The sequence below is a fragment of the Xenopus tropicalis genome, chromosome 6 (genome assembly GCF_000004195.4).
Source record: "Xenopus tropicalis strain Nigerian chromosome 6, UCB_Xtro_10.0, whole genome shotgun sequence".
Lineage (NCBI taxonomy): Eukaryota > Metazoa > Chordata > Amphibia > Anura > Pipidae > Xenopus > Xenopus tropicalis.
Genome location: NC_030682.2, coordinates 131,693,718 through 131,765,806, shown reverse-complemented (window position 1 = coordinate 131,765,806; position 72,089 = coordinate 131,693,718). Strand labels below are relative to the sequence as shown.

At 40.8% G+C, this 72,089-nt stretch overlaps 4 protein-coding genes across 5 annotated transcripts; 1 reads left to right on the top strand and 3 right to left on the bottom strand.

The window, feature by feature from the left end:
• Window positions 1-15,711: 15,711 nt before the first annotated feature.
• dcaf13 (DDB1 and CUL4 associated factor 13) lies at window positions 15,712-33,693 on the bottom strand. Its single transcript, NM_213693.1, is given in 11 exon segments — window positions 15,712-16,459; window positions 17,162-17,325; window positions 23,673-23,808; window positions 24,156-24,320; window positions 29,307-29,389; window positions 29,588-29,665; window positions 29,929-30,084; window positions 30,570-30,659; window positions 31,439-31,546; window positions 32,304-32,503; window positions 33,590-33,693. Coding segments are annotated over 11 exon segments (1,338 nt in total). The 5' UTR covers window positions 33,660-33,693; the 3' UTR covers window positions 15,712-16,371.
• Window positions 33,694-33,904: 211 nt separating this feature from the next.
• slc25a32 (solute carrier family 25 (mitochondrial folate carrier), member 32) lies at window positions 33,905-39,440 on the top strand. Of its 2 annotated transcripts, none has more exons than XM_031903432.1 (7): window positions 33,905-34,258; window positions 35,404-35,554; window positions 36,060-36,145; window positions 36,815-36,975; window positions 37,382-37,495; window positions 37,775-37,920; window positions 38,428-38,876. In XM_031903432.1, exons 1-7 carry the CDS (start codon window positions 34,084-34,086, stop codon window positions 38,429-38,431), a joined length of 837 nt encoding a protein of 278 aa, XP_031759292.1. In that variant the 5' UTR covers window positions 33,905-34,083; the 3' UTR covers window positions 38,432-38,876. The 2 variants fall into 2 exon arrangements, with proteins under 2 accessions (XP_031759292.1, NP_001107692.1); NM_001114220.1 differs by lacking the exon at window positions 38,428-38,876 and adding an exon at window positions 38,945-39,440 and having other exon boundaries at window positions 33,992-34,258.
• Window positions 39,441-39,958: 518 nt separating this feature from the next.
• On the bottom strand, window positions 39,959-42,304 carry LOC116411577 (acrosin-like). Its single transcript, XM_031904074.1, has 5 exons — window positions 42,213-42,304; window positions 41,734-41,926; window positions 41,338-41,609; window positions 40,975-41,120; window positions 39,959-40,877 (listed from the first exon to the last, which is right to left on the bottom strand). Exons 1-5 carry the CDS (start codon window positions 42,301-42,303, stop codon window positions 40,419-40,421), a joined length of 1,161 nt encoding a protein of 386 aa, XP_031759934.1. The 5' UTR covers window position 42,304; the 3' UTR covers window positions 39,959-40,418.
• Window positions 42,305-64,004: 21,700 nt separating this feature from the next.
• On the bottom strand, window positions 64,005-71,476 carry LOC116411715 (acrosin-like). The gene is made up of 5 exons (XM_031904527.1): window positions 66,958-71,476; window positions 65,701-65,893; window positions 65,305-65,576; window positions 64,944-65,089; window positions 64,005-64,759 (listed from the first exon to the last, which is right to left on the bottom strand). Exons 1-5 carry the CDS (start codon window positions 67,040-67,042, stop codon window positions 64,295-64,297), a joined length of 1,161 nt encoding a protein of 386 aa, XP_031760387.1. The 5' UTR covers window positions 67,043-71,476; the 3' UTR covers window positions 64,005-64,294.
• Window positions 71,477-72,089: the final 613 nt, after the last annotated feature.

The window sequence follows — 72,089 nt, the reverse complement described above, 5'->3', positions numbered from 1 at the left end:
ATAACAGTTTTCCTGCCCCATAGAGCTTACAGTCTGCCTGTCCCATAGAGCTTACAGTCTGCCTGCCCCATAGAGCTAACAGCCCGCCTGTCCCATAGAGCTTACAGCCCGCCTGTCCCATAGAGCTAACAGTGTGCCTGTCCCATAGAGCTTACAGTGTGCCTGTCCCAAAGAGCTTACAGTCTGCCTGTCCCATAGAGCTAACAGTCTGCCTGCCCCATAGAGCTAACAGTCTGCCTGTCCCATAAAACTTACAGTCTGCCTGCCCCATAGAGCTAACAGTCTGCCTGCCCCATAGAGCTTACAGTCTGCCTGCCCCATAGAGCTTACAGTCTGCCTGCCCCATAGAGCTTACAGTCTGCCTGCCCCATAGAGCTACCAGCCCCCTGCCCTATAGAACTAACAGTCCACCTGCCCCATAGAGCTAACAGTCTGCCTGCCCCATAGAGCTAACAGTCTGCCTGCCCCATAGAGCTAACAGTCTGCCTGCCCCATAGAGCTAACAGCCCGCCTGTCCCATAGAGCTTACAGCCCGCCTGTCCCATAGAGCTAACAGTGTGCCTGTCCCATAGAGCTTACAGCCCGCCTGTCCCATAGAGCTAACAGTGTGCCTGTCCCATAGAGCTTACAGTCTGCCTGTCCCATAAAGCTTACAGTCTGCCTGCCCCATAGAGCTAACAGTCTGCCTGCCCCATAGAGCTAACAGTCTGCCTGTCCCATAAAGCTTACAGTCTGCCTGCCCCATAGAGCTAACAGTCTGCCTGCCCCATAGAGCTTACAGTCTGCCTGCCCCATAGAGCTTACAGTCTGCCTGCCCCATAGAGCTTACAGTCTGCCTGCCCCATAGAGCTACCAGCCCCCTGCCCTATAGAGCTAACAGTCCACCTGCCCCATAGAGCTAACAGTCTGCCTGCCCCATAGAGCTAACAGTCTGCCTGCCCCATAGAGCTAACAGTCTGCCTGCCCCATAGAGCTAACAGTCTGCCTGCCCTATAGAGCTAACAGTCCGCCTGCCCCATAGAGCTACCAGCCCGCCTGCCCCATAGAGCTACCAGCCCGCCTGCCCCATAGAGCTACCAGCCCGCCTGCCCCATAGAGCTACCAGCCCGCCTGCCCCATAGAGCTAACAGTTTGCCTGCCCCATAGAGCTAACAGTCTGCCTGCCCCATAGAGCTAACAGTCTGCCTGCCCCATAGAGATAACCGCCTGCCCCATAGAGCTAACAGTCTGCCTGCCCCATAGAGCTAACAGTCTGCCTGCCCCATAGAGCTAACAGTCTGCCTGCCCCATAGAGCTAACAGTCTGCCTGCCCCATAGAGCTAACAGTCTGCCTGCCCCATAGAGATAACCGCCTGCCCCATAGAGCTAACAGTCTGCCTGCCCCATAGAGCTAACAGTCTGCCTGCCCCATAGAGCTAACCGTCTGCCTGCCCCATAGAGATAACCGCCTGCCTGCCCCATAGAGCTAACAGCCTGCCTGCCCCATAGAGCTAACAGCCTGCCTGCCCCATAGAGCTAACAGCCTGCCTGCCCCATAGAGCTAACAGCCTGCCTGCCCCATAGAGCTAACAGTCTGCCTGCCCCATAGAGCTAACAGCCTGCCTGCCCCATAGAGCTATCTCATTTGTATTATTTACCATTATATTTTATCTTTTCTCCCATGAGAAGCCCCCAATGCTTTATGACTGGGCAGGTTAATGAGGGCCTGGCAGTCTATACAATATATTCATATACTTTGTATGTGTTTGACCTGTGAAAGGCACTTATTGACCCAGGGATTAAGGCCAACCATTGGGCACGTGTTGTGCTACAGCAACAATGGTACAAACAGCTGCTCTTACAGGCATCCCATTCTTCTTTCTTTAATTATTAATAGGTTACTTGACACATTCTGTAGCCTGATTTAACGCCCATAAGGAAGACTGAAGACAGGGAGGAGCCTTTTCCAACCTGCAGGTCTCAGTCTGTCAAAGAACTACATCTCCCAGAATCCCTCCAACAGCTGGGTCATTGTCTGGGCAAAGATTGACAAACTGTCATAATGTGAATAAAACTGTCAGCTCAAACCCAGTATTAGGTGGAGGTCTCTTTGGAAGCTGTGCCAAGTTAGTTTGGGCACCCATTCTCTCCTCATACCTTCCTAGTGACACCATTCCCCTTGCCCCACTCTCCACCCTGTATAGTGTATAAAAGTGTTACTCCATGAATAATATGTCTAAAACTGAACTGACGCATACATTGGGGTTTAAAGGGGATAAATTGGCTTTTTAGCACACATTCTTTTTTTTCAAGTGCATTTTTGAGTGAACTTCATTTTGTCCTATACTCCACTTTGAATTATGGGCTGCTGAAAATCCCCTACCCCAGTGTGTAAGCTTGCAGTGAGTATATCTAGGTTAGCCCATTATTCATCGGGGTTCTTTATCAAGAAGTGCATATTTTGGCACAGCTGTTGTCTCATCTCGCCCATGGTGCCCATACCGGTGCAGGACTGTATCCCACCCATCTATCTGATCTATTGCCCTTTTATACGTATCAGTACAGTGGTAACTGGCTACCCAGGAGCTTTATATCACTTAAACCCTGAACTAATGTTTTCTGATCCGATTTGTACTTTTTGCAGTGATTTGTGTAAAGTCTGGGGGGGGACAAGGGCCTGGTCTCAATAAACTTTATTACTCAAGGTTGAACTACATTTATAAATGATACCTAGATAGAGCACAGATATTGAGGTACAATAATCACAGATGTGCCCTGCCCAGACACAGACCAAGGTACATACAGAATGAGTAGCTACAGATGTGCCCTGCCCAGACACAGACCAAGGTACATACAGAATGAGTAGCTACAGATGTGCACTGCCCAGACACAGACCAAGGTACATACAGAATGAGTAGCTACAGATGTGCCCTGCCCAGACACAGACCAAGGTACATACAGAATGAGTAGCTACAGATGTGCCCTGCCCAGACACAGACCAAGGTACATACAGAATGAGTAGCTACAGATGTGCACTGCCCAGACACAGACCAAGGTACATACAGAATGAGTAGCTACAGATGTGCCCTGCCCAGACACAGACCAAGGTACATACAGAATGAGTAACTACAGATGTGCCCTGCCCAGACACAGACCAAGGTACGTACAGAATGAGTAGCTACAGATGTGCACTGCCCAGACACAGACCAAGGTACATACAGAATAAGTAGCTACAGATGTGCCCTGCCCAGACACAGACCAAGGTACATACAGAATGAGTAGCTACAGATGTGCCCTGCCCAGACACAGACCAAGGTACATACAGAATGAGTAGCTACAGATGTGCCCTGCCCAGACACAGACCAAGATACATACAGAATGAGTAGCTACAGATGTGCCCTGCCCAGACACAGACCAAGGTACGTACAGAATGAGTAACCACAGATGTGCCCTGCCCAGACACAGACCAAGGTACATACAGAATGAGTAGCTACAGATGTGCCCTGCCCAGACACAGACCAAGGTACATACAGAATGAGTAACTACAGATGTGCCCTGCCCAGACACAGACCAAGGTACATACAGAATGAGTAGCTACAGATGTGCCCTGCCCAGACACAGACCAAGGTACGTACAGAATGAATAGCTACAGATGTGCCCTGCCCAGACACAGACCAAGGTACATACAGAATGAGTAACTACAGATGCGCCCTGCCCAGACACAGACCAAGGTACATACAGAATGAGTAGCTACAGATGTGCCCTGCCCAGACACAGACCAAGGTACATACAGAATGAGCAGCTACAGATGTGCCCTGCCCAGACACAGACCAAGGTACATACAGAATGAGTAGCTACAGATGTGCCCTGCCCAGACACAGACCAAGGTACGTACAGAATGAATAGCTACAGATGTGCCCTGCCCAGACACAGACCAAGGTACATACAGAATGAGTAGCTACAGATGTGCCCTGCCCAGACACAGACCAAGGTACATACAGAATGAATAGCTACAGATGTGCCCTGCCCAGAGACAGACCAAGGTACATACAGAATGAGTAACTACAGATGTGCCCTGCCCAGACACAGACCAAGGTGAGTGGTACATACAGAATGAGTAACCACAGATGTGCCCTGCCCAGACACAGACCAAGGTACATACAGAATGAGTAGCTACAGATGTGCCCTGCCCAGACACAGACCAAGGTACGTACAGAATGAGTAGCTACAGATGTGCCCTGCCCAGACACAGACCAAGGTACATACAGAATAATGAGTAACCACAGATGTGCCCTGCCCAGACACAGACCAAGGTACATACAGAATGAGCAGCTACAGATGTGCCCTGCCCAGACACAGACCAAGGTACATACAGAATGAGTAGCTACAGATGTACCCTGCCCAGACACAGACCAAGGTACATACAGAATGAGTAGCTACAGATGTGCCCTGCCCAGACACAGACCAAGGTACATACAGAATGAGTAGCTACAGATGTGCCCTGCCCAGACACAGACCAAGGTACATACAGAATAATGAGTAACCACAGACGTGCCCTGCCCAGATACAATGCAAGGTGATTGCTACATACATACCCTTGATATAGGTACATAGGTACCATTTCTAAATAAAGGGAAAGGAGAGTAACTATGGATGTACCCATTCCAGATAGAGAGCAAAGGGATGTGCCCTGCCTAGATAGAGACCAAGGTGGGTATCATGTACATATACACAATATATTAAGAGAATAAAACCTTAAGGGCAGTGTCACACAGGGAGATTAGTCGCCCGCAATAAATCTTTACTACAGCGGGCGACTAATCTCCCCGATATGCAACCCCACTGGCAAGAATGTAAATCGCTGGTGGGATGGCATACGTATCGCTCTGGTAATCTCCCCGTGTGCCACTGCCCTTATGAAACAGTAAGGTGCCCAGTACTGTAGCAGAATTCCTCACGCTGAGATAAATATGGCTTGAGACAAGGGCCATTTTCTATTCACCCAGCAGCACCATATCTACAGAAGGAACAACAAATGAGGTGTATGGGTGGGTGAACTAATACACAGGCGCCAGTGACATTTGATCTTTGTTTGTACAAAGCAATGAAACAATTATTTAGCTCAGTGCTCTGACCATAGAGGCATTTATAGCGCTGCCGGTCTGTACCCGGGGACATTGCACACACGACAACAAGGTGGCAGAGGGGAGAGTACATAGGGGTTTTCTAGTTTAATAAATCTCAGGCTGTTTGCAGTTTGCTTCATCCCACAATCAATCAGTAATTAGAAGTCAGTTGTGGATTTCACTGGCGTCATATATATATTTCCTTTTTTTCTGCACTTTCACTCTGTAATATGGATATTGGACATTGTATCCAGAATGCTTGGGACCTGGGGTTTTCCAGATAAGGGGTCTTTCCGTAATTTGGATCTCCGTACCTTAAGTCTACCAAAAAATCATTTAAGCATTACATAAACCCAATAGGACCGTTTTGCCTCCAATGAGAATTCATTATATTTTGGTTAGGATCTAGCACAAGGCACTGTTTATTTATCACAGAGGAAAAAGGAAATCATTTAAAATAGTTAGAACTACTTGCTGAAAATAGATTCTATGAGAGATGGCCTTCCTGTAATTTGGAGCTTTCCAGATAACAGGTATCTGAAAAACAGATCCCATAAGCATAGGACTATGTTTTCGAGGGCCACTAGAGCTACTGCCCCAGGGGCACCCACTCAGGGCCCCCTGCCATCTGTCGCAAACCCCCCACCAGTGACAGTACTTACAGGTATCGGGTTTAGGGTTGCCGCCTCTATGGTATTGACCCAGACAGCCTGGTTTTTGAAAGAACTGTCTGGGTCAAAACTGTTTGCACAGTTTTTGAAACTAGGAAAACTAGGCATGACTCTCTGAGATTGTCCCCTGTGATGTCACTGCCTGGTCCTCCCCGCCCCCTGTGATGTCACTGCCTGGTCCTCCCCGCCCCCCTGTGATGTCAGTACCTGCCCCCTGTAACATAACTGCCTGCTCCTGCATGGAGTAAGGAGCAGGGAAAGGTGGCAACCCCTGTCCCCTGTGATGTCACTGTAATGTCACTGTTTTGGTGTGGGGGCATAACCCAGTATCTCAATGGCCTGCATGTATGGGCATTGGGGGTGGGACCTGGGGATCCCAATTAAAATCATGTACTGTATGTTGTGTTACTGTCGCCATCTTGCTCTGCTTTATCAACATTCTCCCACAATTCCTCCAAACACTTGCTTCTGTGATGGGCCCCACTAGGTGCAATTCTTGAGCAGTAGCCCCAGCTATACCCAGCGTGGCTCTTTAAAAGAGAAATAAAGTCAAAACCTTAACTCGTTGTTTATAAATAGCCCTAAAGCTGGCCACACACATTAAGATTTTTCTCTCCCTAATGACCAATTTTAGTGCGATCCGACAAATCCGTCAAATTATCATAAGGTTAGTGGGCACCGAATGATTGATGTGATTATTCATCTGACATGGATTATGATTTTTGACATTACATGCCCTTTATTGATGGGGGACACCAACACCCATCTGTCTACTTCATAGTAAAACATATTGACATAGTTTATTCTGCATGGGGAGCCCTATTTCTCTAAGTGTGTATGTGTTTATTCATAATAGGGACGAAGCCATGGTTGCTCAGATAAAGTAGCCTCATCAGGAGACTCTAATGAAAAGACTCTTCAATGGACAAATCATCAGGTGGAATGCTGGCTCAACTGTGCCAATTGTGCCTATTACTATGGCAGCACCCACTTCTATGTATAGATGCACCTACACAGAGAACGAGGGGCACAGCTTCTACATGCCATGCATTTACCCATTATATACAAAGCATCTGCACTTCTAGTACCAATCTGTTTGTTGCGCCTATTGATGAGATTGCAAGGGAGAGTTGCAAGGGAGTTGCAAGGGAGCCAGGGTACTAGGCAGATGCCATTGACCAGCTCCATTGTAGTTGGTGGGTATGTGCGTTCTAGCCTTGCAGCTTTGGGGTGTACAGCTGCCTGCTCGGGGTTTTCAGTAGAAACAATTTTAGTTAAACTTGGTAAAATGACTGCCCACTGTGGAAAGCCTAGCGCATTGCACCCAATATGGCACTGGTTAATGAAATGATAGCCAGCATCTACACACACAGGCTACTTTACATTTATATGAGGGAGAATAAAATGGCTATAAACCCAGTTAAAGCTCCATCTATCTTGATTTTCCATACCTTTATGCAACTGTCATTTCTCCGCTTACTAACTATGCTATACTATTGAATAATGCAGAGGGCACTGTTATTTCATGCCGGGGCAGGCACAAAGCCGGTGCCAGTTCCTCTAGTTCAAAGGCTTCCGCACATTCCCCTTTTTTATTTTTTTACACTAATTAATGGCACTCTCCCCCCTGGTGTCAGGCTTCCTATCCTCCAGCTGATTCTGAGCCGTCTCCCAGAAGCCTTTGCACTGACTCATTACAGTGATTAAAGAAGGAATTTGAGAAGTCACTTGCAACAGGTCCATGCAAACTGAACAGCTACAGGTATTATACTAGGGATGGGTCATAACGGGCCTAGTTCAGAAGTCTTAGGGCATGGACCCTTGGCCAGGGGTTTTTATATTTTTTTTACTTTATATTATTTGCATTTTTTTTTCTAATTTGGAAAGACACCTACCTGCTTGCATTGCACTGGGACCCATTTAGTCTATTTATTTATTATATGTCCAAAAAAATGTCATGCATTATTTGCCAGATACCTATAGGGGCCTATAATCTTTTTGAACTTGATTATAAGCTCTTATGGGCAGGTAATCTAACCTTTTTATCCTATGTTTGCTCATCTGTCTGATGAAAACAATCTTAATTTTAATGGGGATTTTTCACTCATGTGGGCTTATGTACGCAGCGCTGTACAGTAGAATACATTAATACAAATAGGGGGTTATTAAGATAATAATAGATAAATACAAATAAATACAGATAAATACAGTTGCAACAAGAGTCAAAGACACAAGAGGATGGAGGTCCCTGCCCCGTAGAGCTTACAATCTATATGGGAAAGGAGAGCTTACACGAGATCTAAAGTTGTGCATTTTGGTAAAAAAAAAGATGGCTTTAAAGGAGATTTTTTATAAGGAAAAAATCATAAAGAGGCAGAAAAAAAGGAAGAAAAAAAAATCAGAATTGATAGAAAATACACAATTTTGAGGGAAAATATTATTTTTTTAGCTTTGATAAACAGATCCTTTATTTGCTACAGTGAATGAGTTAATATGGCTATAAATGTTCAGTTTTGAGACTATGGAAGCCCACCTTTATGGCCAAAAGGTGGCCATGCTAGAGCCGATAAAAGCTGCTGACGGCAGCTGATCAACCTATGTATGGGGCTCTGGGGCTGGCCTACCCAACTGATATCTGGCCAAAAATATAGATATCTGGCCAATTGGGCAGATTTGAAAATCCTGTCAGGGTAAGGACCACATCCCAATAGCCTTTATCACCATTATTATAATGTGATCATTTGGCCCAATTAGGGTTTCCACCTGTAGCAGCCGCTATACACACAGGGGCGGGGTGTTATGTCACTGGGCAGGACAGTGACCCAATGGCAAAATGATTGAATCAACCTGATATTGCCCAGCTCATATCAGGGAAAGATCTGGGTGTTTGGCAACCTCGTTTCCCACTGTACATGTGTATGGGCTAAATAAACACATTTTTGCACTTTCACAGTATTACTGGTGTGCTACTGGACTTTTTACATTGATGCCTGACTATTTTTAGGTAACTGGGACAGACATTTTATTGGAAGCTGAATGGTTTCTACAGGTGCCTGGTAAATCCATTGTATGATATCCGGAAGATTCTGATTTTGAGTTGAGGGAATTATAGCCTTGTTAAAGCATACAGTACCTGGCATAATCATGTGTTTGTCAAGGCTGAATGAGAACAGGCACAACTCTTCAGAGGAAAGGAGACAATTCTATAGATGAAGGATATCTCTTTGTCTGTTTGGATCTGTGGGCAGTTCTCTTTCCAGCATCGCACTACTTAGATATAGAGGGCAAGGCTCTTTGGAGAAGGTATAAAGAGCATAAGCGCTACTTACCCTTGGGAAATAAAAATATCACCCCGCTTACCAACCTGTAATCCTGTCCCTAAACTCTTGCTAGTACAGGTATGGGACCTGTTATGCAGAATGCTCAGGATCTGGGGTTTTGTGGATGAGGGGTCTTTCTGTAATTTAGATCCCCATACCTTAAGTCTGCTAAAATCATTTTAACAAAAAGTTTGAATTATTATATTAAAATGAAGTCTATAGGAGATGGCCTTCCCATTATTCAGAGCATTCTGGATAATGGGTTTCAGATAACAGATCCTATATCTGCATATTTTATTTATGAGAACCACTAATGTATGTTGTTTACAAGACAAAAACACAACGTGAGGTACAGGTATGGGATCCGTTATCCGGAAACCAATTATCCAGAAAGTTCCAAATTATGGAAAAGGTCATTTCCCATAGACTCCATTATAAGCAAATCATTCTTATTTTTAAAATTGATTTCCTTTTTCTCTGTAATTATAAAACAGTCCCTTGTACTTGATCCCAACTAAGATATAAGTAATCCTTATTGGAGGCAAAACAAGCCTATTGGGTTTATTCAATATTGACATGATTTTTAGCAGACCTAAGTTATGAAGATATTACGAAAAATCCCAGGTCCCAAGCATTCTGGATAACAGGTCCCATACCTGTACAGTGTATACCCTGTATATAAGTTAAGCTGCCCATAGACGGTCAGGCCTGCTAATGTGGCAGGGTCGCCAAACAAGAGGATCTTTATCCAGAAACACCCACCTTGCCTAACTGCCCCAGGGCAAACCTCAGCACACAAGTTAGGCAAGAGGGGAGGTCCCAATGAAGGGCTATAGAAATAACTTTATTTGTACCTGAACACTGAACAAAACCAAGCCAAACTTCTTATTAGAACTACTATGTACACAAATATAATAGTGTACTATAGGTGCCCCCACTGAACATTAGCACCCAACTCACAAAAGCAGAGCCAACCATGACAAGGCTCACAAGAAAAAAATGGTATTTTCCAAATTCTAGGTCTGTTCCAGTTAGAAGGAAGACGCAAGAACAAAAATAAACTGATAGCAACAGGTTTGGTGCTGTAAGTGCCCCACACCCAGCACGCCTGCTTGGTAATTTGGCTCTGGTTCTTAAAAGCATATTTTTCTATGAGTGATGATCATTTGCCTCTTGTATTCACACTTCAATTGTAATTTATTAGAACAGGGTCCCCAACCTTTCTTACTCGTGAGCCACAGTCAGTTGTAAAAGACTTGGGGAGCAACACAAGCACCATAAAAGTTCATGGAGGTGCCAAATAAGGGCTGTGATTGGCTATTAGGGGCCTCTGGATTAAAATGTTTCCGTAAAACAGTTATACATAAACCTCTCTTCATAATGCCCAATCAAGCCTTCCTATACAATGAATTCCGTGCCTGCTGTGATGTATTAACAACACTATCAGTGGGACGCGCCGGTACAGGAGGAGAAAGAGCCGGTCACGTAATTATTCCGGGAGGCAACATGTTTCCATGGAAGGTTCTATTGTGATGGGTTCGTTACGGAGGATTCTTGGCAGTTAACAATGAAGTCAGTGGGATTTGTCATGCCATTTCTTCTAAGAATGAAAAGCTTCCCAGAAAGAAAAAAATATGCCTGAGTCACACAGCATTAACCAGTTGGGAGCTGGAAGGCAAGGGAAATGCAGTGTCAGATTAAGGAAAGGCTACAGAGAATGGTAGATGGGATCTGTTAACCGGAAATCTCTTATCCAGAAATACATGTTCATTTCTCATTTCTGATGAAATAATGTTACTTCAGTTTTGAATCTTTCTGTAACTAGACCTTAGACTGATATAAATCCATGTTGATGGATCTATCATCATTCGTTTAATTTTTTAATAATTTATTATGGAAAGACCTCCTATCCAGACAACACCAGGTCCCAAATATTGATTTAATTAGGAAAAATGTAAATTTTTACCCCCATATGTAATAAAAGGCACTAAGTTTGCCCAAAGCAGTAACCCATAGCAACCAATAAGATAACATATAACAGCAACAATAACAATAATAACAGGTGACCAGTAATAATAATAATTATAACGGATGACCAGTATATGCTTCCTGCTGATGGGTTACTGGGTGAACTTAGTGTCTTTTATTGCAAAACCCCATTAATTTCTATTTTTGAAAGGAGAACAAAAGTAAAGTATCACAAACTGCACCAGTGTACCCAGGTACGGACTGGGATACAAAATAGGCCCTGGTATTCCAAGTACACAGAGGCCCAAACAGCCCCCCCCAGCCCAATAAATAGTGACTGTCTGTGGCACCTTACAGCCCCCCTGGCATTCCCAGTACCCAGAGGCACAAACAGCCCCCCCAGCCCAATAAATAGTGACTGTCTGTGGCATCTTACAGCAGCCCCTCTGGCATTTGCCAGAACCCACTGATTGCCAGTCATACTTAATGCAGTCACGTTTGCCCTGTCTGTCCCAAAATGCTGAGTAGTGCAGCAGCCGGGTACCCTGTACCAATTAATCTACACTTACACTGAGCATGTGCAGCTGATGCCAGATCCAGAGCTACTTTTACTGAACATGCTCAGTGTTAAGGTGGCCATACATGTAGCAATAATGATCTCATCTATATGCCATAAGCGCACCGAATATTGTAAGAAACTATCTGTGCGTGTATGGCCAGCTTTAGCGATTGCTTCAGAAAGTAGCTTTAGTGGCCCACCAACCCCGCTGCCGCTACTGTGCAATTCGGAAAGAGGTAGAAAATGACTGTACTGTGGGGGGGGGGGGGTGGTGAAAGCAACTGATTTGATGAGAATGGGAGGCCTCTATAATTCTTCTTTAACCTTAAGGCGGATGCCACTGATATTAACTTTTCTATTTTTCTGCACCCGGAACCATTATGATGGGCTTTGGTGCAGGCATATATGGGTGCTTATGTACTAGTGTACGCATTTCAGAGCAGATATCTGCCGCATGTGCTTGCCCCAGGCCGACATAATGGTTCCAGGCAAAGAAGAAAGCTAATGTCAGTGTTGGGGCTAATTGTTTTTTGCAATTTTCTACAGGCCAAGATCAGCCCACGTGGCATCAGCCTAAAGGTGGCCATACACGGTAAGATCCGCCGGTATAGGTGCCGTCGATGCCGTCGGTTCAGGGACTGCATCAATGAGCCGATGTGGTCCCGGATCCGAGAGAAAAATCAAAATTGCTGATTTCAGTCCAGATGTCAGTTGGGCAGGCCTGTCATTCATGCGCACATACGTGCAGATAAGTTGTGGAATCGGTCTAGCCTGTGTATGGCTACCTTAACACTGTCTCAGTATTTCTTCAAGACTCCTTCCTTGTCCCAAATGAGCCCTGCCCAAAATATGTTTAGAACTGCTGACTTATAGGTTGCTGATGGATCTTTCAGATGTACTGTATGTAGATAAAATATCTGAAATTAGGGAGGCCAAATATCCACAGCTGCCCAGGGCTCAGTAGTTAAGACTTTTGGTCTGGTTCAATTTATGCCAATGTAAAACACAGCCTGGGTTGTTTGGGTGCCAGTGGTTCATAAACAAGCAGTTACGGGACAGTCGCTTAAATATATAAGCAGAACTCACTACCAGCCCTTTTAGTGCAGCAGTACTTCACACAGGGCCCTGGGTCATTTTTAAATTAGGGGCTGCCACAATGGGGGCCCAGACAGACAGGACAGTCCCATATCACTGAGGCTGCTAAATTGGTGAGAGCTAACCAAGAAGGGCCGGGGTTTGTGCGGGCCCGAGGTGTGATCTGGGCACATCAGGATCATAGGCAGGCATTCTTTTTTTAGATGATTGTTTTTTTTTTTTTTTTATACAGGTCCCAGCTGTACTTAGTTGTCAGGCCTACCACCCAAAGGCTCTGGCTGGTGGGAGGATTAAGAAACTGGGCCCCATGGTTTCATTGAGAAAGGTGCATGCGTAGTGAATGGTTAAGTGACTGGAACTTAGATGTTGCATTTTATTGTTAGTGTGCGGCTCTACTTAGGTAAGTTAGTGATCCCGGCAGGAAGGAGAGCCAAGTGCTCCCTGGAAAAGGTGAGCGCCAAATTAGCACCACATATCTAGCCACTGCATGTGTGTCTCTACCTTGTTACGCTTTCTTACTGGGGACCCCCCCCATACATATTATGACACCTACCCAGTCTGGTAACAGTCTGGTAACAACTGTATTCATAAAAGAATAACATTTGCCCCAACTCATAGCAGTCAGCCCAGTTCATTTATATAACTGCACTAGACCAGTAAATAATGACTATGGGCTACTGGGATAAGGCAAACTATAATGCTCAAACTGATCAAGACTTTATTATTTATATTATGCTTTTTCTACCTCTTTCTCTCCCCTTTCCTCTCTTGTTTTTTTTACAATTGTTTTATTGATTTTTCTTAGAAAATGACACAGTAAAGTCATTAAAAACAAGAGGCCATCAAGTCACCAGTCTATACCACTGCACGATGCGCATAACTGCTAGAGCAATAAACCAGTGGTTATATTATGAAAACCTTGAGTAGTGGAAAAGTGCAAATGGGGCAAAGAAATAACAAGGGAAGAGTAAGAGCTGTTGTTACCATATAAAAGTGTGCTATATCATGTTTATCCTCAGGTGAAATTCACCTTTATGGGTTGATTTAGGCACTCAGCAGGTCAGTAACGAGCAATAGATACTCCTTAATTATACAGATGTCTTGAGGAACCAGTTTGGAATGGCAAATAGATAAAACCAGATTAAAGGAAAACTAAAGAAGTAGGGTAGAAATGTTGTACATTATGTTTTGGGCTTCTGTACCAGCCCAAGGCAACCACAGCCCTTTAGCAGGGAAGATCTGTGCCCCCAAAGATGCCCCAGTAGCTCCCCATCTTCTTTTCTGCTGATTCCCTACACATACTCTGTGCTGCTGTCACTTACCTGAGCTTAGGGACCGACACACAATATACTGTATAAACAGAAGAGAAATGTCATGATATGATATGATATAAGGCTGATTGTGCATTAATACAGATAATTACTACATGGCAGCTTTGAAACCAGTGCGATTATCATCAGCATTTAATCATAAGCCCTGTAGCACCAGTTTATATGACAGTCAAACCTCATTTTCTGCTTTATAATTTGCAACGGCCCCTAAGCTCAGCTTCTCAGCAGCCGCTCACAGCACACTGAGCACGTGCAGAGTCACTGATACTTCTAACAGAATCCAAGATGGGGAGCTCCTATGACAACTTTGAAGCCCTGGGTCATTACTATTATGGAGATGCTGAAACTTTAGGCTGGTGCAATAAGTTTATTATATAAAATATAGCATTTCTAGCTATATTCATTTTTAGGCTGTAGTTCTCTTTAAACTCTAGGACACCAACAGCTAAAGGTTGCGAGACATGTAGTTCTGCAATTTCCGAGGGGACTCTGGGCCCATATCAATATTTGCCTGTTGTGTAATGCTATCCAGCAGGAGGTACCTTGGAACATACAGCCTCAGACTATTTTCTTAAGTGATTACACTGGTTGTTTTGAGATCATATTGTCGTCAGCCATTTAAATTCAATTAACCCCTAGGAATCCACCTTAGAAAATCTTTCTGACATATGAAGAAGTAATGGTCCATATTGCCATTGTGGCAGCACTAACAACTCTTTAAAGGGGAATCACACCCAAACACAACTTAAGCTTTTTGAAAAGTAAACAATTTCAAGCACCTTTGCAACATACTTCAATCAAAAAAAAAAAAGCAACCTTTTCATGATTTAAATCCCCTTCTACTGATCTGGCTGAATACTTTGAGACTCAAATAGAATGTAAGGCTAATGCCAGACGAGGGGTAGGGCGGATATTTTTGGTAAGCCTAACAGTAGTCGACTGTCCCCAGCCTGCATCCTCCCAATCCCATAATTCCCTGCACATGTGATGTCAATAAGGGACAACAGTGCAATGCATTGTGGGTTACATAGTTCCTGCATGCTGTCTGTAAGCTGTGGAGGAGTTGTTACAATTTGCAAAATCAATGTTTTAGTCCCTCCTCCCCAGCCAGGATTTCAAATGATGCAGAAAGAGAAGAACTGTTTTGCAGCTCGATTTCAGCATATAAAATGTTGTTTATTCATACTTTTTGAAGGAACAGATTACAGCGATAGGTATATTAGGGGTTTCTGCATTGTGCTGGGCTCTTTAACAAATTTTGGTTTGGGAGCCGGAGTTTCTCTTTAACTATTGATCAATAAAGAATCTGCAAAAACAGTGTCAAGTCTGCAGAATGGGATGAGAATGGAATTTAATTGCTATTAAGATACCAAAATACTAATCCCTCAGATGCATAAAGTAATGTAGGAAACTTTATCAATGAGGAGCAATTCTACCAGAGCCCAGTGGAGGTAGCCTGGCCACCAAAAAAAGCTGTCGCTTGCTGTTGACAATGTTGTCTTTGTAATCAGATGTTTGATCTGTAGGTGACCTTAAAATACGTGCTGTCTTGCTGCAAGGAGTATTCTGGATTTTGTGAAAATGGCTTGATCATGTTCACAGGGTAAGCAGTACTGTGCAAACAAAACCCCAAATAAATCAAACTGGCAGGTAGGGAACTGATAACATTGCAAGGTTCTTTATTATGTGCCCCCCATCCAGCTATAACTCCCTGCATCCCTTAGCAGCAGGCAGTTTGGATAAAGAATAGGAGGGCAGGGAGAAGAAAACAAACATATTTTTAGAAGTAACAAAGGGAAGGGTGGGATTTTAAAAGTCAGATGAATGTGAACTGGTGAGAAAGTGTTATAGCCTAACACCTCCATTTCTCCTCTTCTACAGAAATATCTTTCCCTTTCCTCCTCCACATATCTACCAACTAAATCTCTGGAATTGTTTTTTCAGAGAGCTCTTTCTTGTTCAGGTCTTGTGGGGACAAAGGAATGGGCCCCTTTTACTCTGCTGGGGGCCACCAGGCAGGAAGGATTAAAAATAAGCCCTCCATATTTAGACTACACCTTCTATTCGAGTGATCTGTATTTCCTTAACCCTCCTATAACCTTGCACACAATTCTAATTTGATGAAAAAAAAAAAAAAAAACATTCTCAGGGCGATTCCAAGAAAGGTCCATTCAGATTTTACTGGATACCTGAAACCAGCCCCCTCCCATCCATGGGCATGTCAAGTCCTTTTCCCAGGCCACAACGACCCGCACTATATTGCCCAGAAGAGCAGCGGGATGCGGGAGATGTACAACAGTAAGTCAGTATCAGCAGTTTGTGCTATTCCACAACAGCCAGCACGTGCTTCTTCTTCTCCGACGGGATTGGCACAGAGCCCGGCTTGCTGTGTTTCCGACGATTTACATCCCTACAAATGGAAATATTGGAATTAGAAAAGAAGGCAGGGCAAGAAATAAAATAAAGCCATCTGGCTTTACTACTCACATTTACTGGTTCTAAATCACAAACCCCCAAATGGCAACATGCAGTACGTGGGAGATTTATCTCTGTGCTAATGAGCTAGCCACATAATGCAACTGTACAGTAGGAAGTCTATGCAGAAGCAGCAACAGCAGAGCAGTCTTTTAAAAGGTGCAAGCAAGAGTGCCTGCCAGGGATCAACTGTAGAGGCTCCCAGTGCACCAGAAGTTCTAGATCAGGGATCCACAACCTTTTTTTACTCATGATCACACTCAAATGATGTTGCAGAATGTTGCTCGCGAGCGAGTTGGGGATCGCTGCTCTAGTGGTAAAAAAAACCCCACTGCATCCCACAGAAAGAAGCTGCAACTGTAGGATCACTTACCCTAACACTAGGGGAACACATATTCATCTAGGCCAAGAGCAAACTAAGTTCCTTAGGCTATAATAAAATGATACGCCTATGCAGGCTAATCAGCCAAGGACCACAACAACTTAACGCAGCCCCTGCTTTTTTGTCTGCAATTATACCTTGTACTTACAAAAGAAAAAAAAAAAAAAAAACCATAAGAACTCCTTAGAGGCAACCCAGAAAAGGGTTTCCACAGTTTAAAGAAAAAGACAGTACCTAGCAGGGAGAAACACTTACTTCTTGCGACGGGCTTCCCTCATAATTTGCTGCTCCTTTATTTGGCTGTAGATGGACCTTGGTAGGTGCCGGTGACGCGCTATCCTCTTGATCTGGGGGTGGTGATGGAACTTCTCCTTCAACTTCTGGTTGTAGTTCTGTGCCGCTCTCTCTCGTGGTGACAACTAAAACAAATCCCATTATAGCAATTAAATAGAATACTCCCTAGTCATATGGTGCCCCAAGCATCTTCTCCATGGTCCATTTCATAATGTTGTCCTTTAGGGGTAGCCATAGAATCAGTTGAGATGCTCACACATGAACAGGGTACACTTAAGGCAGGTACTTTTAATGACTTCTAAGTCATGTGATGCAGCCAACTTTAAACTTAAACCCATGTGAACTGATGACAACACCAAATGTATATGAACCATAACACTGTATATAATGCCAACTTTACTTCCAACTCATGATCTAGGAGGCAGCCTATTGGCCGTGGTTTGGAGCGAGCCTACCATGGCATTCTTGATTCATATATGGATCAAAGCTTGGTCAGCCATTGTTTTGAAAAGCTGTTAAACTGACAAGTCCACCTTGTATAGCCAGTATTAAATATAGTTTGGTCAGTGTGTGCAAGGGTCAGTAGTACAAAGTACTTGTTAACTGGATTTTTAATGCCTTGCATTCAGGCGACAATATAGAGAACCCTCCATTCCTCCAGCGTTAGATGCTATTACCCTAAAAGGGTTCTTTGCTGATGAGGCTGTTTACAAATTAAGCTACCCATACATGAGCATACAGTATTTAAAGGGGTTAACTCTTAGTAAGATGTAGACAGTGATATTCTGAGACAATTTGCAACTGGCCCTTATTTTTTATGGTTTTTCAATTAGTTTTTGCCAAGGAGCTTGACAGTTTAGTATTTAAGCAGCTATCTGGTTGCTAGGGTCTTGTTTTCGCTAGCAACCAGGCAGTAGTTTGAGTGAGAGACTGGAATAAGTGTGGGTGGGGGACTATATAGGAAGTAATAATGAAAAGAGGCAGAAGAGGAAAGCAAATAACCCAAAAACTATAATAATGAAGACCAATTGCAAAGTTGTAGGAATAGGACATTCTATTACAGACTAAAAGTTAATTTAAAGTGAACCACCCCTGATTCTCCCCTTTAGACCCAATAGGCAGCTTAACTGCCCATAAATGGACCCTCCTCAATTAATATCAGGCCAAACTATAAAAGTCCACCTTTAGTTGCCCTTTTATAAAGAAAGGTCATGGATGGAATTACAGTTCAAAAATAAGTAGGGGACTCTGTGTTTGACATCCCCTATGAATATAATAAAAATATCAGAACATTCACTACAATATATTTGCTCTTTGTATTTCTTTCAGCTTTACACCCCTGTATAGGGCCCCATCTCATATGAGAGGCTACAGGATGACTACAGGTTAAAGAGCAGCTGACCTTCTAGGAGAAGGACCTTCAAGCTCACGTTTTTTTGAAACCGCCTTACATGGGTAGGGATGACATTTTAAGAAGTACGCTGCTGAATAGGGTAGCAATAACCAGGACAAACACTGCTTAGGTGGTTTTTCACAGTGAGGTTGTGGAATGCCCTTCCTAGTGATGTGGTAATAGCAGATTCTGTTAATGCCTATAAGAGAGGCCTGGATGAGTTCTTGAACAAGCAGAATATCCAAGGCTATTGTGATACTAATATCTACAGTCAGTATTGATGTTTGTATATGGAGTTTATGTATGTGAGTGTATAGATTGGTAAGTATAGGTTGTGTGTGCTGGGTTTACTTGGAAGGGTTAAACTTGATGGACTCTGGTCTTTTTTTAACCCTATGTAACTATATGCTTAAGTGAATACTGGTGCATAATCTTCTAGACCTGATGAAGCTGCAAGCAAAGAAAAAAGTCCCTCTATAAACCCTGAGTCGTGATACCAATCACTCACTATCTATTTAAATCACTACTTTAATGTCGGAACTTCAATCTCTGGGCGAATCCAGTGTCCGTTACAATTTCATTTTGTTTTTGTTTTTTGCCCCGTCATATAACCATAATCATTTTTCCCTGAGCCAGCCTAAATAAATCCCACAATTTCTCATTGTGCAGCAAACTGTCACCGGCCTCCAAGTTCCAAGGCTTTTATTCTAATTAAAAGCAATGATTTTCTTTAATTTAATTGAAGAAGAGTAAAGCGGTGCTGCTGATTTAGTACAACCTAAACAGTTTCGCCGAACAAAAAACCTGTGTGCGAGTGCTCAGGAAACTGCAGGAGCTACACGGACTGATTGGGAAATGTGCTTTATAGGCTACAAAGCCAATGCATAATTGCGCACAGATACAGGCCTTTGCTATTAAGTGACTGGGATGCTGGGGCCGATCTGAATGCAAATTGTATAGATCCGGCATCTAATAAAATCAGGTGATAGTGCTTGCAAGCATATACAGAAATACAAACAGACAGCAGTGCAACCTAAAGCAGAATCAAACCCACAGGCAATATTGTGCTATAAGAAATTAAAGGGAAATGTATTTATATGCTTATAAGTAGGTTTTCTGTGTAAATGTTCAGTACAACTCACTGGCAAAGGTTATTCTATAGCTACTTCTGACCATATGTACTGATGTGGCTGCCATTTGTACTAGCATTCAAAGACAATGAAAGAGTGCCCTCCTGTGGCCAACTTAATTATAATTAGGGATGCACCGAATTCACTATTTTGGGATTTAGCTGAACTCCAGTGTTGCCTTAGCAGTAAGTTTGGGATCATTATCTTGTTGCAGGATGAAGTGTCATCCAATAAGTTTGGAAACATCTTAGCTGTTTCATTGTTCAACTGCCATCAGCAGTTGCATCAGTGGAGATAAGTGTGCGAGTACCTGGGGCAGCCATACATGGCCAAGCCATAACAGCCCCACCACAATGTTTAACAGATTTGCTGGAATGCTTTGGATCTTAAGCTGGCCATACACACACCAATAATATCGTATGAAACCTCATTTCGTACGATATTCTGTGCGTGTATGGCAACTCGGCGAGGTGACAGATATCGCAGAAGGCTGCAGATATCGGTCGGTTTAAAAGATTTTGATCGGCGCCCGAACAAAATCTATGTTCAGGGCTGAATCGGCAGAAGGAGGTAGAAATCCTATTGTTTCTACCTCCATATCCGACGATTCAGCCCTGAATGTCAGTGGAGGGTTGGAACGATCTTTCATGCGACCGATGCTCGCATGAAAGATCGAAAATCGATATGTGTGTGGCCAGCTTTAGGCAGTTCCTTTTCATCTCTACCCTTTCCTCTTGCCATCACTCTGATGCAGGTTCATCTTGGTCTTGTCTGTCCTTAACACCTTTTTCCAGAATTCTGCAGGTTCTTTTAATTACTTTTTTTACAAACTGTAATCTGCCCATGTTTGTGGCTATCTAGTGGTTGCATCTTGCAGTGTAGCCTTTGTATTTCTGTTTAGTAAGACTTCTGCGGATAGTAGTCTCTGACAAAGACACACCTGCCTCCTGTTTCTGTTGGACAGGCATTTGAGGATTTTATTTTACCACAGTGAGGATTCTTCTATCATCAGCAGAGGAGGTCTTCCTTGGCCTACCAGTCCCTTTGAGATAGCAGAGCTCACCAGTGCATTCCTACTTTTTAATGCTATACCAGACAGTTGATTTTGGTAATCCTAAGGGTTGACTGATGTCTCTAATGGTTTTATTTTCAGCCTCATAATAGCTTCATTGACTTTCATTGGCACAGCTTTTCTCCTCATGTTGAACAATGGGAACTACAGACTCCAAATGGTAGAAGTAGCCTGGGTATCTTATCCCTGCGCTAATGAAGCAATGCAACACACCTGAGTAATCACAAACACTTGGGAAACCAACTGTCCCAAACATTATGGTCCCCTGAAATGAGGGGGACTGTGTATAAAAAGTGTTGGAATTTCTACATGGTGAAATTGAAATGTACGTCATAATTTTTATGTTATTTCTAAATTACACTGTTTACATAGCAAATAATTCACTCTACCATTTAAAATGTTATTCTTGAACCCCAGTCTGAGCTTTCAGAAGGAGCCAGCGCTACACATTAGAACTGCTTTCAACTAACCTATTGTTTCTCCTACTCCCATGTAACTGGAGGAGTCCCAAGCCGGACTTGGATTTCTTACTATTGAGTGCTATTCTGATACCTACTGGGAGCTGCTATCTTGCTCCCTTCCCATTGTTCTGCTGATCGGCTGCTGGGAGGGAGGTAGAGATATCACTCCAACTTGCAGCTCAGCAGTAAAGTGTGACTGAAGTTTATCAGAGCACAGGTCACATGGCTGTGGCACCCTGGGAAATGAAGAATATGGCTATGTAAAATTTCAAAATTAAATATAAAAAAAAAAAATCTGTTTCTGCTTTTTAAAAATGGCTTTCAATGCAAAATTCTGCTGGAGAAGCTTTATTGACTGATGCATTTAAAAAAATAACAAAAAATGTTCACTTTGATCACTTCTAAATTTTTTGGATTTAACATTTTACACTGAGAAGCAGAGGAGTAAATCAAAGAAAAATTTGTCTCTGCCCCAAAAATGATGGAGGGCACTATATATATACTAGACTCTTGCAATGAGGCAGCAAAATGAAAAAGTATTTTTCCTCATTAACATGTTCAGCACTGACCTGAGCAGCAGGAGTCAGAATCGGTGCTATTTATGGGTGTCCCAGAAATCAGCTGGAGCTGGAGAAGCATTTAAAAGCCACCATGTGACCAGCGATCTACACAGCAATCTTAACACCACACAGAATTATGCTTCTCAGAGTTCAAAACACACTAAATTATTCACGCTGTCCTGATGGGTTCTTGTTATTGTGGTTTGTTGAAATGATACCACATGTCTGTAGCTGCAATAAGGCGCAACTTAGCCTGCCAGGTTAATGGGTTAGAGTGAAAGCAGGAGGCTCTGCCAACTAGAAGAGTGGATGCAGGCTCATACCCAGTCTGTTTTTGTATTTCTACAGCGCCATAGAGAACAATGGTGGGTTAATCGGCTTTGGGAAGTAGTCTTCTTTCTCTAAAATGGATTTTTAGAGCAATGGTGCTGCGTGTGTAAAAGCAAACATGAAGCCAAGGCTGCACAGAATCCCAGAACTTTGTGGATCACTATTGAGGTAGATTCCAAAAGCTGGCCATACACATACTGATAAAAAGAAGTCTGTATGATTTTCAGTAAGTGTATAACAGGTAGATGACCCTAACCAATAGATTTGTACTGTGGATATACAGATACCTATACTAAACTGTAGATGTTAATATTACAATACTACCTTGGATGTTTGTCCAAGAAATAATACAAACCCCTCTTAAAGGCATTCATTAAATCTGGCAACACAGCATCACCCAGCAGGGCATTCCCCAACCTCACTGCGCTCACTATGATAAATGTTCACTGTTTCAACTGGAAATTCAGTTTCTCAAGTCTAAAGGGGCGGACCCCCAAGTATCTGTCTATAATGAGCTCTAATGTACTTGTACAGAGTAATCACGTCCCATTGCAGGTACCATTTCTGCAGAAAACAAAGCAAGACCCTGCCTAGAGTTATACGACTTGTTATTCACAAAAATTTCCAAATCCTTCTTAAAGGAGAAGGAAAGGCTAAGTCACTTGGGGGTGCCAAAATGTTAGGCACCCCCAAGTGACTTAAATCGCTTACCTTTTACCCCGGGCTGGTGCCCCTGTTAGGAGAAAACAGCACAGCCCGGGGTACCTGCAGCGAGCACTTCCTGTGTTGCGCGCTTGCGCAGTAGAGTGGAAAGCCGAACTTTTACAAGAAAGTCGGCTTTTTATGCTGGTGCAGTTTTCTCCTAACAGGGGCACCAGCCCGGGCTACAAGGTAAGTGATTCAAGTCACTTGGGGGTGCCTAACATTTTGGCACCCCCAAGTGACTTAGCCTTTCCTTCTCTTTTAATTTAGGATACCCCCAACACACTAGCATTTAGTGTACAACTAGTACCGAAATATCTAAGCTTCTGATCACCTCCTCATAGAAGGCAATGAAACTTCTTTGCAAGAACTATTGCGCTGGCACAAACTTTTAGTATTGTGATATTCATCATGTTCAAGTATCTTTTAAAACCCCCTTTACCACTGATGCCAAACCTATAGTTTACAGACTTTTTTTCTAACAGTGGCACCATATTGGCAATTGGCCAATCCTGGCACAGACCTCAAAGAATCCCAAAAGATTAAGTAAAGTGATTTGGCAATCACAGAGCAGAGTTGTTTTAGTACTCTGGGATAGAGAGAACCCAGCCCTGGACCTTTGTTTATTCAAAATCAACACTAGTACTGTGCCCCCTTACACAAAATAATGGCTGACACTCTCGATTTAAACAGTCTGTCAGCATCACTATAGAGGTGGTAAAAAAAAGTTAGCAAGTTAGCTGTCAACTAAGGAAAATGAAACACTAGTTGGCTAGGAATTCTGCCACCCAAATGCAGAACAGGTCATGAGTCTGACACCTTACCAGGCCCAGTTTCTCTGACGCGTTGGCTTTCCATATACGGATGTTCATTTCATCAGAGCCGCAAAGAACATACTTGTTGTCAGCAGACCATCTGACGCAGGTGACGTGCTGCATACGCTTTGTGTGATAGACTTCCCTGCCAAAGGCGCAAATGATGGAAAATGATGGCATTAAGGCGCAAAAAAATACATCAGAATCCACTCCACAGAACTATCCTCTCAGGCAGCAATGGATTCCTAAAATATAAATACCCCTCCATGGTCATTTATTCATGTCTAAATAAATATGATGGGCACAGTATTCGTATACTACCCACTATAGGGAAATTACCTATACTCAGTCTGTGTGACTGTGTAAAACGTATTTCCCCTTTAGCATTAAGGATTACTATCTCTGGGCATAAAACAGAGATCTCCAATGAATAGTCAGACAAAGTATAAATATGGTGCCAGGCTCATAGATTCTACAATGGCAGTCACCAACCTGCTGTGTCCACTTTGCACGGGGAATATTCGGATGGACTTATCAAAGCTGGCAGACACAAACTCCTTTCCGGTAGGAGAGTAATCAACATCCAGAACTGCGGATACGTGATCCATGTGCACCTTCACCGGGCCGTCCATATAGCGCATGTCGTACGTGTACAGGCTGGGGAGAGAGGACCCAACAGTCACCACTTGCATTGACAATGGCTGAAAGCAATGACAGCAAGACTAGCAGATTTGCTCGAGTGAGAATATCCATTGCTTTACTTTAAACTGTTAAAAATGGATTTTCTAGAGCTGACATTTACTGAAAGTGTGAGTGTTCCACAGTTGCCTGAACGTGGATGCCTTCAGGGCCTCATCTCAAAAGCTGCCAGTCAGCCACTTCCAGCGGCAACGCAGTCCTCCCTACAAGGCAGCTCTCCCAATATGGTTTACTCCTACAGTTTCTCTGTAGCTCTTTTTAAACATGCTAACAGTCCAAAACAGAATAAACCACCAGTTACCACCGAAGGGACAAGGAAACCTTTTTATAAAGCAGTGCTTACATTGACATACATTGGCGAAACTTATTTATCTGCATATGCGTGTTTATGCGCAAATTAATGGAAGTGCCTTTCAGTGGCCAAAATTAAAGAACAGTAATACCAAAAGGTGTTGAAGGGGAAAACCAAAGAGCCCCACATAACAGAGAAACTCCTAATATACCTATCACTGTAATCTGTTCCTTCCAAAAGTATTAAATAAACACCATTTTATATGCTGAAACATTTTATATGCAACATCTCTTCTCTTTCTGCATCATTTGAAATCCTGGCAGGGAATGAGGGACTAAAACACTGATGTTACAAATTGTAACAACTTCTCCACATCTTACAGACAGCAAGCAGGAACTACATAACCCACAATGCATTGCACTGTGATGTTCCTTTTCTTATTGACATCACTTGTGCAGGGAATTGTGGGATTGGGAGGATGCAGGCTGAAGGCAGGCTGAGGACAGGCGACTACTGTTACATTTTATGCGAGTCTCCAATAAGTCAGCCAGATCAGCAGGGGAACAGAGGGCGGAGCTTAGGGATCTGTTCCAAACCATACTATTACATTAAAAATCATGAAAGGGCTGCTTATTTTTTAATTGATGTATATTGGAAAGTTACTTGAAAACATGCTTTCTTTTCAAAAAGCTTAAGTTGTGTTTGGGTGGAGTTACCCTTTAAAGTGGACCTGTCACCCAGACATAAAAAGCTCTATAATAAAAGTCCTGTTTAAATTAAACATGAAATCCAAATTACTTTTTTATTAACACATCCATACCCATTATAAAAGGCATTTAAAAATCCCAGCTGTCAATCGTATATTGCCTGCCCCGCCTCTATGCCTTAGGCCAGTGTTTTTCAACCTTTTTTGGGCAAAGGCACACTTGTTTCATGAAAAAAATCACGAGGCACACCACCATTAGAAAATGTTAAAAAATTTAACTCTGTGCCCAGCAGCAGTGCCCCCCTAGTACACTGGAGCCCAGCAGCAGTGCCCCCCTAGTACATTGGTGCCCAGCAGCAGTGCCCCCCTAGTACATTGGTGCCAAGAGCAGTGCCCCCCTAGTACATTGGTGCCCAGCAGCAGTGCCCCCCTAGTACATTGGTGCCCAGCAGCAGTGCCCCCTAGTACATTGGTGCCCAGCAGCAGTGCCCCCCTAGTACATTGGTGCCCAGCAGCAGTGCCCCCCTAGTACATTGGTGCCCAGCAGCAGTGCCCCCCTAGTACATTGGTGCCAAGAGCAGTGCCCCCCTAGTACATTGGTGCCCAGCAGCAGTGCCCCCCTAGTACATTGGTGCCCTGCCTACGGCACACCAGGCAACATCTCGCGGCACACTAGTGTGCCGCGGAACAGTGGTTGAAAAACGCTGCCTTAGGCATAGAGGAGGAGCTGACAATTTCCATTCAGCACTTTATAGATGTCACTGCCCTCCTCACTTTCCCCCTCCCTCTTCACCATCTTATTATGTAGCCAGTGCATGGGCAGGTGCATTAGGTCCACCATTCTAGCACATAAACAAGATTTTGGCATGATGCAAAGCTTTCCTTACTAACAAAATGGCACCTGCCTGCTTGCTGCAAACTGAAGGAAAAAAGATTTAAATCATTTATATAATGTAAGTGAAGTTTATTATGATTGACTAACCTGATAAAAAATAATTTGAAATTATTTCTTAGGGTGAAAGGTCCCCTTTAAAATATAATAAGCTGATGCCCTATACTGGTAAAAAAGACTGCTACCGTTTATATAAATAAACTGCTTGTAGCCAGGGGCACAGTCATTCAAGCTGAATGACAGATATTATCAGTCATCTGCTATGTAACCTGTGCCATTTAGCCCTATTTTAGTCTGAATAGCTACCCCCCCCCCCCCCCCATAGCTACACAGCAGTGTCTATACTATACAACTATAGCACACAAACTAAACCAGTGAAGGGCAACAGCACTAACAAAAATCCGAGGCCCCATGTGCTAATATTTTCATGTTAATATTGTCCTAATATGTGCACACAAGCAGAAATATTAGATTATTAGAATGCAAAATGTTGCTTGTTGAAAGCAGAACAGTGTGATAGCCTCTGCTTTTTTAGATTGCATTTACTGTATGATGAATACCTCTATCCCACATTTCATTTATTTGCGGCTCTTTCATTTTGATGAATCAGCTCTACCATCGCTAAGGTCTCTCCGAACAGACAAATCTTGGATTGTGGGCAAGACTGTCGCCATACATTATTTAGAACTACGTGTATATAGCATACTTAGATGTTTTTAAGTGTGCAAGAGTGAGTTGAGCTGAGGTAAGGTGGTGCCCGGCGGGTGGCTGTTTGGCAGAACCTTTCCTTTCATCTAATATCATTAAGGTATTGAACTACATTCTGCCTTTTTAACCCAACACTTTACTTGGCTTTAGCCAGACACTCTATGCTGGATAATGTAGCATAGCTGCAGTTTGCCACAGATCGGTAATGATCTGATTTGCAAGTAAAAGGTGGCCATACACGCGAACATCCACTTGCTTGTTGACCTCTTCTCCTGATATCCCCATCTACAGATGGGCGATATCGGACTAATTCGGTCGTTTGGCCCTGGGTCTGAATTGGTCTAAGGGACCAATATCTGCAGCTAGAATCGGCCCGTGTATGGCCACCTTAAGACTTATGTCACTGGGGTCTGATTCTCAGACTACAGATTAGGGATGCACCAAATGCATTTTCAGATTGGACAAACCCCGAATCCTTTGTAAAGGATTTGTTTATATAACAAAAAGTCACGTGATTTTAAGGATTCAGATTTGGTTTGGCCAAGAGCGTGGATTTGCCTGAATCCTGCTGAAAAAGGCCGAATTCCAAACCGAATCCTGGATTTGGTGCATCCCTACTGCGAATAAGCCCAGACAGAGAATCAGCTCCTACATTAGCATGAGCTTTCCTCTTTGTCTGCACCCAAAACTATTGCATTGGGCCAGGTGCAGGCACACGTTGCAGCTATCAGCACTCGAATGCTCCCAGGTGCATGCACAACTTTCAGATTCCTCTAGGGGTAGAATATAAGGCACTAGCCATATAATTCTCTGATCATATTGTTTTGAGTATAGTGAGATTAGGGGGCTCTTGAGTGACAACACACAGAGCTACTAGTAGCAGCTACATGTCACTGCTACAAAACAATTACTGATAATTGTCTCTATGTGTTCATGTGTTAAAGGAACAGTAACACCAAAAAAAGTATATATTTTTAAAAAATTAAACTATAATGTACTGCTGCCCTGCACTGGTAAAACTTGTGTGTTTACTTCAGAAACATTATTAGAGTTTATATAAACCCTGCTGTGTAGCCATGGGGGCAGCCATTCAAAAGAAGAAAAGGCACAGGTTATACAGCAGCTAACAGATAAACCCTGTAGAATACACTGGTGTCTTATCTGTTATCTGCTATGTAACCTGTGCCTTTTCTTCTTTTTTCCAGCTTCAATGGCTGCCCCCATGGCTACACAGCAGCATATTTATATAAACTATAGTAGTGTTCCTGAAGCAAACACCCCAGTTTTACCATTGCAGGGCAACAGTACATTATATTTCAATTACTTTAGAACACTCATTTTTTGGTGTTACTGTTCCTTTAAGTTGCCTTGAGAGGAAACTTCCGCGTTTTTGTCACTGAAATATGCATATGCAATCCCACCGGCAATCTCCCCGTGTGCCAGAGCCCTTAAAGTAAGTCTAACTATTAGATGCAGCAATATTACTTTCTAGTAATATGGGTGTTATTGCATCAGGGCAGTTGTCTACAGCAACCAGTCAGCAATTCGCTTGAAACAGTCTACTACAAGCTATTTAGTAAATCAAAATTGTCATTTGTAACAGAGTTGGAGCAATATAGCAATTATGTTCATGTTCATCAGTTCCATTATGTGAGGCTGGGTTAGGCACATGTCAATGTCACTATCACACCACCAGCAAATGATGAGAGTGACAGAACAGGGGAAAGGAGTATTCAGCAGTAACATGGGAAGGGCTACTTTATTGCCAGTGCAGTCATGTTTTGAATTTCCTACCATGGGAAGATGTAATGAGATATATTGGCAGGGATCAAACATGGATTGCATATTTCTAGCAACAAAGGCATTATATTAATATCATTTCTTAAACAAAAGTAATTGCTTTAGCAAGCTAAATTCACTGGCTGGCTTCTGGCGCTTTTTGCCCCTCTGCTGGATAAACTTGAACCATTATGCCCCATCATCATCATTAGTACCTTGAAAGCCCAGCATCTGTGCATGTAAAGAAGACACAGCAAGTAGAACATAGCATAACAAATTTAACTTAGTAATTAGTATGCCAGTGGAAATGGGTTCTCAGCTCTGAGGATCCCTTTAGGGCAGTGACACATAGGGGAGATTAGTTGTCGTGGACGACTAATCTCCCCACAATGCCATCGCACTGGCTAAAATGTAAATCGCCAATGGGATGGCATACGCGGCGCCGCAATTTGCCGAAGTTGCCTTGAGAGGAAACCTCCCCGCGACAACGAAGATTTGTTGTGCAGAGACTAATCTCCCCCTGTGTCACTGCCCTTAATGATATGGTTACAGATACCAGTTTCTTACTTGAAGTTTTCATTAGCTGCAGTAAAGATAAAAGCTTCCATGGGATTCCAACACAGGGTATTTGTTCTCATTTCCAAAATAATCTGCAAGTAGACGAGAAACAGCAGTACACATTAATACTATATATTAGGACTTAAAGTCTTGTCCGTTCCATAGCGAGCCACAATGCCCAGATCGGCATTGTCCTTATTAGCATACAGGTAACAAGTGACAACTTGTCACCCAGGGATCATCAAAATACAGAAAGAGGAAAGAAAGAAAGAATGGAGGATTGATTGTACCTTTTTTAATGGGGTGGGTTTGCGTTTATCATAGAGAACAATGCTCCTGTCTGTTCCGCAGCTTGACAAAATGTGGGTCTGTTAGAAAATAACACACAAAGTTGGGAAAATGTGTTGTTTTTTTATCTAAAAACATTGCACTCACTTTCTATATAATGTTACAGGTACTAAAACTATGCTACCTATTCACTTAATAGAGTGATAAGGTAGAAGTGACTTGCTTCTGTTGGGAGAGTTTACTTTTGTAATGTCACAAAGTCTTGTAATTACAACAACCACTTAAAGTTCAAATTGGTATTTGGTATAAATAACTGAACGTGGGAACTGTGAAATAAACTCACCTCTATTGGATTAAATTTGATGGATGAGATGCTGTCGACACCCCATGCATAAGATCTCATGGGAGCGGACCTCTGTTCATCCCAGATGTCCACTTGCTGCCCACAAGTGGCAAAAATAGCATCATTCATGTGATGGTCAATCCCTGTAAAAACTGTCTGTAGAGAGACAAGCAGAGACAAGTTCACCTTACATCCATTTTTTTCAGCAGAAAACATCAGCCAACTTCAGTGAGAATCTAAACTGTTTGATTATCTGTGAAACGCTGTTTAGAGCAGCCCTGTTAAGCTTTCTGTATAAGAACTGGGTTCTACACAGCTTATGCGTTATCTGCTTTGTAAACAGGAGTCGTTTTGCCAGATTCCTGTGGCAAATATGCAATTTGTACTAGTGCATAGTGCAGGGTAATAGTACATTACATTATAATGTAAATAAATCCCTTTTTTTGTGTCACTTGTCCTTTAAATAGAGGATCTCTTTTCCTTTTAAAAGGCAGAAACGGGCATAGTTTTTTTTGCTCTCACAGCATTCCTTTTTTCGACACTGGCTTTTGCTAGTGCAGCTGCAGCTTATGCAAAAAAATAACCCTTTAGATTTCAAAGGAAGAAGAGACAGAAGTTCCAAATGTAGCCAATCACTTTACCTTCCCTAGAATTGTACGTATGGGCTCCACTTTCTCACCATAACCAGGGCTTTCCATAGACCATTGCTTTACTGTCTTATCGTCACCCACCTAGAATACAGGGAACAATTGAATAATACACTGAGCAAATGTATATCTGTCACAGTACAAGAAGTTGTTCTTTTAGGCAAAACCATCAATACCCAGAATCAGAACCGATTCATAATGAGCCCTGTATCATAAGATCCAATGACAGATGCAGCCTCCCTTACTGGTAATGTTCTGATGATTTCCAAAGGCTCCTAAGTTGAGCTTCTCAATGGCAGCCCAGAGGGCACAGAGCATGTGAAGAGCCACTACAAACAGAAAGTGGCCTAACGGGATCAATTTTAAAGGCCTGGATCAATGCTGTTACCTCTAAACCTCTGGACTAGTAGAGTAAAGGTGGCCATACACAGGCCGATTCTAGCTGCCGATATCGGTCCTTTAGACCAATTTGGCACCTTATCGGCCCGTGTAGGGGCACTAAGGATGGGCCTGCCCGACCGATATCTGGCCTGAAAACGGGCAGATATCGATCGGGCAGGTTAAAAAATTTAGTCGGATTGGAGTCCGCATCGGCTTGCCTATTACCGTTGTTCTAATTTGATATTAGCCTGAATTCGCCTGATATTGCCCCCACCCGTAGGTGGGGGATATCGGGAGAAGATCTGCTCGTTTGTGTTGTAAAATACAACACTTCTAGCTATATTCTTTTCTGGGCTTCTTCTTTAAAGGCAGTATTGCCTCAATACCTAAATCAGCTTACAGAAATAATATGCAAACTCCAGTGGCATGGGAAAGGAACAATTCTATGATGGTGTTACCGAGTTACGTAAGGATTCACATACTGTAAAGAACGAGGTACCACAGAACCGGACGCAAAGTCCTCTCACAAAGCCATCATGCGCTTGTATTGTTCTGGAACATTCTCGCTTCGTCAAATTCCAAATCTTAACCTAATACATGAGAAAAAGGAGAAGAATAGCATGGCAAAACTGGAAACGATAATAATGATAATTATGTCAGAATGTAGTGTACACCAGTCACTAGAAGCAGTGGGGGTAAATAAACAAAATGTCAAGCTACTTTGCAATATAAATCAATTAAAAAACAAACAACCTTTTCACGATTTGTAATGTAATAATATGGTTTGGAAAAGTTACTAAAGCCCGGCCCCCTGTTTCCCTGCTGATCTGGCTGGCTACTTTGAGACTCAAAAAAAATAAATAAAAAATGTTCATATGATGTCAATAAGAAAAGGAACATTGCAGTGCAATGCATTGTGGGTTATGTAGTTCCTGTATGCAGTCTGTAAGCTGTGGAGAAGTTGTTACAATTTTGTAACATCAATGTTTTCTTCCCTCCTCCCCTGCCAGGATTTCAAATGATGCAGAAAGAGTAGAACTGTTTTGCAGCTGGATTTCAGCATATAAAAATATTTATTCATAATTCTTGAAGGCACAGATTACAGCGATAGGTATATTAGGGGTTTTTTGTGTTTTATGGGGCTCTTTAACAAAATTTGGTTTGGAAGCCAGAGCTCCCATTAAAGGGCTATTGTCATCTCTATTTAAAAGACAAATTGATTAAGAAACTCTTTGGGGTGCCTGACAGCAAATGCAGCCCCAATCTAACTGATGCCTCTGCTTGAAATGGAAGTGGAGCAGCACTATCTATCTAATACTTGTTAACCTGACCAATCAGCAGCCTTACCTCTCCATCACAGGCTCCTGACAGCACAGTAGATAAGCTCTTGGGATGCTTAGCAATGCAATTAACCCCATCTCTATGGCCGTCCAGGGAGGCAATAAAGGGTTTTGCAAAGACACGCTCCAGCTTGGTGGCATTTAATGCTCTTGTATATTCCCGTGGCACTTCAAATGGGTGTAGGGCTGGGTCATAATTGCGAGGAACTAATAAACGAAAATAAAACATTTTTATTTTTTAAAATCAGATGCTTCATGCTTAGCTGTGGCACCCCATCCAGCAACCCAGGCTCATTTCCCATTGGCCCACACCAAGTTCTGTTCTACAGTGTGAGTGCAGCTCATCATATTCATCCACTAGGATACATAACTCTGAATATTATTACCATACAGTGAGGGGTAAGGGCCAAACTGTGACTATATCTGCCGACCTATCAGCACCCCCCTTTCCCATGGGAGATTTATTCTGCAACCAAAAGCCATCTGCATACCGGACCAGTGTCGGACTGGCCCACCAGGATACCACGAAAACTCCCTGTGGGCCCAGTTGTCGGTGGGCCCTCCTGCTTCTGACCATTAGGCCTGCTTTATGGTCATTCCCTATTTCTGAATGGGAACAAAGAGGAGAAATTGAGGGAAGAATAGATGTTTTTTAAAGAGACTAGAAGAATAAAGAGGTTGGGTGAGGAAAGGAGGAATAATAGTTTGGAGAGTGGGCTTATAGCCTAAGGTTTTCTGGTGGGCCCCTAAGATCCCAGTACCGGACCAATCTACACAGCTGGCAACAAGAACCTGTACTAAGTAAATGCACTTGGACAGACAGCAGTGGGCTCCCCTGACACGCATACTTAGAGCATCAAACTGCCGCTACCTAGAACAATATATCAATTGTACTGTCTTCTAACAGCCCCAATATTTGCTTTCTTTTCTCTTTCCTGGACTGGTAGATGGCAAGTGTAGATTAGCTGCCCTGGGCAACTGAATTAAGAACATTTTTGCTCATGGCAAGGCCAACAATAGACCCTGGGTTAGAGAAGACGGAGACCTATACCTCAAGTGGGGGTGTATTTATACTGATCAATAATACCCTGTACGTTGTTAAACTACAACTCCCAGAATCCCCACTACAGCACTAAACACAAATTGCAATTCAGAGGCAACCAGTAGACTGCCGCCTGGGTATCACTGATAAAAATACTGAAAAGAGCTAAGAAGTGTTTATAATATAAATAATCACCCGACCCCATGCATATTGGAATGTGCCCTGAGCTAATCCCATAACATGACACTCACCTCTCTGCAAGTCTCTCTTGGTTTCTCGAACATAATCGTCCGGGTTCCTGCACAGAACCTTCACCTTCATGGTAACCCGCGTTCTATGTCAACAATTTCCCCACAACTCTCCCACTGTCTGGCACCTAAACTCCATGCGGCCGGAAGTGTCCCCACACAGCAAACGTGGACTTGCGCAGATGATTCTTTAGCGGTCAGGGCGGCTCTGTCAGTAAAGGGCAAAAGCATTTTCCAGCACGTCGTCGTCATAGGCTACGTCACTTTCCGAGGACTGAATTCGACCGCCATTTTGACCAAGGGCAATGTTGCAGTCAGCGTACTGGAGACGACATGTTGGTAGTGGGAAACCAGACTTGTTATTACTAGGGGCCGTGTGACAGGAGCAGAGGTTGGAGGGCGGAGCTAGGTGGAGGTCACACACGCCCCCTTTCCCCGCATGATGTAACGTGTGTCTGTATGTGTCAGGCTGGGGAGCCGGGGTACGTACGTTGCACATGGCTGCTCCCTCTGACCCAGCGCAGCGGCCAGCCCTTCCGGCCAGTCCCCTGAATGCTGTGGGGCAGGTGTTCAGGCATGTTCGTTATGAAAACCTGGTGGCCGGCCTGAGCGGGGGAGTCATTTCCACTCTTGTGCTGCACCCCCTGGACTTGGTTAAGATCCGCTTCGCAGGTAACGGCATTGTGGGAAGGCTGCTGGGAGTTTGGGAAAAGCACTTGTGGTGCAGGACCCCATGGCTCACTTTGGGGCACAGAGAGCTTCATGGCGGCAGAAAGAGGCATCTACATCTGTTATTGAACTACAAATCCCACAGCCCCCCCCCCCCATATACAGCCTTCATATAGGGGTGGGTTTGGAGAGTTGTAGTTCAACAGCAGTTGTAAGGCTGGGCAGTCCTGATACATAGACCTCACACATCAACAAATGTTAGACATTATAATTAACTGTGATGCCCAAGGGAGGTATTATCTCTTCCCTACCCTATAACAGCCCTGGAGACCTGTATTACCCTGTATAACCAGTGGCTCAGGGGCAACATGTTGCTCCCCAACCCCTTGGATGTTGCTCTCAGTGCCCCCAAACCAGGGAGTTATTTTTGAATTCCTGACTTGGGGGCAAGTTTTGGTTGAATAAAAACAAGATTTCCTACCAAATAAAGCCCCTGTAAGCTGATAGTGTGCATAGAGGCCCCTAATAGCCAATCACAGCCCTTATTTGGCTCCTCCATGAACTTTTATGGTGCTTGTGTTGCTCTCCAAGTCTTTTTACATTTGACTGTGGCTCACGAGTAAGAAAGGTTGGGGTTCCCTGCTGTATAACATGGGCAGTTTGGCATTAGATGAGCACCTAATCCTACACTGGCAATGTTTCCCTCCATTTCACATACCCCAAAGGGTACCCACTGGAAGGCAAATCTGAATTGGGTTACACTGTATGGATAGAGTAGAAATGTCGCAGGAGTGTTTGATTCTGTATTATGGATAAACAACCTGCAGCCAAGAGACATGTTGGGAATGCTGGGAGATTTGGTTTAACAACAGCCTGCAGGTCACAGACTGAACATTATGGGTTAAATCTTGTTTTAGGCAAACTAAACTAATCCCAAATGAAGGAAAGAATTTGCTGGAGGCAAAATAGATAGACACGACAGAATACTGTGCAAGTAACTTGTTCCATATAGTGGGCTGGTAATCCCATGCTCACGGCCCATATAAAATAAGATATCAAAGGGAAAATGCTGTGGGCGAGTGCATGTACCATATTAGTAACTGTATTAGTAAATATTCTATCCTCTTTGCTTTTTACTTTCTTTGCAGTTAGCGATGGCCTGGAGTTACGACCCAAATACAGGGGCATCTTGCACTGTTTGTCCACAGTGTGGCAGCGAGAGGGGCTGCGGGGTCTGTACCAAGGTGTTACCCCTAACATGTGGGGAGCTGGAGCCTCTTGGGGCTTGTACTTCTTCTTGTAAGTGATGGCAGTGACATAGGCAATATAGAAAATATGACCTTTATACTCCTACTTGGGTAATCTATCATTCGCCTCTCTCAGTGTAAGCCACACATGGTTATTGCATATGCCTTGAGCACCGGTCTGTAGAAACACAATAGGGTTCCTTTATTGTATCTGGGGACTGGCATGGGAAAAACACATGGGGTATAAGCCTATCCTGGCATGGTATGCGGCACAGAGAGCTGCGGGAGTTAGATGAGAGGGGGGCCTTGGCAATGTAGAAAAATATTCATTTGTACTGCCATAATATCTGTTTGCATGTCCCACTATGGCAATGCATTTTTGTATTCCCTTAGAGCCAGATGCCACAGGACTTATATACAGTAATACTGCTGCTTAATCTGGGAAATGTGCTGCTCTAGAAGTCTCCCTGTGGGTCTAGGAGAGTGACGCACAGACAGGGCTGATGATCTGTGCGCACAAACCTATTTACTTGCCCCTCTGCTATTCTCTCTTTCAGCTATAATGCTGTTAAAGCCTACAAGAAAGAAGGGCGAGCAGAGGACCTGAGTGCCATAGAGCACCTTTTATCTGCTGCTGGTGCAGGTGGGTAATGGAGCAAATGGAGACGGCTGTAGGCATTCAGGGGCAATAGAATTTGGACCCCAGTTACAAAAGTTGCTGGTGTATGGGCGTGCAACTCAAAGTTCTCCAGTTTGGTCTAAAAGCTGAATTTTGTACAGCACTTGTGGGACTGAGGATAATGCCCCAGAGGAGCTTATAAGAGACATCAGCAGTCTAGAGTTTCTCTCTGTACAGGAAAGAGTTTCTCTGTATGGGAAGAGTCTTAAAACTGCCTTCCAAGTGCCCCTTCTTTTAGTGTTGGTCGGTATTTAAGGCCAAAATTGCCTAAGCTGATTGTCCATATTGTGATGGGTGTGTCCGCTATAAAGCCCTTTCTCAGTTACACTGTTCATTGTAATCACTGATACTGTGCCATATTTTTTGCACAAGGTGGCGCTATAGAGCATTAGACTCCTATAACTTGTATGTTGCTTACTGGTGTCTGTCACTTTTTTTCGGGGTTAATATAAATACAATTTGAGATGTCAGCAATGTTGGGTTTTCCAATGGATTTTTATTTTAGTAGCTGATAGTATGTTATTAAACTAGGATTAATTGCGCAGTGCTGTGTTTTCAGCTTGTCTGACCAATGTTATGTGTCATATAAATCAGTGCTGGAAACTGATGGATTTATCCACTTGCTGATTTCAGGAGCCTTAACACTATGCTTTACAAACCCAATATGGGTTACTAAGACCCGGCTGGTTCTGCAATATGATGCTGGGATTGACTCCACAAAGCGGCAGTACAGAGGAATGTTCCATGCACTTGGGAAGATTTACAGACACGAGGGAATACCTGGGCTTTACAAGGTACGTGAACTTACTGTTCTGCTTTTCTATTGTTACCTGATGGGGAGTAGTGGGTAAGTCTGCCCTGTGAATTCAGACCTACTGTATTAGGTTGGCCATACACATACCGGTAAAATCTTCAAATGATATTTGTTATGTGTATGCTGGAGGGACAATCCCTGCCACTATCTACCAAAAATATCAGTTGGTATGTCGCTTGGGAAATTTTAAGAATATAAAAATATTTATCAAAGCAGAGAACACCTACATTTTGCTCATAGGGCTTCCAAAAATTGAAGGGTCATTGTCCCAGAACTTGGGTAAATTGTTTGTGTCTGTAGTTTACATTGTTATATTGTACATGAATTGAATGAAAAACTGTATGTGGAACTGTTTCTTAGTAACTAACTCAACGTTCTGTTTATAGGGGTTTATCCCAGGCCTGCTGGGAACCTCCCACGGGGCTCTTCAATTTATGGCCTATGAGGAACTAAAGATGGATTACAACAAGCATCTAAACCGTCCAAGTGACACAAAACTGGTACTTTATTTTACATCCATGATCATGGGTAAAGTAGCACTGTGCAGCCTTGTGAACCTTCACTCACTGAACCCAAATGTGTGTGTGTCGGGGATAAAAAAAACTAAACAAAACAAAACTCATCGCTTACCTAACTGGCATGTTGGTCCCCCCACATGTGCAGTCAAAATGTTATAAATATCACAAATGATGGTGTCTGTGTGCATCCATCTCAAGACCAACTACTTCTTATTTATTCTATAACTCATTAGCCTGAAACTGCTGTTCTTTTTGTTCCAGAGCACACTGGAATATATCACAATGGCAGCGCTCTCTAAAATATTTGCAGTCAGTGCTACATACCCTTACCAGGTGGTGCGTGCCAGGTTACAGGATCAGCACAACAGATATACGGGTGTCATAGATGTGATCCGCAGGACATGGAGGTAAGAATGATAGATGATACTTATTTATTCTGGGAACCCAACAGTGACATTTGCCATTTCCAACATACACAAAGCTTCATCACAGGGCTTGTAATGAATTCTGGTGTTTCTCAATAATAACATAACACAATATTTTAGGAGCTAAAACAATGTTTGCATCTAATTTGCCCATGCTTGGCAACTGGTTTCCCTAGTTGCCAAGTTAATTTGTTATTGTGGTTGTTGTTACTTTTCATTAAATAACAGCTTATACCCCAAGCTGGAGAGCTGCAAACCAAGCCCAAAATAAAGACCAACTGTATATTGTTGTAAGGTGCTGCTTTTAATATTACACTATATGTTATTTGATCTGATTAAAGGAGACCTAGCATAACTGAACACCCCCTCTCAGTCTTGTAAGCAGTAATGAATTATATGTGGAACTGGTTTCACTCTGGGCTTAAAAGGATCATTATGCTTAAAAATAGCGTCTTTATAGATCGGCTAGAGTCCCTGTCTGTGTTTCAGATGAGGGGTGGGCAAGTTCTAATTGGTTCATGCCAGAAGCACAGTGGGAGGGGGATAGCAAATCACAGCCCTGCAGTCACACAAGCTCAGGTAAGCGTAGCTGCTCGTTCCTGTCCTACAGTGCCCAAAACACATGACACACTGGCACATTCTTGGTTTTTTACACAATATGTCCCCTTTAAGAGGAACATCTAAATGAGTATAATGTATATCTTTAAAGGAAAACTCTAACCCCGAACAATGTAGGTCTCTATAAAAATAAATGTAAACCCCTGCTTCATCTAAATAAACCATTTTTCATAAAAATATTCTTTTTATACTTTTTTTTTGTTAGCATTACCTAACAATAATTTGGCAAAATTCTTTAATAGGTCACTTAAGATAATATAATCTATCTGTTGGTTAAGTATTCATTCTCGGGGTATAGTATTTAAGAATGTGGGGGGTGGGGGGGGGGGGCTGATGCAACAGACTCCCTGGTGTCCCTGCAGAGGGCTAAGGCTACCGACTTTTACAGGAAAGAAGGAGTTCATGGCTTTTATAAAGGGATCGTTCCTAACATTCTGCGAGTGACTCCCGCTTGCTGCATCACTTTTGTGGTGTATGAAAAAGTGTCGCACTTCCTACTTGGCTTCAGGAACCACAGAGACTGAAATAAATTTGTGATCGAATGGCAAAGGATTTTTCCCAATGCTGAAATACAGAATTAGGAGAATCATTCAACATGGACCGACTCCAGAATTCCCAATGGACTTTTGAGAAGGAAACGCATATCATCTGTTTGGGGATGGGGTTTAAACATGCCGGAATGCAGCTTTCTCTTTTATTTATATATTTTTTGTGTTAAAAATGGTAAAATGTTTATAGAACTTTTTTAATTTTTGCAAGACTTTAAGTGCCAGTGAAGGTTACTGGTTATTTTTATTTATCTCTGCTGGTATTTTTACTTTATACAGAACTTACAGATTATAATTAACTGTTGGCAAGTAATAAAAACTTCTATTCTGCTGAAATTGCTGGATCTTGTGTGTGCTATAAACAACCCCTCCTAATTTAATTCTCCCATCCCCTTTACCAGTTTAGTTGCAGTCTCTGCACTCTCCCCAACTCATTAATATCCTTCGTAAGGACTGGAGCCCAAAACTGCACCGCATACTCAAGGTGAGGCCTTACCAGGGATCCAGTTTTCCAATTTAGTCAAATCTCTTAGTAAAGCAGCAGCACCCTGCATGTAATGTGTAGCTTTGCACAGTTTAGTATCATCAGCAAAAAAAAACAAAGACTTACAAAGTCCAACTCAAGGTTATTAATAAACAAATTAAAAATCAAAGGACCAAAAAACGGTTCCTTTTCAAACCGTTTAGTAAATATTTTACTATTAAAATATAGATATATATGTAGTTATTTATTTTCAACTGCACCATGTGTATGTCACAATTCTAAGGCTGCATAAAACAGACTTGGTTGGCTGCCTGTTAAACAAAACCCATACAATAAAATAGTTGGAGCAAATTAAAATCCAGACCAACAATTAGGGTTTGCATTTTATTACAAATGTATTTATTTTTTTACAAAAATACAATGTATATTATATTAATATATATATAAAAATATATTTCTATACAAATTTAATATAAAAATATATATGAAAATAATATAAATATTATATAAAATAGTCCATACGGTGCACACCATTTGCACACCATAGAAATTCTTCCTATCCTATCTAGGGGTCCAGCACAGTAGAACCCAGAGTTTATGTCTGCATGGGGACTGCAACGAAATGCCGTAAATTCCGGGGAAACGTAAAATACAGGCATGAACGAAAGCAGATTGCCTGTATGGGACCTCATAAATACGGCATGAATCCCAGAAAACATAAAATCCGCTGATGTAAAATTGCGGCTCTACTGTGTATAGTTCGTAGAAAATATTGGGCAGAGACTGACGGTTTGGAAAAGGGCGCTCACACTATAACATCTATTTAGTGTCTATCGCATGTCCGTAAGTAACCAACTCATAATTCTTTTCAGAATGTTTTCTGTTGGTACTTGCACTGCTATTTCTGGTTTAAGCTTTCCTTCTATTGGTCCAGACTGAACTTGCGTCCCTTTTTCTCTGCCATACTGAAACTCTTGTATTTGTGCAGTTGGTCGCACAGGATTTGTTTCAGTTCCTTGGGTTTGGGTCTGGGTTAGCTCTTCAATCTCAGCATCAGGAAGTTGTCCATTGGGAAGAATGATGTTTTTCAACAAAGATCGTTTCTTCCTGATTTTCGGTTTCTCATCTGTCTCAACTTTGCTAGCGATCCACTTAATAAAGTATTTGGTGGAAGTGTAAACACCTGGCTTTTTGCCTCTTGCACAGCCTGATCCCCAGCTTGTGATTCCAACTACAGCGTAGGTTCTTGATTTCTGCGTTTTGCACATCAAAGGTCCTCCGCTGTCTCCCTACAAGAAAAAGAAACATTATTAAAACAAACATACTTAAGAGTACTTAAGAGTAAATTTATTTTAATCTTATTTTAAAAAAGAAGATCTCAAGTACCTGGCAGCTGTCGATGCCTCCTTTCTCATGGCCTGCACATAGGTTGTATTCCCCTATGGAGCCATCATACCAGTCTTTGGAGTTACATTTTTTGGAATCTATTTGATGCACACGGGCCTCTTGCAAAATTTCTGATGGTTCTCCAGCTAAGGAGGAAAAAAGACAGACTTGTTAGCCAATGGCTTTCTCCATCAACCCTTCCCCATTAGTTACATTGGAATAAGGTAAATTATAATGATATGGTTATTAATATGGGGTCATTATATGAAGTTTATTGAAGTAAATAGGTAAATGTAACCAGGTCATTCATGAGTCTGGGATCAACCCATGAAAGGTAAAGAAATAAGAAACTGCAGAACTTACATTCTTCATCCAGAACTCCCCATCCTGCAATGTAACAGTCGGTCTTCTTCTCGACATTAGCAAACTCTGTTGGGAAACAAGCCGGTTGTACATAGTCTGTAAACACAATAGGCTTGTCTAACCGCAACAGAGTAATGTCATTTGCCTCAGTCGTTGGATTATAGGCTTTGGGCTGTACGACTTCTTTTATTTTTCGGATTTGCACTGATGATTCTAGAACTTTTAAGTTGTTTGCTCCAAATACGAGCCTCCAAGATTTAGTTTCTTCCTTCCTGAAATATCAAGAGAACATCTAGTTATGGTATTGACAAATGTACAAAAAAGGAGGATCAAAGTAACGTTAAATAAAAACTAATGAAGGCAAGTGGAGTTGGTATAGGAACACTGAGCACTTACCTTTCCAGATGCTTAAAACAATGCGCTGCTGTCAGAACCCAAATTTCATTCAAGACGCTTCCTCCGCAAAGATGTGAGAATTCTTTCCCAGTGGGGCTCTGTATGCTCACCATCCATGGCCACTTCCCAGGTGGGGAATTTTGTCCTCCAACAATCCGGGAGCCCTTATTAAATAAAGGTCGGTTTCCACAAACTGTTGGAGATAAGGAAACATTATATAATGGACAATATGTGGAAAAATGCAATGCTAAATATGAAATATACTTGTATGAAATTAGTTAGAAACATAATATAAACATAGATATAAAAACTTAATAATATTCCTAATTTGTAGTTACTTTAAAATATGAGGGTATTAGAGTTTATATGGGTAACAAAACTCCTCAGGGACTTCTAATATGCTAGTATATTACAATTGCAGGTACAAGATTTACTGTTTACAACACTATACATTCCATTCCCATATCACTGATACTTACTGCCGCCGATGGCACTCTCAGATTCATAAATAAGATAAAATATAAAGAATATAAAAAAGATTGGTAATAAATTGAAAGTCTGTCTTGTCATCTTGACGACTTAACAGAAATGATTGGTAGAAAGCAAGCTGCACACAATGTCAGCTACAGTGATGACATCACAATGGAAGTTCTAATCATGGCATCACAGTAAAAGCTGTAACCATGACAACACAAACTGGGTTGGTTACTGCACTACTAAAAGTAGATTAATATAAAGGCATGACATTTATATAAAAGTTCTCTCAGATATGAAATGGTATATGGTGCCATTTCTACCTATTTCTTCCTTTGCTATCTCATAAACAGTGGGGAAAAGTCATTAGTGTATGTGTCAGTTTGAATCCACACTAGCCCCCCTGTTCTACTGGCTCTGTACTCTGCTCCCTGCAGGTGTCCCCTTTAGGCATTTAGATAGCACTGATGATGCTAGGATAAACACTGCAATATAGTGTTTTAACCAAATATTATTTATTACACTCCATGAGTGTAATTTAGTAAAGCCCTGGCAAGGGAAGGATTCAGAGCACAAGTTCTGTTGTAATTTATTGGTGTAACATATATATAGGCCTGCAAATCTAACACATGGCAGAATGATGAGAAAGGGTTTATAGTATTTATCTGATGTTTCCCTTATATGCAGTGAGAGAAGAAGCATCAAATAAAATTGTTTAAAATATAAAATGAATTTAAAATAAAATTAAAAAAACTGATTTGATCTCCTTGATTATTTGGGTTAATAGAAAGTTTCTTGCTTGCCAGGAACTAAATTGTCCACAAGAAACAAACGAAGAAGCATACAAACAAACTGTTGTAGGCACAATCACCCTTATTTTACATATTCACTAAGAAAGGTTCAGTCGTGTACACATATTAACATGGGTGCGCTACAAAACTCCAAATTGTTTTTTTAGACCTATATGGCTGGAGCTTTTTACCTGTTTACACAGCTGCCCAATATAAAACTGTGAATACATATATATTATATTTATATATATATATATATAGAACAAAATACTATATATAAAATGAATGTATAATATGCAAAAGCCATGAATATTCTGTAAATGATATCTTTATGAATTTTGCTTGGTGATGTTATCAGTTATAATCGGTGCTAAAGGATGTAATTTCTGTCACATGACTCACTTAAAAATGTGTATTATACTAAATAATGTACCCCCTGTTGTAATATGAGGATATTAGGAGTCACCTCAGAGTTCCCTGACTTGTATAAAAGCAGTCGGCCTTATGCTTTTATATGGTCATGGAACCCCTTGGTGACTTATAATATAGTTATATTTAACAATAGGGGGTACATTATTCACTATATTATATAACACTTTGGCAGTTGTTACATGTAGCAGTGTAAAGGCCTTATGCCCGGGGTACAGCTATCAAAGTTCCAGAAAAAATCTCAGTTTTCTGGCAACCGTCAGTGTGTCCTTTCCTATGGCCTCCCTATGGCCCCATTGTACAGGAGCTGATCCAATTCTCATTTACAAACATATAGTAGCATTCAGAGTGCAATTCTAATTTCTCTCATCATAATAAACAATATCTCTTGTAATTTTGTTAGATCCTTCAGTTGGGGTTGGTCTTTTATTCACATAGTTACAGAACTAAAAGTGCAATGGTGCTGTATTGCTTCCATGTATTACAGGAGGGAAAGTGAGAGAGGCATTTAGAGGAACTCACAATTCACTGGACCATAGGGAAGGATGAGTGCTGGAAACTTAAATCAAAAGATAATATAATGGGTGTATTTTAAGGCATTGATCATTAACCTAATTAGTCCTTGCTTATCCCAAACCCCAAATTTTAAAACTCAAAAAGTTGTACATATAAAGCGGAACTGTGTGTTTATAGCCCACTGGGCCATTCATACCCTGATACCCCAGCTGGGTCTCCTGTGTCTATTTTTACCCCCAACAGTGATGGAAGTTGTATTCCTTTTATGCAGTGGGGGAGTACTGAATCCATGGCTACAGGTGAAATTGTAGACACTGACACATTATATGAAATGTCATGGAAATGTAGGTTTTATATTTATTAAATTGATATAAGGAATATTATGTGTCCTGTTGTGTACAGTGCCTGAAGTTTTGTGGGCCCCATATTAGCTAAGCATTCCTCCAATCAGAGGCTCCCAGAGAAATGAAATCCTGTTGGGGAAAAATTTGTCAGTTAAGATTCAAATTGTTTGCAGATTAATTGTTGGTTACGTGTTGCCCTTACTGATGGGAGATAACTGATATAAAAATACATAATGGGGGCAAGGAAGGGAAATATTACAGAAAGAGAAATACACTGCATATAAGAAATGAAATAATAAGAATGAGAGAGAAAAATGCATGTAGAAGTAAATAAAAAGAAGACATTTAAAAAAAGCAGAGCATAGGGGCCAGTGTAATTCCGTGATGTGGAGATGGGGAAGGAGAAAATAAAAGGAGAGAAATAAGGCATTTCACTAAATACCTCTCTATCTGTCTGTCTTACTAAACCACTTGAGAGACTCCCATAGTTGGGGAATGAGCTCTGGTGCCCCTGGTATATGGTGCCATTTCTACCTTTATACAGCTGTAACCAGCAGATGTCTTGTTTCCTAATAGGCATTATGCTTCTGGTGGCCACACACTGGCCTATCAAACAATCCAATCTATAAACTAAAAGGCCCCACAGGGATATGTTTGTATTCCCAGCTATCTCAGAAACAGTGGGGAAAAGTAATTCGTCAATTTGAATCCCCACTAGGCCCCCTGTTCTACTGGGCTCTGTACTCCTTGCAAGTGTCCCCTTATGCATTTAGATAGAGCTGATGCTTTTGGGTCAAATCTTTGGGATAAATACTTTGGATCATGGAGTGCTTTAACCAAGTATTATTTGATACATAGTATGGGTCTGATGGCCGGTGCCCCCACAGGGGCTTATTAGAGACATCAGCAAACCAGAGTTTTACTCCGTAGAGATCAACTTTGATGGGACTGTGGCACAGTCTGTTAAAACTGCCTTCCAAGTGCCCCTTCTTTTAGTGTTGGTCGGAATGTAAGGCCAAGATTAGCTAAACTGTCTGTCCATATTGTGGTGGGTGTGTCCGCTGTGAACCCAGATATGTGCGTGATGGGGATAAAAAACTGATCGCTTACCCAAACGGCATGTGTAAGGGGGTTAGTCCTGGGGCCAGTTGAACAGATTACTGACATTGGGCCCCCCACATGTGCAGCTAAAATGTTAGTGTCTGTGTGCATCTATCTCAGGACCAACCCCTGCTTATTTATTCTATAACTCAGCCTGAAACTGCTGTTCTTTTTGTTCCAGAGCACACTGGAATATATCACAATGACAGCGCTCTCTAAAATATTTGCAGTCAGTGCTACATACCCTTACAGGTGGTGCGTGCCAGGTTACAGGATCAGCACAACAGATATTCAGGTGACATGCAGGTAAAAATATTTAAATTATAACATACGTCTCCATTCTGGGAATCAGACAGTAACACTTGCCATTTCAAACATATATAAAGCTTTATCTTAAAGTAGACTATCTATATGTTCACAGGAAGATACAAACTCTGTTTCAGTTCAGATGTGTCAGTTTTCTCCTGTCAGTAGGGGCAGCAAGTAACCAGCATTAAAACCCATTTGTAATTTGAATCTTAGGGCTCTGGCACACGGGGGAGATTAGTCGCCCGCGATTAATTCCCTGTTCGCGGGTGACTAATCTCCCCGAGTTGCCTACCCCTGCCATCCCACCGGCGAACATGTAAGTCGCCGGCGGGATGGCAGACGCGGCGGGCCGATTTCCGGAAATCGCCGAAAAAGACTCGCGAGTCTTTTTCGGCGATTTGCGCTAAATCGCGCCGCCGTGTCTGCCATCCCGCCGGCGACTTACATGTTCGCCGGAGGGATGGCAGGGGTAGGCAACTCGGGGAGATTAGTCACCCGCGAACAGGGAATTAATCGCGGGCGACTAATCTCCCCCGTGTGCCAGAGCCCTAAGATTCAAATTACAAATGGGTTTTAATGCTGGTTACTTGCTGCCCCTACTGACAGGAGATAACTGATATAAACATATATAATGGGGGCAAGGAGGAGGAAATATTACAGAAAGGAGAAATATACTGCATAAAAAGGAGGAATGAAATAATAAGAATGGGACAGAAGGTTGAATATAGAAATAAACAGCAAGAAGACAATACAAAAAGCAAAGCAAAGGGGCCAGTATAATTCCAAGATGGGGAAATGGGGAAAGAGACAACAAAAGGGGAGAAACAAGGAGGCATTTCACTTAATACCTCTCTATCTGTCTGTCTTACTAAACCACTTGAGAGACTCCCATAGTTGGGGAATGAGCTCTGGTGCCCCTGGTATATGGTGCCATTTATACCTTAATACAGCTGTAACCAGCAGATGTCTTGTTTCCTTATAGGCATTATGCTTCTGGTGGCCACACACTGGCCTATCAAACAATCCAGTCTATAAACTAAAAGGCCCCACAGGGATATATTTTTATTTCCCAGCTAAACAGTGGGGAAAAAGTAATTAGTGTCAGTTTGAATCCGCACTAGGCCCCCTGTTCTACTGGCTCTGTACTCTGCTCCTTGCAAGTGTTCCCTTTATGCATTTAGATATCACTGATGATTTTGGGGCAAATCTTTGGGCTAAACACTTTGGATCATAGTAATGGAGTTCTTTAACAAGGTATTATTTGATACATAGGGGCTGATTCACTAAAGTGCATTTTAACGTGCGCTATTTATAGCGTGCGCTAAAAATTTTATTGCTTCTAAATTTTCGCGACAACACACGATTCACTATTAGCACACTTGCGCTAATTTACGCGTGATACTGCATGCAATATTTTTGTCTCTGTAAATAACGTGCGCGGTATTTTTCGCATGCACGCTAATTATCGCAAGTGCTAATTGTCATGACATTATGCACGCGGCAATCGGCAGCATAAAACTGGCGACATTTTGCCCTGGGAGAGCACAGAGTGCTAGAGAGGTGCTGTATAAATGTTTATTTGCAAAAAAACCACAAAAAAACAATAAAAATATAAGAAACAAAAAAAAAGAAGTGCTAGAGATAATAAAATGGGGGGGGGGGGCTTTAAGAATATTTAGCCAAATACTTAGGGGGTCTGTTTGCTAAAGTGGCTTAAATTAAAGGAACAGTAACACCAAAAAATGAAAGAGCTTTAAAGTAATAAAAATATAATGCACTGTTGCCCTGCGCTGGTAAAACTGGTGTGTTTGCTACAGTAACACTACTATAATTTATATAATAAGCTGCTGTGTAGCCCCGGGGGCAGCCATTCAAGCTGGAAAAAAGGAGAAAAGGCACAGGTTACAAAGCAGATAACTGATAAGCTCTGTAGAATACAATAGTGTTTTATCTGTTATCTGCTATGTGCCTGTGCCTTTTCTCCTTTGAATGGCTGCCCCCATGGCTACATAGCAGCTTATCTATATAAATTATAGTAAACTTTCTGAAGTAAACACACAACTTTTACCAGTGCAGGGCAGCAGCACATTATATTTTAGTTACTTTTATACACTTTCATTTTTTGGTGTTACTGTTCCTTTAAGTGGGAGATTTTAGACACAGAATAAATGGCAAATATGTTCTGGGCTCTTTATTAAACGGGGACAAATATAATATTGCAATTATTCTGGCAACAAAACATTGGATTGGCAGTTATCACACTCACCAGAACATACGCTACGTACTAATTAACACAAGTTTTACTATTCAGCAAAATGGGCTAAAGACTAAAATGTTGGCAGAATATTTGCAAACATTTAACTCATATAGCATATTGATGCTGTTACTGCTAAATGTAAGAGTGTAGGGGAAACTACATGAAAGTATAGAATACCATATCAATGAAGGAAAAATAATTAGACATTACTCAGTTCAAAAGTACAAAAATAAAACAACTTTTATTTTTACAATAAAATTTTAAAAACTAGAAATATAAAAAATAAAAACTTAGGGCTTGGTGCCCATAAATGTGTCCACTTTCTGCTCCACTCTGCCCAACTGGGCCTTCATGGAGGCAAGGTCCTCTTGTATGGACTGAAGAGTGAGGTCTATCCGGGATGGTGATATCTGGGTCCCCACTTCTTCGGTCGGAGGACTTGCCTCTTCCCAGTCTTTGGCCAGGGGAGCAGAACTGGCATCGGGGGTCTCAGGTGCCTCGGGGGCCTCAGGTGCCTGTGGAGCCTCTGCAGCCTGGGGTTGGGCCTCTGGATGAGGTGCTACATCCAGCTGAAGTTCTGTGAGATAGTATTGCAAGATGTTATTTAAATATATTATACATATATATATATATACATTCATACACAAAGGGCCACCATCATAAATAACGGGGCCCCTCACAACAACATTTTTGGGGCCCCCTCCTCCCACGCCCCCAATGGCCCTCCCCCTGTGAACCCTCACATCAATACAAAGGACACACAGACATTGTTAGCCAGGGCCCCCTAAAACATTTGTGGTCCTTCCCCAAATGACTATGGGCCGCTCCCTGCTGCTTCCCCCCTGCTTTAAACTTATTTAGGCATATGTTTTGCCAAATAGATGTGTGTATATATATATATATATATATATATGTGTGTATATGGATTTTAGTGTGAACCTTATTGTGTGTGGTTTTTGAAAAAACATGCATATATACACATATATATAGGAACAGGTCAAAGCAAACACTCACGTATAATGAAGTAATAATTTGCCTGGGTGCAGTATAAAATAAGCATACAAAACTAGAAATAATATGCCGCACACTCAGGTCTTAGATGCAAAAAACAAAAAAATGTTTTATTTGGATCAAGGACTTGATCCAAATAAAAAATGTTTTTGTTTTTTGCATCTAAGACCTGAGTGTGCGGCATATTATTTCTAGTTTTGTACACACACATATATATATAGAATATACATTTCTTACATTTTTAAAAGTACAATAATTACCTTCCGCTATTTCAGCTATTAATTCTGGACTCCTGCGCTTCATATCCGACCATATCCACTGGAGAGTCCTGAGGTCCATTCGGAGGGCAAACCAGTGTTCTAACCTCCGCATCAGCCTGCGGAGGATTGCCCTCTTTCTTGGCAACATTATATGCAAGAGAGGCTGGAGGTACAAAGGCCATGGGCATCCCCTGGCACCAAGTTTCAGAAGTAATGGCCCAGGTCTTTATAGTTGTCACAGGAGCTCCCTATAGGGGTTGCCACAAATTATCAAGCAGGAAATGAGATTGGCCTGTCATTGATGCTGGTGCTACAGGGCAAATTACAGCATACATTCTAGTGCTAATTGCACTGGTTTTAGGGCTAACCAGCCTTATATTGTGACATTTATATTCTGTATATACAGGATATTGTGAGTGGGTCCCTAAGCTCAGGCAATTAACAGCAGCACAGAGCATGTGCAGTGAATCAGCTTCTTTGGGGGCTACTGAGGGCTTCTTTGGGGGCACAGGTCTTCCCCGCTAAAGGCCTGTATTTGCCTTGGGCTGGTACAGAACCCCAAAACCTAATGTACAAGTGCCAGAGAATCCAGAGCAAATGCAGGGATCATGTCATGTCACAAATGAACATGAAGGTGTCTATTTATAGGTGACTGCTTATGGTGAATAAATATGAATAACTGCTAATACATCTAAACTGTAACATACAGTGAAGGTTAACATTGAAATTGCAATAATTCCATGGTGGGGTCAGTATACCTTTGCATTATATTGAACACATAACAAGGTTACATAGCTTTCGGTTTAACAAAAGACTACCCTCTATCAAGTTCAACCTCTTCAAATGACCCACAGTGTATATGTGCGTGTGATATATATATATATATATATAGTATAGTATAGTTACATAGGGTTGAAAAAAGACCAGAGTCCATCAAGTTCAACCCATCCAAGTAAACCCAGCACACCTAACCCACACCTACCAATCTATACACTCACATACATAAACTATAAATACAACCACTAGTACTAACTGTAGATATTAGTATCACAATAGCCTTGGATATTCTGATTGATCAAGAACTCATCCAGGCCCCTCTTAAAGGCATTAACAGAATCTGCCATTACCACATCACTAGGAAGGGCATTCCCCAACCTCACTGCCCTCACCGTGAGGAACCCCCTACGCTGCTTCAAATGGAAGCTCCTTTCCTCTAATCTAAAGGGGTGACCTCTGGTGCGCTGATTGTTTTTATGGGAAAAAAGAACATCCCCCAACTGCCTATAATCCCCTCTAATGTACTTACACAAGTTTAACCCTTCCATCCCCTTTACCAGTTTAGTTGCAGTCTCTGCACTCTCTCCAGCTCATTAATATCCTTCTTAAGGACTGAAGCCCAGAACTGCACTGCATACTCAAGGTGAGGCCTTACCAGGGATCCAGTTCATAAATTTAGTCAAATCTCTCCGCAAAGCAGCAGCACCCTGCATGTAATGTGTAGCTTTGCACAGTTTAGTATCATCAGCAACAAAAATTCCCAACTCAAGGTTATTAATAAACAAATTAAAACTCAAAGGACCAAAAACAGTTCCTTTTGAAAAAATAAATATGAAAATAATAAATATAAATAACAAATATATCTAAAAATATATAGCTAGACAAATTAAATATAAAAATAAATATGAAAATAATACAAATATATATAAAAAATATATATTAAAATATATATCTAGAAAAATAATTACAAAGATAAACATGAACATAATACAAATATTATATATCTCAAAAATATATATCTAGAAAAAATAAATATAAAAATATAAACATATTCAAACTAAACTCATACACTTGGTGCTACTTCAGTGTATGACCTGTCTAGGGGTCCAGCATATTAGAACCCAGAGTTTATGTCTGCATGGGGACAGCATCAAAACAGTGTAAATTCTGGGAAAACATAAAATACAGACATGAACAAAAGCAGATTGCCTGTGTGGGACCTCATAAATACGGCATGAATCCCAGAAAACATAAAATCAGGGTTAGTAAAATTGCGGCTCTACTATGTATAGTTCGTAGAAAATATTGGGCAGGGTCTGACAGTTTGGAAAAGGGCGCTCACACTATAACATCTATTTAGTGTCTATCGCATGTCCGTAAGTAACCAACTCATAATTCTTTTCAGAATGTTTTCTGTTGGTACTTGCACTGCTATTTCTGGTTTAAGCTTTCCTTCTATTGGTCCAGACTGAACTTGCGTCCCTTTTTCTCTGCCATACTGAAACTCTTGTATTTGTGCAGTTGGTCGCACAGGATTTGTTTCAGTTCCTTGGGTTTGGGTCTGGGTTAGTCCTACAGTCTCAGCATCAGGAAGTTTTCCATTGGGAAGAATGATGTTTTTCAACAATGAATCGTTTCTTCCTGATTTTCGGTTTCTCTTTCTCATCTGTCTCAACTTTGCTAGCGATCCACTTAATAAAGTATTTGGTGGAAGTGTAAACACCTGGCTTTTTGCCTCTTGCACAGCCTGATCCCCAGCTTATGATTCCAACTACAGCGTAGGTTCTTGATTTCTGCGTTTTGCACATCAAAGGTCCTCCGCTGTCTCCCTACAAGAAAAAGAAACATTATTGAAACAAACATAAAGAGTAAATATATTTGCAACCAGTACAGGTAATCCTGTTTTAGGAAAGTGCTGATATGTATAATACATGTATTGGAAACACTAAAGCAAATGTAACAAGTAAATGTTTACATGCAAATCTATTTTGAATGCATAAAAGAAGATCTCAAGTACCTGGCAGCTGTCGATGCCTCCTTTCTCATGGCCTGCACATAGGTTGTATTCCCCTATGGCGCCATCATACCAGTCTTTGGAGTTACATTTTTTGGAATCTATTTGATGCACACGGGCTTCTTGCAGAAGTTCTGATGGTTCTCCAGCTAAGGAGGAAAAAAGACAGACTTGTTAGCCAATGGCTCGCTCCATCAATCCATCTATCTCTCCCCATTAGTTACATTGGAAGTAGGTAAATTATAAAAATATGCTTATTAATATGAGGTCATTATTGAAGTTTATTGAAGTTAGTAGGTAAATGTAACCAGGTCATTCCTGAGTCTGGGATCAAACCATGAAAGATAAAGAAATAAGAAAGTGCAGAACTTAAATTCTTCATCCAGAACTCCCCATCCTGCAATGTAATAGTCGGTCTTTTTCTCGACATTAGCAAACTCTGTTGGGAAACAAGCCGGTTGTACATAGTCTGTAAACGCAATAGGCTTGTCTAACCGCAACAGAGTAATGTCATTTGCCTCAGTCATTGAATTATAGGCTTTGGGCTGTACGACTTCTTTTATTCTTCGGATTTGCACTGATGATTCTAGAACTTTTAAGTTGTTTGCTCCAAATACGAGCCTCCAGGAATTCGTTTTTTGCTTCCTGAAATATCAAGAGAACATCCAGTCATGGTATTGACAAATGTACATAAGCAAAGGAGGATCAAAGTACCGTTAAATAAAAACTAATGAAGGCAAGTGGAGTTGGTATAGGAACACTGAGCACTTACCTTTCCAGATGCTTAAAACAATGCGCTGCTGTCAGAACCCAAATTTCATTCAAGACGCTTCCTCCGCAAAGATGTGAGAATTCTTTCCCAGTGGGGCTCTGTATGCTCACCATCCATGGCCACTTCCCAGGTGGGGAATTTTGTCCTCCAACAATCCGGGAGCCCTTATTATATAAAGGTCGGTTTACGCAAACTGTTAGAGACAAGGAAACATTACAAAATGTACCATATGTTAAATAATATAAACATGCAATGCTAAATATGAAATATGGTTGTATGAAATTAGTTAGAAACATTTAAAAACTAAATAATATTTATAATCTGTACTTCAAAATATGATGATATTAGAATTACTTGGGGTTTATATGGGTTAACGAAACTTCTCAGTAAATTCTAATATGCAAATATATTAAAATTTCAGCTACCGTATTTACTATAAAAGAAACACTATCCATTCCTTTCCCATATCACTAATACTGCCGCCAATGGCACTTTCAGATTCAAAAATAAGATAAAATATAAAGTATATTTAAAAAAATGGTAAAAGATTCATTTTCTGTCTTGTCTTGTCACCTAGATGACTTAAATTTTTATAGAAAAAATAAATATAAAAATATAAACATATTCAAACTAAACTCATACACTTGGTGCTACTTCAGTGTATGACCTATCTAGGGGTCCAGCATATTAGAACCCAGAGTTTATGTCTGCATGGGGACTGCATCAAAACAGTGTAAATTCTGGGAAAGCATAAAATACAGACATGAACGAAAGCAGATTGCCTGTGTGGGACCTCATAAATACGGCATGAATCCCAGAAAACATAAAATCAGGGTTAGTAAAATTGCGGCTCTACTATGTATAGTTCGTAGAAAATATTGGGCAGGGTCTGACGGTTTGGAAAAGGGCGCTCACACTATAACATCTATTTAGTGTCTATCGCATGTCCGTAAGTAACCAACTCATAATTCTTTTCAGAATGTTTTCTGTTGGTACTTGCACTGCTATTTCTGGTTTAAGCTTTCCTTCTATTGGTCCAGACTGAACGTGCGTCCCTTTTTCTCTGCCATACTGAAACTCTTGTATTTGTGCAGTTGGTCGCACAGGATTTGTTTCAGTTCCTTGGGTTTGGGTCTGGGTTAGCTCTTCACTCTCAGCATCAGGAAGTTTTCCATTGGGAAGAATGATGTTTTTCAACAATGAATCGTTTCTTCCTGATTTTCGGTTTCTCTTTCTCATCTGTCTCAACTTTGCTAGCGATCCACTTAATAAAGTATTTGGTGGAAGTGTAAACACCTGGCTTTTTGCCTCTTGCACAGCCTGATCCCCAGCTTATGATTCCAACTACAGCGTAGGTTCTTGATTTCTGCGTTTTGCACATCAAAGGTCCTCCGCTGTCTCCCTACAAGAAAAAGAAACATTATTGAAACAAACATAAAGAGTAAATATATTTGCAACCAGTACAGGTAATCCTGTTTTAGGAAAGTGCTGATATGTATAATACATGTATTGGAAACACTAAAGCAAATGTAACAAGTAAATGTTTACATGCAAATCTATTTTGAATGCATAAAAGAAGATCTCAAGTACCTGGCAGCTGTCGATGCCTCCTTTCTCATGGCCTGCACATAGGTTGTATTCCCCTATGGCGCCATCATACCAGTCTTTGGAGTTACATTTTTTGGAATCTATTTGATGCACACGGGCTTCTTGCAGAAGTTCTGATGGTTCTCCAGCTAAGGAGGAAAAAAGACAGACTTGTTAGCCAATGGCTCGCTCCATCAATCCATCTATCTCTCCCCATTAGTTAGATTGGAAGTAGGTAAATTATAAAAATATGCTTATTAATATGAGATCATTATTAAAGTTTATTGAAGTTAGTAGGTAAATGTAACCAGGTCATTCCTGAGTCTGGGATCAAAACATGAAAGATAAAGAAATAAGAAAGTGCAGAACTTAAATTCTTCATCCAGAACTCCCCATCCTGCAATGTAACAGTCGGTCTTTTTCTCGACATTAGCAAACTCTGTTGGGAAACAAGCCGGTTGTACATAGTCTGTAAACACAATAAGCTTGTCTAACCGCAACAGAGTAATGTCATTTGCCTCAGTCGTTGGATTATAGGCTTTTGGCTGTACGACTTCTTTTATTCTTCGCATTTGCACTGATGATTCTAGAACTTTTAAGTTGTTTGCTCCAAATACGAGCCTCAAGGAATTAGTTTCTTCCTTCCTGAAATATCAAGAGAACATCCAGTCATGGTATTGACAAATGTACATAAGCAAAGGAGGATCAAAGTACCGTTAAATGAAAACTAATGAAGGCAAGTGGAGTTGGTATAGGAACACTGAGCACTTTCGTTTGCAGATTCTTAAAACAATGCGCTGCTGTCAGAACCCAAATTCATTTAAGACGCTTCCTCCGCAAAGACGTGAGAATTCTTTCCCAACGGGGCTCTGTATGCTCACCATCCATGGCCACTTCCCAGGTGGGGAATTTTGTCCTCCAACAATCCGGGAGCCCTTATTAAATAAAGGTCGGTTTCCACAAACTGTTAGAGACAAGGAAACATTACAAAATGTACCATATGTGAAATAATTTTAAAAATGCAATGCTAAATATGAAATATGGTTCTATGAAATTAGTTAGAAACATTTAAAAACTAAATAATATTTATAATCTGTACTTCAAAATATGATGATAGAATTACTTGGGGTTTATATGGGTTAACAAAACATCTCAGTGAATTCTAATATGCTAATATATTACGATTTCAGCTACTGTATTTGCTATTAAAAACACTATCCGTTCCTTTCCCATATAACTGATACTTACTGATGCCTCCTTTCTCATGGCCTGCACACAGGTTGTATTCCCCTATGGCGCCATCATACCAGTCTTTGGAATTACATTTTTTGGAATCAGTTTGATGCACACGGGCTTCTTGCAGAAGTTCTGATGGTTCTTCAGCTAAGGGGGGAAAAAAGACAGACTTGTTAGCCAATGGCTCGCTCCATCAATCCATCTATCTCTCCCCATTAGTTACATTGGAAGTAGGTAAATTATTAAAATAAGCTTATTAATATGAGGTGATTATATGAAGTTTGTAGGTAAATGTAACCAGGTCATTCATAAGTCTGGGTTCAACCCATGAAAGGTAAAAAAATAAGAAACTTACATTCTTCATCCAGAACTCCCCATCCTGCAATGTAACAGTCGTCTTTTTCTCGACATTAGCAAACTCTGTTGGGAAACAAGCCGGTTGTACATAGTCTGTAAACACAATAGGCTTGTCTAACCGCAACAGAGTAATGTCATTTGCCTCAGTCATTGGATTATAGGCTTTGGGCTGTACGACTTCTTTTATTCTTCGGATTTGAACTGATGATTCAAGAACTTTTAAATTGTTTGCTCCAAATACGAGCCTCCAGGAATTTGTTTCTTCCAGCCATTGTATTGACAAAGGTACAGAAGCAAAGGAGGATCAAAGTATTAATAATAACAAATGAAGGCAAGTGGAGTTGGTATAGGAACACTGAGCACTTACCTTTGCAGATGCTTAAAACAATGCGCTGCTGTCAGAACCCAAATTTCATTTAAGACACTTCCTCCGCAAAGATGTGAGAATTCTTTCCCAGTGGGGCTCTGTATGCTCACCATCCATGGCCACTTCCCAGGTGGGGAATTTTGTCCTCCAACAATCCAGGAGCCCATATTAAATAAAGGTCGGTTTCCACAAACTGTTGGAGACAAGGAAACATTATAAAATGGACAAAATGTGGAAAAATGCAATTCTAAATATGAAATATACTTGTATGAAATTAGTTAGAAACGTATAAAAACTTAATAATATTCCTAATTTGTAGTTACATTGGAAGTAGGTAAATTCTTAAAATATACTTATTAATATGGGGTCATTATATGAAATTTATTGAAGTTAGTAGGTAAATGTAACCAGGTCATTCATAAGTCTGAGTTCAACCCATGAAAGGTAAAAAAATAAGAAACTTACATTCTTCATCCAGAACTCCCCATCCTGCAATGTAACAGTCGTCTTCCTCTCGACATTAGCAAACTCTGTTGGGAAACAAGCCGGTTGTACATAGTCTGTAAACACAATAGGCTTGTCTAACCGCAACAGAGTAATGTCATTTGCCTCAGTCGTTGGATTATAGGCTTTGGGCTCTACGACTTCTTTTATTCTTCGGATTTGCACTGATGATTCTAGAACTTTTAAATTGTTTGCTCCAAATACGAGCCTCCAGGAATTTGTTTCTTCCAGCCATTGTATTGACAAAGGTACAGAAGCAAAGGAGGATCAAAGTATCAATAATAACAAATGAAGGCAAGTGGAGTTGATATAGGAACACTGAGCACTTACCTTTGCAGATGCTTAAAACAATGCGCTGCTGTCAGAACCCAAATTTCATTCAAGACGCTTCCTCCGCAAAGATGTGAGAATTCTTTCCCAACGGGGCTCTGTATGCTCACCATCCATGGCCACTTCCCAGGTGGGGAATTTTGTCCTCCAACAATCCAGGAGCCCTTATTAAATAAAGGTCGGTTTCCGCAAACTGTTAGAGACAAGGAAACATTACAAAATGTACCATATGGGAAATAATATAAACATGCAATGCTAAATATGAAATATGGTTGTATGAAATTAGTAAGAAACATTTAAAAACTAAATAATATTTATAATCTGTACTTCAAAATATGATGATATCAGAATTACTTTGGGGTTTATATGGGTTAACGAAACTTCTCAGTGAATTTTAATATGATAATTTCAGCTACCGTATTTACTATAAAAAAACACTATCCATTCCTTTCCCATATCCCTAATACTGCCGCCAATGGCACTTTCAGATTCAAAAATAAGATAAAATATAAAGTATATTTTAAAAAAATGGTAAAAGATTCATTTTCTGTCTTGTCACCTAGATGACTTAAATGTTTAAGCACTCAATGTAAAATCTTGTGCCTTTATATGAACAAAGAAATTCATGGGGCCCTCTAATACAATTATATTTTCCAGTTGATGGTATATTTGTCCCTATAAATGTTTGTTGCAGATGCTTTAAACAATGCGCTGCTGTCAGAACCCAAATTTCATTCAAGACGCTTCCTCCGCAAAGATGTGAGAATTCTTTCCCAGTGGGGAAAGTAGAGACAAGGAAACATTAGAAAATGGACAATATGTGAAATAATACAAACATGCAATGCTAAATAATGATATTAGAATTACTTTGGGGTTTATAAGGGTTAATTAAACTCCTCAATGAATTCAAATATGCTAATATATTACAAATTCAGGTACTGTATTTACTCTTACAAACACTATACATTCCATTCCCATATCACTGATACTTACTGCCGCCGATGGCACTTTCAGATTCAAAAATTAGATAAAATATAGAGAATATTAAAAAAATCGGTAAAAGATTCATTTTCTGTCTTGTCTTGTCATTTTGATGACTTAAATGTTTAAGCACTCAATGTGAAATCTTGTGCCTTTATATGAACAAAGAAATTCATTGGGCCCTCTAATACAATTATATTTTCCATTTGATGATACATTTGTCCCTATAAATGTTTGTTGCTTTTGTGCTTTAAGATCTTTCCCGCTTTCTCACTATATATATAATTTATCTATCTACAGTGGCTTGCAAAAGTATTCGGCCCCCTTGAACTTTTCCACATTTTGTCACATTACAGCCACAAACAAGAATCAATTTTATTGGAATTCCACGTGAAAGACCAATACAAAATGGTGTACACGTGAGAAGTGGAACGAAAATCATACATGATTCCAAACATTTTTTACAAATAAATAACTGCAAAGTGGGGTGTGCGTAATTATTCAGCCCCCTGAGTCAATACTTTGTAGAACCCCCTTTTACTGCAATTCCAGCTGCCAGGCTTTTAGGGTATGTCTCTACCAGCTTTGCACATCTAGAGACTGAAATCCTTGCCCATTCTTCTTTGCCAAACAGCTCCAGCTCAGTCAGATTAGATGGACAGCGTTTGTGAACAGCAGTTTTCAGATCTTGCCACAGATTCTCCATTGGATTTAGATCTGGACTGTGACTGGGCCATTCTAACACATGGATATGTTTTGTTTTAAACCATTCCATTGTTGCCCTGGCTTTATGTTTAGGGTCGTTGTCCTGCTGGAAGGTGAACCTCCGCCCCAGTCTCAAGTCTTTTGCAGACTCCAAGAGGTTTTCTTCCAAGATTGCCCTGTATTTGGCTCCATCCATCTTCCCATCAACTCTGACCAGCTTCCCTGTCCCTGCTGAAGAGAAGCCCCCCCAGAGCATGATGCTGCCCCACCATATTTGACAGTGGGGATGGTGTGTTCAGAGGGATGTGCAGTGTTAGTTTTCCGCCACACATAGCGTTTTGCATTTTGGCCAAAAAGTTCCATTTTGGTCTCATCTGACCAGAGCACCTTCTTCCACATGTTTGCTGTGTCCCCCACATGGCTTGTGGCAAACTGCAAATGGGACTTCTTATGGTTTTCTGTTAACAATGGCTTTCTTCTTGCCACTCTTCCATAAAGGCCAACTTTGTGCAGTGCACGACTAATAGTTGTCCTATGGACAGATTCCCCCACCTGAGCTGTAGATCTCTGCAGTTCCCTCAGAGTCACCATGGGCCTCTTGGCTGCATTTCTGATCAGCGCTCTCCTTGTTCGGCCTGTGAGTTTAGGTGGACGGCCTTGTCTTGGTAGGTTTACAGTTGTGCCATACTCCTTCCATTTCTGAATGATCGCTTGAACAGTGCTCCATGGGATGTTCAAGGTTTTGGAAATCTTTTTGTAGCCTAAGCCTGCTTTAAATTTCTCAATAACTTTATCCCTGACCTGTCTGGTGTGTTCTTTGGACTTCATGGTTTTGTTGCTCCCAATATTCTCTTAGACAACCTCTGAGGCCATCACAGAGCAGCTGTATTTGTACTGACATTAGATTACACAAAGGTGCACTCTATTTAGTCATTAGCACTCATCAGGCAATGTCTATGGGCAACTGACTGTACTCAGACCAAAGGGGGCTGAATAATTACGCACACCCCACTCTGCAGTTATTTATTTGTAAAAAATGTTTGGAATCATGTATGATTTTCGTTCCACTTCTTACGTGTACACCACTTTGTATTGGTCTTTCACGTGGAATTCCAATAAAATTGATTCATGTTTGTGGCTGTAATGTGACAAAATGTGGAAAAGTTCAAGGGGGCCGAATACTTTTGCAAGCCACTGTATCTATTTAACTATTGAAGCTTTATCCCACATCACGGATACTGCCACTGGTGGCACTCTCAGATTCACATATTGGATGAAATATAAATAATATAGAATATAATAGCAATATATATATATAGCAAGAAAACTGCTTCATGTCGCTTCTTGTCAGACTGAAATGATTTGTACAAGACAAGCTGCATAAGATGAGATAATTAAGTGAAAAAAAGCCGCACTAGATGATTAATGCTAAACTGATGATATCACAATGAAAACTGTAACTGTGAATACACATTGCTGGATTGCCAATTACACAACAGTTTTATGGCACCAATAAACCTGGAGTCATATATACATATGGCATTTATAGAAACATTTCCTTAAATGCAAGAACATAATAAAATTGAGTCTTGAGATTGTTTGAAATACATAAAAGCAGTCAACATGGGACCCTGTGCCGTTATATGGTCATAATAATCCATAGGGACCTGTAATACAATTATATTTTACAACATATGGTACATTAGGATTTATATTTTATTGTTGCACTAACAATAAAAATTCATTAATATTGTTGCACCAATGCGCTCGCTCAGTTTTCGCTGATGAATAGTACCCAAGAGTGCCTATTTAGGCTCAGAACCCTGTAATTAGGGTGCCTAAAGAAATGCATGCTAATGCTGCTTTATGCTACACACTGGGAGGGGCACCATTCCACTCAGAAGATGCACCAAATTCTCATTCACAATTGCATTTTTGCATTGCGTCAGTAGAGGCAGGTGCAATTTGGCACATTGCTTCAGAAACTCTGGGGGAAAATTACAAATTTTGGGGTGAGCAACTTGGCAAATTGCGTTCAAATTTGTGTCCCAGAATTGCACTTTGCACACTGCAATGCGTTTTTAAATGACCCATTAGAAGCACAGGGCAGTTTGATGAGCATGTAAAGGTACAAGGCCAAATGCTGGGTATTATTATACAGGTTATTGAACTCCTTGTAACCTCTAAGACTTTTATTTATTTATTTATTTTTATTAAATTTTTTTCCGATAAAACATAACTTTCAGTAATAAAGCACTGGTTGCTGTGGGTAGTTAGACAGCGTTGTGAACCACATTTTTCATTTACATATACATGGGAGGCGGGTGTTAAAGGGTGTGTGATCCCAGGGTCTCAGGGATACAATCTGCACAGAACATTACAAGCACACTATAGTAATAGGAGAGATGTGTTTGGAAGAAATAGCAATCTGATTAACACATGATACCTCCTCCTTTTGATATAGTAATTGGTGTGAAAGGTGAATGTGGGTGCATTAAGGGTTTCAGCCCGGCCTCCTGGTACACTATGTTTATGGGTGATAGTGATTAGTGCCCTATCTTGCCTCTTTTGTTTTTAGTTTTTTTTCTCTCTTTTAGACATACTTTATTTTAGATGTAGTATTAAAAGTTAAGTTTTATTTAATTTATTGATTATCATAAATCTGACCTATTAGAGTGAGTGGTGCAATTATGGATCACTTGGTGGTAACATTCCACAAATCAATTTCTTTATATTTGTTCCTTTGATCCTGCATACACCCTGCAGAATACTTTTCCTCTATATAAGTGTAAGGTGTTCCTATCTACATTTAATTGGGCTATAAAACAATCTCATCTATAAACTAAAAGGCTTCACATTTTCCTGCTATCTCAGAAACTGAGGGGAAAAGTAATTAGTGTATGTGGCAGTTTGGGTTCCCACTAGGCCCCCTGTTCTACTGGGCTCTGTACTCTGCTCCAGGGTTGGACTGGGACACCGGGAAAAAACCCGGTGGGACCCGACTCTTGCCAGCACTCCCCTGGCCTATGATGTTCCTCCCCTGATGCGATAAATTTAGGCACGCTCAGGGAGGACGTCGAGTGGGGCCCCTGTGGGGGGATAGGGAGGGCCCCTGGGTCGGCAGACCCAGGTGGGCCCTGCACCCCCAGTCCGACCCTGTTCTGCTCCCTTCAAATGTCCCCAGCAAGTGGCATGGTTCTCTTAAAATATATACAGTGGCGGAAATAATTATTTGACCCCTCACTGATTTTGTAAGTTTTTCCAATGACAAAGAAATGAAAAGTCTCAGAACAGTATAATTTCAATGGTAGGTTTATTTTAACAGTGGCAGATAGCACATCAAAAGGAAAATCGAAAAAATAACTTTAAATAAAAGATAGCAACTGATTTGCATTTCATTGAGTGAAATAAGTTTTTGAACCCTCTAACAAAAAAAGACTTAATACTTAGTGGAAAAACCCTTGTTTGCAAGCACAGAGGTCAAACGTTTCTTGTAATTGATGACCAAGTTTGCGCACATTTTAGGAGGAATGTTGGTCCCACTCCTCTTTGCAGATCATCTCTAAATCCCTAAGGTTTCGAGGCTGTCTCTGTGCAACTCTGAGCTTGAGCTCCCTCCATAGGTTTTCTATTGGATTAAGGTCCGGAGACTGACTAGGCCACTCCATGACCTTAATGTGCTTCTTCTTGAGCCACTCCTTTGTTGCCTTTGCTGTATGTTTTGGGTCATTGTCGTGCTGGAACACCCATCCACGACCCATTTTCAGTTTCCTGGCAGAGGGAAGGAGGTTGTCGTTCAGGATTTCACGATACATGGCTCCGTCCATTTTCCCATTAATGCGAATAAGTTGTCCTGTGCCCGTAGCAGAAAAACACCCCCAAAGCAAAATGTTTCCACCCCCATACTTGACGGTGGGGACGGTGTTTTGGGGGTCATAGGCAGCATTTTTCTTCCTCCAAACACAGCGAGTTGAGTTAATGCCAAAGAGCTCTATTTTGGTCTCATCAGACCATAGCACCTTCTCCCAGTCACTCACAGAATCATTCAGGTGTTCATTGGCAAACTTCAGACGGGCCTGCACATGTGCCTTCTTGAGCAGGGGGACCTTGCGAGCCCTGCAGGATTTTAATCCATTGCGGTGTAATGTGTTTCCAATGGTTTTCTTGGTGACTGTGGTCCCTGCTAATTTGAGGTCATTAACTAACTCCTCCCGTGTAGTTCTAGGATGCTTTTTCACCTTTCTCAGAATCATTGACACCCCACGAGGTGAGATCTTGCGTGGAGCCCCAGAGCGAGGTCGATTGATGGTCATTTTGTGCTCCTTCCATTTTCGAACAATCGCACCAACAGTTGTCACCTTCTCTCCCAGCTTCTTGCTAATGGTTTTGTAGCCCATTCCAGCCTTGTGCAGGTCTACAATTTTGTCTCTGACATCCTTGGACAGCTCTTTGGTCTTTCCCATGTTGGAGAGTTTGGAGTCTGCTTGATTGATTGATTCTGTGGACAGGTGTCTTTTATACAGGTGACTAGTTAAGACAGGTGTCCTTAATGAGGTTGACTAATTGAGTAGAAGTGTCTAACCACTCTTTGGGAGCCAGAACTCTTAATGGTTGGTAGGGGTTCAAAAACTTATTTCACTCAATGAAATGCAAATCAGTTGCTATCTTTTATTTAAAGTTATTTTTTCGATTTTCCTTTTGATGTGCTATCTGCCACTGTTAAAATAAACCTACCATTGAAATGATACTGTTCTAAGACTTTTCATTTCTTTGTCATTGGACAAACTTACAAAATCAGTGAGGGGTCAAATAATTATTTCCTCCACTGTATATATATAAATATATATTTTATTATAAATATATATTTAATTATTTTCAACTACACCATGTGTATGTCACAATTCTAAGGCTGCATAAAAGAAACAGACCTGGTTGGCTGCCTGTTAAACAAAACCCATGCAATAAAATAGAGCAAATTAAAATCCAGACCAACAATTAGGGTTTGCATTTTATTACAAATGTATTTATTTTTTTACAAAAATACAATGTATATTATATTAATATATATATGTATAAAAATATATTTCTATACAAATTTAATATAAAAATATATATGAAAATAATATAAATATTATATAAAATAGTCCATACGGTGCACACTATTTGCACACCATAGAAATTCTTCCTATCCTGTCTAGGGGTCCAGCACAGTAGAACCCAGAGTTTATGTCTACGTGGGGACTGCAACGAAATGCCGTAAATTCCGGGGAAACGTAAAATACAGGCATGAACGAAAGCAGATTGCCTGTATGGGACCTCATAAATACGGCATGAATCCCAGAAAACATAAAATCCGCTGATGTAAAATTGGGGCTTCACTGTGTATAGTTCGTAGAAAATATTGTGTAGAGTCTGACGGTTTGGGAATCTATTTAGTGTCTATCGCATGTCCGTAAGTAACCAACTCATAATTCTTTTCAGAATGTTTTCTGTTGGTACTTGCACTGCTATTTCAGGTTTAAGCTTTCCTTCTATTGGTCCAGACTGAACTTGCGTCCCTTTTTCTCTGCCATACTGAAACTCTTGTATTTGTGCAGTTGGTCGCACAGGATTTGTTTCAGTTCCTTGGGTTTGGGTCTGGGTTAGCTCTTCAGTCTCAGCATCAGGAAGTTGTCCATTAGGAAGAATGATGTTTTTCAACAAAGAACGTTTCTTCCTGATTTTCGGTTTCTCTTTCTCATCTGTCTCAACTTTGCTAGCGATCCACTTAATAAAGTATTTGGTGGAAGTGTAAACACCTGGCTTTTTGCCTCTTGCACAGCCTGATCCCCAGCTTGTGATTCCAACTACAGCGTAGGTTCTTGATTTCTGCGTTTTGCACATCAAAGGTCCTCCGCTGTCTCCCTACAAGAAAAAGAAACATTATTGAAACAAACATAAAGAGTAAATATATTTGCAACCAGTACAGGTAATTGTGTTTTAGGAAAGTGCTGATATGTATAATACATGTATTGGAAACACTAAAGTGACCGTTACACGTACTTAAGAGTAAATTTATTTTGAATGCATAAAAGAAGATCTCAAGTACCTGGCAGCTGTCGATGCCTCCTTTCTCATGACCTGCACATAGGTTGTATTCCCCTATGGCGCCATCATACCAGTCTTTGGAGTTACATTTCTTGGAATCTATTTGATGCACACGGGCTTCTTGCAAAATTTCTGATGGTTCTCCAGCTAAGGAGGAAAAAAGACAGACTTGTTAGCCAATGGCTTTCTCCATCAATCCTTCCCCATTAGTTACTATAGAATTAAGTAAATTATAGATATGGTTATTAATATGGGGTCATTATATGAAGTTTATTGAAGTTAATAGGTAAATGTAACCAGGTCATTCATGAGTCTGGGAACAACCCATGAAAGGTAAAGAAATAAGAAACTGCAGAACTTACATTCTTCATCCAGAACTCCCCATCCTGCAATGTAACAGTCGGTCTTCTTCTCGACATTAGCAAACTCTGTTGGGAAACAAGCCGGTTGTACATAGTCTGTAAACACAATAGGCTTGTCTAACCGCAACAGAGTAATGTCATTTGCCTCAGTCGTTGGATTATAGGCTTTGGGCTGTATGACTTCTTTTATTTTTCGGATTTGAACTGATGATTCTAGAACTTTTAAGTTGTTTGCTCCAAATACGAGCCTCCAAGATTTAGTTTCTTCTTTCCTGAAATATCAAGAGAACATCCAGTTATGGTATTGACAAATGTACAAACAACGAGGATCAAAGTAACGTTAAATAAAAACTAATGAAGGCAAGTGGAGTTGGTATAGGAACACTGAGCACTTACCTTTGCAGATGCTTAAAACAGTGCGCTGCTGTCAGAACCCAAATTTCATTCAAGACGCTTCCTCCGCAAAGATGTGAGAATTCTTTCCCAGTGGGGCTCTGTATGCTCACCATCCATGGCCACTTCCCAGGTGGGGAATTTTGTCCTCCAACAATCCGGGAGCCCTTATTAAATAAAGGTCGGTTTCCGCAAACTGTTGGAGACAAGGAAACATTAGAAAATGGATTGTATGTGGTAAAATAAAGCTCTAAGGGGCACATTTACTAACCCACGAACGGGCCGAATTTGTCCGATTGCGTTTTTTTCGTAATGATCGGTATTTTGCGATTTTTTCGGAAAATTGTCGCGACTTTTTCGTTACCAATACGATTTGAGCAAAAAAACGCGAGTTTTTCGTAGCCATTCCGAAAGTTGCGCAAAATCTGGCGATTTTTTCGTAGCGTTAAAACTTGCACGAAAAGTCACGCCTTTTCCGTAGCGTTAAAACTTAAAAGGCGCGATGTTTCACGCAAGTTTTAACGCTACGAAAAAAATCGCGACTTTTCGTGCAAGTTTTAACGCTACGAAAAAATCGCCAGATTTTGCGCAACTTTCAGAATGCCTACGAAAAACTCGCGTTTTTTCGCGCAAATCGTATTGGTAACGAAAAAGTCGCGATAATTTCTGAAAAGTCGTAAAGTCGCCGAAAAAATCACAAAAAATACGAAAAAGTCGCAAAATGTTCGTTTTCCAATCGGAATTTTTCCAATTCGGTTGGAATTCGTGTCTTAGTAAATCAGCCCCTAAATGTGAAGTATTGAGATCAGGTCTTAAAATTAACAATTATTATCTGTATATTGGCCCACATTCAATTTAATGAGAAAAAGTTATCACATGGTTTGTCATGTGAAAATTCACGGACGAGATTTCACAAGAAAAAACATTTCTCATAATCCAATTCCAGTTTTTTCCTATAGACTTGAATCAAGATTTCAAGTGATAAACCTTGAGATACATTTTTCTGAATTGAATTGCATCTCAAATTGAATCTCATCCACGAGTTTTCACGTTATAAATCTTTTTCTCACTGAATTAAATCTGCTCCATACTTACTATCGTTATACATACTGTATATACTAATATTGGGATATTAGAATTGCCTTGGGCTTTATTTGGGTATGAAACTTATCACTGACTTCTAATGCCCTGATATTTTAAAAATAGCAGTTACATTTGTTTTCTATATTTGTTTATCTTGTGCTTTAAATTATTACTTACTGCCACCGATGGCACTCTCACATTCAGGAAATAGATTAAATAAAGAAAATATAAAGAATATAAAGAAAATAGCTAAAAGCTTCATGTTCTGTCTTGTCACGTTGATGACTTAACAGAAATGATTTTTACAAAGCAAGCTGCACACAGGAACAGAGCTACAGTGATGACATCACAATGCAAACTGTAAACAAGGCAACTCTATTGCTAAAGTGATGACATCACAAAGCAAGTTGTATCCATGGCAACCCATAATGGCTGGTTATAGCACCAATAAAGTTAAAGTAATATATAGATTTGACGTTTATCTAAAAAATTTCCTAAGATATATCAACATAATAGTCAAAAGCTTTACAGGGGAATGTAAAAAAGTAAAAAAGCTTTGCAGTGCTAAAATGTTTGCCTTTGTGTGAACAAATGGATTGTATGTGGTAAAATAAAGCTCTAAATGTGAAGTATTGAGATCAGGTCTGAAAATTAACAATATTATCTGTATATTGGGCCACATTCAATTTAATGAGAAAAAGTTATCGCATGGTTTGTCACGTGAAAATTCACGGATGAGATTTCAAGAGAAAAAACATTTTTCCTAATTCAGTTCCAGTTTTTTCCTATAGACTTGAATCAAGATTATAAGTGATTAACGTTGAGATACGTTTTTCTGAATTGAATTGCATCTCAAATTGAATCTCATCCGCGAGTTTTCACGTTATAAATCTTTTTCTCAAAGAATTAAATCTGCTTCATACTTATTATCATTATACATACTGTATATACTAATATTGGGATATTAAAATTGCCTTGGACTTTATATGGGTATGAAACTTATCACTGATTCTAATACCCTGATATTTTAAAAATAGCAGTTACATTTGTTTCCTATATTTGTTTATCTTGTGCTTTAAATTATTACTTACTTCCACCGATGGCACTCTCACATTCAGGAAATAGATGAAATAAAGAAAATATAAAGAATATAAAGAAAATAGCTAAAAGCTTCATGTTCTGTCTTGTCACGTTGATGACTTAACAGAAATGATTTATACAAAGCAAGCTGCACACAGTAACAGAGCTACAGTGATGACATCACAATGCAAGCTGTATCCATGGCAACCCATAAAAGCTGCTTACAGCACTAATAAAGCTAGAGTAATATATAGATATGATATTTATATAAAAAAAACTTACTAAGATACATCAATATCATAGACAAAAGCTTTACAGGGAAATATAAAACAGTCAAAAAGGAAAAAAAAGATTTGCAGTGCTAAAATGTATGACTTTGCGTGAACAAATTTTCCTTTGGACAATTTAACATATCTTTAGTGAACATGAAAAATGTTTAGTAACCACCAGCAGACGAAAGATTGCGACTTTTATAGTTTGCACCAGTGTGCAGTGTATGTAATCAAACTTTCTGACAAAAACATTATCTTTGCTACTGAAGGTTACGTTATCTTTACCTTCATAGTGAGCTATGGGTAATTCAAATTCACAGTGTCTAATAAACAATATTACTTTACAAAATATGAATTTCAATTTTTATTTTGCATTTGCGGTTTATTACATTTCTTCAAGTCAAATAAGGATATGCCCACAGCTTTGACTACAAAATCAACAGTACACATTCATTTTCTGTATAATGGATATGTACTGCCACTATCAGATTCAAAAATTTGATGAAATATAAAGAAAATACATAAGCTTCATGTTCTGTCTTGTCACCTTGATGACTTAGAAATGATTTGTACAAGGCAAACTGTACAAGATGATGGAGCTTAACTGATGCCATTATAATGGAAGCTGTAACCATGACAACGCATATCAATGTCGGGAGCATAGGATTAATATAATATACAAATATTTGTGAGTTGTAGCTGATATTTTATCTCTAAGCATTGATTAAACTGCTGCCGATGGCAGTCAGATTCACACATTACAGTATCAAGTGTTGAAGTTTCATGGTCTCGTCAGCCTGAAGCTTTAACAGAAATGATTTGTACAAATCAAGCTGCACAAGATGATAACGCTAATGTGATGACATTGCAATAAATGCCGGATCCATGGAAACACATATCTGCTTCTTGCTACTGCTACTTTGTAGCTTTAAAGTAGCATGTGTTTCCTGTGAAAATAAAATGTAAAAAAATTTATAAACTAAAACATTATAATATAGGAACTACAATTATATAAAAGTTCCCTTACATCAGGGGTGGCCAATACATCGATCGCGGTCCACCAGTCGATCACCCGTGGACTTCTGGTGGAACGCGATCAAGCTGGGGATTCGTAAGTGCTCTGTGAATGCGTATGTACGCTGCGTCACGTATGCACGCATTCACGCTACACTTGCGCATTTTCTAGGGAAAAAAACACTGCACTGTGGGTAAAAAAGATGCCAATTGCTTCCCAAATTGCACTGCACTTGCAATAGTTAATGTGTATGAAGTCTGTTTTTTTAAATTTATATTGATGATTAATATAAATGACATGTTTTTGTTTAGCACATAATTCTTGTTTCTGACCTTATGGTGGGATGGTGGTGCAATCTTTTTGAGGAATGTCTCATTTAGGGGGTCTCTGGTTTTTTTTTGTGTTAGAATTACAAAGTTAGAGATAAAGTTATACATATGTATATAAGGAAAATGGCACAAAACAATATCCAAGTGCTTGGATGTCCCAGAGGACACTGATGCTCTAATTATCAGGAAGTGGGGTCTATATTAAACCCTCCTGATGCTGTCTGGGAAAAGTTTCTTTCATACTCTTATCAATAACCGCATCAGATTGGCATGTATGGGGATGGGGGTGCCAGAATTCACTCACTCAAAGGAAAGCGTCGGGTTCAGAAGAGACCCAAATAGAGCTTTTTGGCCAAGGTAAAATACAGTGTAAATCTAACATTCACAATTCGGCAGGGTGTTAGAGCTCAGTGCCAAAAACAGTTTGGTTTTCACCTGCTCACAGGACACTAAAATGCATTGTATTATTATTATTATTATTATTATTGTAATTTAAGATTATTTAAAGTATTCAGATTTTTAACTGATTTACTTTACTAATTTATAAATCTTGCAGTGAAATTTAGTTCTGTTATATTTGTATTTAAGCATTTGTTTTTTATCTGCTTTGATACTGTGCCAATTTGCTCAACACTTTCTTGACTGTTAAGGTAATGGCACATTAAATGTTGCCTCCAACACGGACAACAAAGAGCCCTAAAGTACCTTTGTACTAAAGTGAACAGGAATTGCCGCAGGTGAAAAATAGTACTCTCATAATCACACATATAATCACAACCAGGCAGTTACCATGATTACGTGACTGGCCCACATGGGAACCGGGGGAAAACCCAGTGGGCTCTATAGGCCAACTCAGTGGTGTTTTGCTGGTGCATCAGTGGAGTGCTAGGGGGCAGAATGCAGGGGCGATAACCTGCAGTTAAGAGTAATTATGTATGCTAGGAGTCATAGTGATTGGGGGGCAGGTGGTGTGCCCTTAAACGGGGGGGGGGAAGGGTACAATCGTTGTGGTCACATGCCTGGGTTTTCCAGTGGGCCCCACCTCCCCCAGTCCAAGCATGTTAGGAGGGATGAGCCTTGGGGCACACCACTTTAAAATCCAGCCCTGAGGGCACCCCTTTTTCTTTCTTCTGAAAAGTTCCTTGTATTACAGTTGGAAACTGACAAGCAGGTGGGCTGTTGTAACAAAATGTATTCATTAACTGCAAATATTCCCTAAATAGTTTGGATTTAAAAGAGATAATTTATTTAAATTGCAAATGTGCTTAGAATAGCACTCCCATCAATTTTACATTTACTTATTTTAACAGTTTACTTACCCTTTAAAAAAGGAAATTCAATTTTTTTTAGCGCAGTGAACACTATTTTCAAGTGTTCTGTTTTTCGGCTTTTCTGAGACTATGCAATTGTTATTCATGAAGATTACAACATGTAAACCATTAGGGAATCTTTTTGGCTTTTTTACTGTCTGTTGTGTCTTGTTATTAAGCCCTGTTACCATGAATCGGCTGAATATGGAAGCTTCAAGTTCCTGACCAGTTTTATTTGTTAAAACCAGCTGATTTATAGGCTACAGCTATATGATTGCTGAGAAATTATTGGAAATGTAACAGTGGAACATATGTGAAAGGACTTATTATGTGTTATGTATGAAACTAATATAATGAATACATTGAACATACTGTTCTGGTAATCGTCAGTGCAAAATATGTTCCAATTTTAAAAAGACCAAAAGGTATTATTCTTTCTTGATAAAATAACTGCTAATGGAACGATCACACACTTTGCTTTGCTAGAAAAGAGGCTATGAATCTTTTGATGGACAGAGGTACAATCCCTCAGAAAGGGTATAGCTGGTGATAGAACTTACATTCAGGCCTATTATATCTCTATTTTTCAGTTGGCAGTGCATTAAGTACACACATTGTAATATGTTGGGTAGCTTGAAGTATATTGCAACATAGGGACAAACAATCCCTGTTTTTTTTTAAGGGAAGGGCATTCCTGGGTAGCTTAATGCACAGAATGGGTTAATGTCCTATATATATTGATAATGGGTGAGTGCAGAGAATCTCTTGTTGCTGTTTATATGAATTTTGTGGTCACAGCTTCAATTCACCCCCACTTAATGTTTAAAATTTAGTGGTGAGCACAACATCCCCATATTTGTTATTTTGTACACCATATGGGACCTCAGATTGCTGGGCCTAGTATGTGTTAGCGACCATGGCAATCACCTAATCCGTTATCTCCCATGGACTCCATTATAGGCAAATAATTCTAATTCTTTAGAATCATTTCCTTTTTATCTGTAATAATAAAACAGTACCTTGTACTTGATACCAACTAAGATATAATTACCCCTTATTGGGGGCAGAACAGCCCTATTGGGTTTATTTAATGGTTAAATGGTTCCCTTTTCTCTGTAATAATAAAACAGTACCTGTACTTGATCCCAACTAAGATATAATTACCCCTTATTGGGGCAGAACAGCCCTATTGGGTTTATTTAATGGTTAAATGATTCCCTTTTCTCTGTAATAATAAAACAGTACCTGTACTTGATCCCAACTAAGATATAATTATCCCTTATTAGGGCAGAACAGCCCTATT

Excerpts from the sequence above, each read along its gene's own strand:
- LOC116411577 (XM_031904074.1), bottom strand. The coding sequence starts at position 42,303 with ATGACAAGACAGACTTTCAATTTATTACCAATCTTTTTTATATTCTTT. Across the intron at positions 41,610-41,733 it reads TGTTTTAAGCATCTGGAAAG|GAAGGAAGAAACTAAATCTT; the intron begins GTAAGTGCTCAG and ends TTGATATTTCAG. Across the intron at positions 40,878-40,974 it reads GAGGCATCGACAGCTGCCAG|GGAGACAGCGGAGGACCTTT; the intron begins GTACTTGAGATC and ends TTTTTCTTGTAG.
- slc25a32 (NM_001114220.1), top strand. The coding sequence starts at position 34,084 with ATGGCTGCTCCCTCTGACCCAGCGCAGCGGCCAGCCCTTCCGGCCAGT. Across the intron at positions 35,555-36,059 it reads TGGGGCTTGTACTTCTTCTT|CTATAATGCTGTTAAAGCCT; the intron begins GTAAGTGATGGC and ends TCTCTCTTTCAG. Across the intron at positions 36,976-37,381 it reads GAATACCTGGGCTTTACAAG|GGGTTTATCCCAGGCCTGCT; the intron begins GTACGTGAACTT and ends TTCTGTTTATAG.
- LOC116411715 (XM_031904527.1), bottom strand. The coding sequence starts at position 67,042 with ATGAAGCTTTTAGCTATTTTCTTTATATTCTTTATATTTTCTTTATTT. Across the intron at positions 65,894-66,957 it reads TGAGAGTGCCATCGGTGGCA|TTTGCGGAAACCGACCTTTA; the intron begins GTAAGTAATAAT and ends TGTCTCCAACAG. Across the intron at positions 65,090-65,304 it reads GGGAGTTCTGGATGAAGAAT|CTGGAGAACCATCAGAAATT; the intron begins GTAAGTTCTGCA and ends TTTCCTCCTTAG.